Here is a 72,089-nt window from a genome sequence, read left to right on the forward strand (position 1 = left end):
AGTGTCTACCAAGTTTGTTCAAATAAAAGCCCTGGGGTCAAAATTGGCCCCGCCCCAGGGGGTTTTTGATTTTCCCTATATGCATATAGTAAAAAGTTAAAATATCTTCTTTTAAAGAACCCAAAGAGCTAGAGCTAAGATATTTAGCATGAAACATCTTCTAGTGAGTGTCTACCAAGTTTGTTTAAATAAAAGCCCTGGGGTCAAAATTGGCCCCGCCCAAGGGGGTCTTTGATTTTCCCTATATGCATATAGTAAAAACTTAAAAAATCTTCTTTTAAAGAACCCAAAGAGCTAGAACTAAGATATTTAGCATGAAACATCTTCTAATGAGTGTCTACAAAGTTTGTTCAAATAAAAGCCCTGGGGTGAAAATTGGCCCCGCCCCAGGGGGTCATTGATTTTTCCTATATGTATATAGTAATAACTTAGAAAATCTTCTTTGAAAAAACCCAAATAGCTAGAGTTTAGATATTAAGCATGAAATATCTTCTAGTGAGTGTCTACCAAGTTTGTTCAAATAAAAGCCCTTGGGCCAAAATTGGCCCCGCCCCGGGGGTCTTTGATTTTCCCTATATGCATATAGTAAAAACTTAAAAATCTTCTTTGAAAAAGCCCAAATAGCTAGAGTTAAGATATTTAGCATGAAACATGTTCTAATTGGTGTCTACCAAGTTTGTTCAAATAAAAGCCCTGGGGTCAAAATTGGCCCCGCCCCGGGGGTCTTTGATTTTCCTTATATGTATATAGCAAAAACTTAAAAAATCTTTTTTGAAAAAACCCAAATAGCTGGAGTTTAGATATTAAGCATGAAACATCTTCTAGTGAGTGTCTACAAAGTTTGTTCAAATAAAAGCCCTGGAGTCAAAATTGGCCCGCCCCGGGTGTTATTGATTTTCCTAATATTTGTATAGCAAAAACTTAAAAATCTTTTTTGAAAAAACCCAAATACCTAGAGTTTAGATATTAAGCATGAAACATCTTCTAGTAATTGTCTACAAAGTTTGTTCAAATAAAAGCCCTGGGGTCAAAATTGGCCCCGCCCAAGGGGTGTCATTGGTTTTAACTATATGTGTATAGTAAAAACTTAAAAAATCTTCTTTTAAAAAATCCAATTAGCTAGAGCTTAGATGTTTAGGATGAAACGTCTTCTTATGGGTGTCTACCAAGTTTTTTCCAATAAAAGCCCTTGGGTTAAAATTGGCCCTGCCAAGGGGGGGGGAGGGGTGGAAGGAGGGGGGTAGATTGATATTTTTCATTATATGTGTGTAGTAAAAACTTAACATCGTGAAACATCTTCTAATGGGTGTCTTCCAAGTTTGTTCAAATAAAAGCCCTGTGGTTTAAACTGGCCCCGCTCCGGGTGCCTAAATTATACAGGTGAGCGACCTCAGGGCCATCATGGCCCTCTTGTTTTTTACTTATTTTAGTTCGATTGTAATAAAAGCTACATACTTATGTTTAGCGAGTAATGGGATTTAAACCTTTGGATATTGTAAAGGCTAGCTTTGTTAAACAGTACAAAATACAACTCTTCTCTTTCATGTTTGTTTTGAAGTAAGAAAATCAGCTTTGATTAGAAGAAACAGATGAATTATTCAATGTACTTTGTTTTATGCTTAATAAACAAATTAACTAAGCATTTGTAAGAAACCAAAACAGTTTTGTATGTTAATGCATTTGAAAAACACCCTGAAATGACCAATTACCTTTTATAGGTTTTTAAATTTGCGAGGTGTAAAAAGAAGAAAAATGTCTAAAAATATGATATGCCTTATATTTCTATAGATCCACATTTTTATCTGATAGAATATTTGAATATTGTCTCATAAAATTAAGCTTTAATCCGCTAACACATTTAAGCAATATAGGGGTTATTCATTTAACTGATTATATAGATTATATAAAACCAACCTCGCAATAAAAAAGGTACGTATCATTTCTAAATTCACCGTACTTATGTTTTGTTTCTTTTTCCCTAATAGAATGCAGAGATGTTTCAACTTGTAATAGTATGTTTGTATATGGGTTTTGGTCAATCAAACGGAGATACACCTGTTTTGTCACGAATACCGGACATTATCAACTATCTTTGTCCCGGAGGTGACATTTGCTTAAGCAATCGCTCATCCGGAACTGCAGACGACATTTCGTTTAAACCAGGAACAGAATCTTGCTGTGCTGGTAACTCTATAATATATATTTTTTTACACATAAACTAATCTAATTTATGCTTTAAAGTAAAAGAAAAAAATGTTGTAGTAGAATAATGCGCCTTATGAAAATATTATATAGATCTATATTTATTCTGTTAATCAGAAAAAGTGATGAAAGATTAAATAATAATAATAAAAACCAGAGGCGAAAGATAAGTAGAATTAATCGAATACGGAAACTGAAAGTGGTACAAAACTTAGATGACAGTTAAATGTACAATTCATTTACACTTAAATGTTTATTTAGAACTAAAGTGTATTTTTAGTGTGTATATGGTAGAAAATTGATGTGCAACATATGAGACATGGTAATAGTCAAGTTTACAGGAGCCATATCTTCTGTCAAAATTAGATTAATATTTCTTTTTCTGGAAATATTCCGTTGTTTACACCATATATTCTTGTTCTTTATCCCAGTGACAATTTTGCCCCAATCAGAACACATCGATTAATTATTCTATTTAATGGGGACTGAAAGTTGTCCTACCACGTGGTTTTAGATGTAAACAGAAATAGAGGTATAATGACAACGATTGTATATATTTGATATCTAAAAATCTAAAGAAGTCTATTTCGGGAGAATTATTATTAAAAATAAGTCTGACAATAAAAATCAATTTTAAAACGCTCACTATTGTACAAATCATTACCAAATCCGGATCAATTTCAACATGTTTTCTTCCATGATCAGAAGTTTACAAAATTGTACCGTTTACTTTTATATCTATAAATTTACTTAATTTAGATGGACTTAAACTTTATATTGAAATATAAATTAGTCAACAACTCTTCGCATTAAAGTACTTTTTGTTGACCGAAATACCGTATCTGTTCTGTATATTATTACTATTGTGTACGAGGTCCTTATCCGGAGTTTGACGGAAAGGGTCGAAAGGATATGATCTCCATAATTACTGCCCTTCTATTACAGAATGCTCATGCTCAGCTGAATGCCCAGAAACTGGTAACTGTTGCTTTCCGGATGCATTGCTATCTAAAAATCACATAAATGGAAAACTGGAGAAGTTTCAACATGATCGTTCTTGTCTTTATCCTACATTGCCTTATCCAGCAAGAGATGAACATTTTTATCAGTCGTTCTTTATGGTTTCCTCTGTTCAGAATATTTCATCAGGCGGTCAGGAAGGCCTTCCTGATTCATCCTGTGGTGATATAAATGTTGCTCCGTGGGGCAGTTTTTATCCCGTTTATTCTGCAAAGTCGGGACAAATTTATAAAAACATAGAATGCGCAAAACAAGATGGTGAAGATACTGACGTTATAATTTGGGATGCGGTTATCAAATGTACAGATGCCGACGTCATGCAAAGTATCACCATGATTTCCACTGGAACAGAACAAGACTCATTTTATGAAAGCTGTCAAATACATTTTATCTTCCCTGGTACTTATGATGTTTTACAACCGTTGAAGTGTTACACCAATCTCATTGACACTTGTCCCGAATCTCAGGATTTTCAAGTGCCTGTAGGAATAAATGTTTCAAAAGACGATATAAGGACACTCTGTACAAAAAGTGGCATGGTGTCGCCATATCGACCTCGGAAAATGTATGCAAATGTCTTTTGTCACATTTGTAATGGAGAGTATTTTTTTCGTGATATATTTTGCCCAAAATATGGTGAAGATTTTATCTTTGGAGGTAAAAGTGGTATTGGAGAAGGATTTATAGCACTGATTGATGGTAACTTTATAGCTGTGACTAGTGATAGACACCATTCCAAGGTAAAGGAATTACCAACAGCATGCGCAATAAAAAATGTAAGTTGTTTTGTGTCAGGTTTTTAGCGATATAAAATATTTCATAGAATAAATACATTTTTTTAAGAACATATCACTTTGACAGGTTATAAAAATGAATAGTAATATAAAAATAACTTATTAGGAAATCATCTTTAATGTTATTAAAATTTATGAAATTGATAGTTTTAACACTTATTTTTAAGTTTTTAAGAGTTGTCATTATTTCGGTTTGCTGTCCAACCAATGTGCATTTTATGTGTTATATTTAAAATTGTCTTTTTTTATCCTAGGAAAACAGCTGCCGTCAAGTCCTTTGTCCGAATGGACAGCTAAGAGACAGAACAAATAAGTGTGTATATCCGACTAATTTTTGGTACAATCAAATATATGCGGTATATATTAATCTTACATTGGAAAAACCTATAAACGTATCCGAGGTCTTTTATATTCCATACGGGAACAAGTTTTCATCAGTTTTGCCTTCTCTAAAATCAACATGGTTGAGAAGATGGTTTATTTATTCTATAAACTATAGAGTCATGGATCAGCCACAAATGTCAAATAACGTTATTATCATTATGCATAGAAAACTTTCAAAAGTTAAACCGGACAACTTAATTACAAACATAAAGAAAATGATTGGAAACACATGGTCAATGCGTTTAGGAAATACCACGGAAGTTCTAAAATCAGCAAACCTGTCTATGAGTTTGTCAATTTGGAGTCAAATCCATCGGAGTAAAGATTATACATCATATAATATCACGGAGAAACTGGAAAATCCACAGTATAAATTAGTGTATAATTCTAAAATTCCTTTGCAGAAAGAACATATTATTACTGGGCTATACATTTGCGTACAAGTTGTGCTAGAACCATCAGAATTCCTTCTGCTTGAAGATAACAGAGTCCTCTACATTTACATTTCAAAGCGCTTCATTTTTGATGGTCGATTTGTCCTTATGCGAACCTTTGGCGAAACCCGTGCCAGAATTTGCATTGAAGACTCGGGATTGAACGAAAGAGGCAGGAACGTAGCTACAATTCTACAAAACGTTTATCCCTTTTTTGTTGTTGCAAGCCTGTTGTCGATATTTTTACAATAGCAGTATCTTGATTTAAAAGCTACTTTTCATAGCAAATGTTTTGCATGTCTATATGTGTGACGCATCCTGAAGAGTTTGTTGATTTTTTTCTTTTGGGTGGGGATGGGGACTGAGCTAGCTTGGCTGAGGAGTACATGGGTTATGCCATTATCCTGTTCCTTTACATGCTCAATGTATGGCACCAATACACGACTTCAGTTTTTAGGGTCACACACGGCAGTCTTTAGTATTGTTTGTAGTGGAGCCGATATGTGACTTCTAGACAACTAGTCCATCATCTTTCCACTGAAACACAGATTGCTCCTAGTTTAAACAAATGTATTATTTTTTCTCATTATTATACAGTTAATTACTCGTATGATTTAACTAGACTTAGATGTATTCTTATCATACACGGATCCACAGGGTGTCAAGAAGGTCATGACGCCCGGAATTTGGTAAGTAACCTGCATATTTTACGAAAATCACGCTATAAAATAAGATAAATAAATAAATAAATAAATAATAATACTTATATTAATAATAATAATAATAATAACAATTATAATAATAATTATTATTATTATTATCATCATTAGAATAAGAGCACCGCTAGGCGGAGCATTATATACTCGAAAAGTGTTAGTCTTGAATGAATAAACAAAAGAAATTGTGACTTCTGTAAAACAACCAACTTTCATAGCACCCATTTATGATGGAAATACAATGTATACATATATTAAAGAAACTGATACATAAACACATTAAAATAAGGTATTACGCCCTTCAAAAAGCAATCCACCTTTATAGCTGGAAAACCTTCATTATTATTTATTCAATATAGGCAATCATCCTATGAAGTTTGAACACTGTCAGCCAAATGGAACTTGTGTGCCCCAGAAAGAACAATTTTCAGTGTTAAGGTCATTGTGAACCTGACCTTTGACCATATGACTCTAAGTTCAATAGGGGTCATGTATTGGACATGGCTGTTCATTCTGTAAAATTTTATAGCTGTAGGTTGATAATACTTAAGTTATTGAGTGAAAACCGTTTTCAGTTTTAAGGTAATAGTGACCTTGACCTTTGACATTATGACCCAAAAATTAATAGAGCTCTTTTGCTCAATATTGACAATCATCTTATAAAATTTAAACACTGTGGGCCAAATGGAACTTAAGTTATGCTCAAGAAACAAAAAATTCAGTGTAAAGACCATTGTGACCCTGACCTTTGACCTTATGACACTTAAATCAATAGGGGCGGAAATTGTTTTCAGTTTTAAGGTAATAGTGACCTTGACCTGTGATCCAAAAATCAATAGGGGTCTTTTACTCAATATTGCCAATCTTCCTCACTTTTGGCCAAATGGAACTTAAGTTATGCTCAAGAAACCAAAATTTCATTGTAAAGGTCATTGTGACCCTGACCTTTGACCTTGTGACCCTAAAATCCATATGGGCGGAAACTGTTTTCAGTTTTAAGGTAATAATGACCTTGACCTTTGACCTTGTGACCCAAAAATCAATATGGGTCTTCTAGTCAATATGGACAATCATCCTATTAAGTTTGAATATTGTGGGCCAAATGGAACTAAAGTTATGCTCCGGAAACAAAATTGATAACGGACGGACGGACGAACTGAAGCCAGGGGTATAGCATAATATATCCGTAATTCTTTCTTTTATAATAATAATAATAAATCCAAAGAGCTAAAATTTAGATATTTAGCATGAAACATCTTCTAATGGGTGTCTACCAAGTTTGTTCAAATGAAATCTCTTGGGTTAAAATTGGCCCTGGCCAGGGGGTCATTGAGATTCCTTATATGTATTTAGTAAAAACTTAGAAAATCTCCTTTATAAACATAAAAGGTAAGAGCTGAGATATTTAGCATGAAACATTTTCTATCGAGTGTCTTCAAAGTTTGTTCAAATAAAAGCCATGAGGTCAAAATCAATCCCGCCCCGGGGGTCATTGATTTTCCTTATAGTCGTATAGTAAAAACTTAAAAAATCTTATTTTAAAAAACCCAAGAGCTAGAGTTTAGATATTTAGCATAAAACATTTCGAGTGAGTGTCTACCAAGTTTGTTCAAATAAAAGCACTGGGGTCAAATTGGCCCTGCCCCGGGGGTTATTTACATTCTTCACATGTATACATGTATATTAAAAACTAATTTTTTTACACATGCACTATTTCAGATACAAATTTTAACTTTGTGATATCAGTTTTAGATTTAGATTTTATATCTTCTTTTGTTTATAGTTTACAATATTACTTGTATTTGTCATTAAGGGTGAGCAATTTCAGCGCTATCATAGCCCTCTTGTTAAGTATTTTATGATAACATTAAAGATGCGTTCAGGAAAACTGTGGTTTGTAATTTATAAAAAGGGTTGAATACTGTGATTTGACAACAGGGATGTTTTTGCTCATCTGTAGCATAGGCATGGTAGCTAGTGTGCAAAAGTGAAGATATATGCAGAAGCATATATTTTTAATATATCTAAAATGCAAAGGTAACCAATTGTCAGTAGACATATATAAAGTCATTAAAATGACTACAGACTAAAACTAGTCCACGGTTTCTTTTACTGTTATAGTAATGTGTATACCAACCATTAGGCATTTATGGAAACAGTCAAGTTCTGGTTCACTAGTCATGTTCTTGCATCATATACATATTTTATCATATGGAGAAATTCAGCTGGACCAGATGTGCCGATAATTCAAAGATCAGAATGTTATCTAAGAATGTTCTATAATGACTGTGTAAATTTGTAAGTTTGTAATGTATTGAATTTGACGTTACAATAATGGGCAATATTTTATTGTAAATTTTAAACTCCCTTGTCAACTGGTTCTTAGTGATCTGATAAAGCCAGAAACCTTTGGCTTCCCATGTCATATCTTCTGAAATCAGGTCAGATATTTACTATTATTCTGACTAAATTTTGCTCACATTATACTGGCTCCTTCGCCAATAAGGGCACTTTCAGAAGCCAAAGCTGGTCAAAATTTTGTTTTTCTGAAACTAGTATGTATTGACATTAATCCATAAAAAGTCCCGAACTTTTGCTGTTGCCATTGCTGAGAAAATAATACCTTAATTACATGGTACCTTGGATTTCATGAAAAAAATATACAGAATCAGGAAGTCAGTTTAGGGGAGACTGGGGCACTCTGGGACAAAAAATCATATTTTCAATCTCCTACTTAACACATCTTAAGGATTGATGCTCTCTTTTGTGGATGAAAAGGACAATATGTACTTGATGTAGCAGATAACTAACTGAACCTAAAATAATTAAGTTGACTTGGAGATATACATAAGAATACGGTCATTAAAATGTCCCAGAGTTCCCCGAGCTAGGGGCACTCTGGGACACCATATATGGTACAGTGGGACATGCTTGGGTACGTAGGACAACATGTATAATTTCATTGAAACTAAAACATTACTGGGAATGCAAATCTGCGGTTGTTTCAAAAATCTAGATGTTCCAGTGCATGTTAAATGTGGAATTCTGCTTAAGCCGGTGGGGTGGGGGAGGGGGCGGTTAATTGCACTTTCCATTACTGCTAATGAACAGGCTCAATAAAACTGAGCCTGCAACATTTTCAATTTTGCTGTTTTGGGCTTTCTGTAGGAATTCTATTGAAATTTCTTTATTTTTATTTTAATTTTGATAGTTGAGTATAGTCACACTTTTTTTGTCCAAGCATGAATCATTTCCATATTAATGAATGACAAAGTTAATAAAATATAATCTTAATTCATTCATTTGACGTTCATTGTCATTTAAAGGTCAAGAACATATCTAAATTATTCCATATGCTTCTTTGATTTGATTTGATTTGTGTTGTTTTGTCCTTATATGAATCAAATTCTTCCATAATGAAAAAAATATGACAATCAAAATTCAATAATTTGGCCATGATGGTCAAGGTCATTCAAAGGTCAAGGTCAGTTCATCCTTTCAGAAGTTCTTTTCCAAAATTTTGTTTAGCCAAAACATGAAGATAATTCATTTATTAATTACCAAGTTACAATCAATTATGGCAAAAATCAGTGAAAGTGCAATAATCTAACTGTCAAGGTCAAGGTCATAAAAGATCAAAGGTCAATTTGAGTTTGATACACATGAAAGTCTAATCCAAAAGAGTGTTGTCCCAGAGTACCCCAACCACCCCCACCATTTTTATGTGACAATAATTTAAAAAGACAACCAAACCAAAGTTTATTTCAAATCAGAAAATAAAGGCAATGTTTAGCACATAATCATTTACTAATATGATACAAATAAGTATTCAATATAGAAGAATTTGAAAGCTATATTGGACTTTTCTAGAATTTCACTTTGAAAGGTAAAAAGTGCATTGTACTCGCCAGACTGATTTTTACTCAATTTGCTGCTATGAAACTTTTGAAGGGAAAAAAGCTTGACAAGATCAATCATCTGCATAAATCAGGTTTAAATCAAAGAACAAAAGCTATCAAAAAATCTCATTGTCCCGCAGTGCCCCATGTCCCAGAGTACCCCAGTCTCCCCAACGCCTGTTTCGAGTGACTGACATACTCATGGTATTGTTGCAGAATAGTTTTTCTTTGGTTGGTTGATTTTAAGGCGCTACAAACACAAATTTAGTCACATGGCACCGAACTATGAAAGATGATTTGGCTCATCTCGGGTGTTACAAACTTAAAGCAACACCATGTGTCAAAGCCACGACACCTGCTTGAGCTTAGAGATGTGCTTAGACTGAAGTAATTCAATCTAATTTAGTCCTCTTATACAATCACGAAGAGATAAACACTGGCTGCATTTCTTGAAGTAATTGATAAACTAATTGAAACTATAATTATATTTTGTTTGTGGTTAACGTCGCACTTACAATATAAAAGTAATATGGCGACTTTTAAGCTTACCTACTGGATGATAACCACAGGTACTTCGTCGTGCATTATTTCAGGCTCAAACGGGCGCCTGAGTAGAAAAAGTTAGCTGAAAAGCCGACTCACATGAAAGAATGGCTGAAATTTCAAAGCTATATTGGTGAGAGGTTTGTGGTGAAAAGCCAACGACCTTATCGCCCCACAACAATATAATAAATCAGTTATTGTTATAATTAAAGATGTTCGACAGGGTATACCCTTTATAAGCGGTTGTTTGCATATACATGTATAGCCAAAGCTGCTAGGCCGTTTATTGAACCCCGCCTTTCCTTGTTGATCTTGTTTACCATATTTTGTTCATAAATTGTGTTTATATTTTACATACACTATCCTTGCAATACTTACAAACTTGCCAAGTTTATGCATAAAACATATTAATTAATACTCTCGCTCAACATCTCAAATAAACTTACACTAATGGTATCACAAGTATATTCACTGTCAATCAAAAAGGAAATAACTTTATTTTCCCCATTTACAAAATTTAAAAAATGCAAATAAAGCTATAACGTACATTTGATTTCATATAAACAGTACCAGTTTTAAATTATTCATTCCATTGGTTGAGTATAGACACTCTAACTTATTTACAAAAAAAGTGTAAGTTAATTTGAATTCACCAGAGCACAACTGAGTCACCGCGCCATTCCTGTGAAGGATGCAAACCAGTTCACCAGTACTAAATGCCCTTACTTTCCTCCTTATATGCCAGAGCAGTGGCACAATGCAAATGACCATAGTTTTCATGATCAATCCTGTACATTGCTTGAATCGCCCGGTTCACAAGTCTAACGCCAATATGGCTGAAGTTTCGAAAAATCCTATCTTCTTATGTGTATAACATGTAGATCTAATTCCCAGTAACTCTTTTTCGACTTTTAACCTATTTGGATTTTACAATAAGGTTATTTTAGCAAAGCTTACAGACAATTATTTATGTCATCCGTGAATTGATTTTGCCTTAGAAAAAATTGAAGTAGATATTTAGAAAAATTATATTGTAGACTATCAATTTCGGTATCAAAATGTTAAATCCAGTTATGCCATTTATCTTTAAAGTGTCACAGGGCATCGTAATTTTTGTCAAATGTAATGTCTTGAAATCATGTTAATCGCATTACACGTGACGATTGAAAAAAGAAGTGGTCCATTTTCGTGAACGCGTAAGCGGATTAAAAGGTTACATGACCGTGACCTTCTTTCGATCATCGTCAGATCTACAAATAAACATAAGAAGATCTCAACTTTAGAGCCACACGGTTAGCTAAGTAGGTAGAGCGTTGGAATGTGAATCGGGATACCTGGGTTGGATTCCAGGACTGAGTAGGTCACCTTCATTGTGATTGATCATGGAATCCTGTGTACGGTTATTCGCACTGTACCTTTGCTCACAATAAGTACAGTTCATTGCATAAATGTAGGCAATAGTAATGACCTTTTCAAATGCATCTCTCTGTTCCCTTTTTTCCAGGTCAACCAGGACTTCTGAATGTAAGTGGTTCTCGCATTTCTGTCTGATATGCCCCTGGAATGCCTTTTCCTGTCCGTCCTTGAATTAACGTTACATCAATGATGGTAACAGAACACGAGGCAGACGAATTTTAACATTATCTGCCCAGTGCCCACTGATCACCACTATCTATATTTTTCATGGTAGTGCTTTTATAATTTTAATCTAGAAAACTAAATAGTATTAAAAGATTTTTTCTATTTACGATACTTTTTCTAGCAAAGGTTCCACAAAATAACCATCCAGGCTTGAAGTTTGGGAGCTACAGACCTTTCTTTCAGTAGCTGTATCTGCTATAAATGTTTTGTCCAAAAGATTCTTAGGACGTAAAACATGAACATGAATTTTCGGATTTATTTCAAATTCAAGTGATTGTTTTTCCAAGCAGCACATATCCTTGGTATCCCTTTCCCTAACTCGAATACGGACAGAAGATTTTGTTGTCATTGATTGCCTCTTTGCAAAGTTTAGACAGGAACCTGATGTTCATCTGGAACAAAAGATCAATGGTTTTGATAGAGATCAAATATATTACAGATATTACATTTTGCAAATATTGATCAAAATATATTAAAAGATTCAAAACAATAAGATTCTCATAATAGTAAAAATATTAAGTTATATTATTACATTGCTATTTTATCAAAGTTTTAATGTTTGTTGAGTTAAACTAAATAAAATAAAAACTAAAAACGGCCAAAAAAAGTTTCAAAATAAGACAAAGTTTGATGACAATGTGTTTGTTAATTATATTATCTCGCAATTTACAACAAGTTTCAAAACATAAACTGTATGATCTTGCCATTATTATAATTGGTAATGACGCATAGAAATTCCTAAACAGTAATTCTGATTTTTTATTTGTGCCTACACAATGGTAAAACTTTACTTAAAGCGAAAAATAAATCAAAATAGAGTAGCAAAAATAATAATGTTAAATTTATGTTCCGTATTTGCTTCCGTAGAACAAAAATCGTCAATTATCAATTCATTCTTTTTGTTTCGTTTAAATTATAAAGAAATGACAAATCGCAAATGAAAGGATAATACAAAATTTACGTCTAGGTGTGTTTTCATGTCTTTTCAAAGCTTTTGTATAATAAGTATTATTTTTTTACAATGACGCAAGCATGAATTATTCGCCGATTTCTTTTTTATTTAAATGTTATTATCAAAAGATTTGCGATATAAACATCTGAAAAAATATTGGATTAATTTAAACTTATCTAGATTTAGAGTTAAAACCTTGTATTTTACCTCAAAAGAAATTAGAAATTCCAAAACGCAGGTTGTTGGAAGCCGTCATAGATTCAATACGGGCGCCGCCATACTTACTTTCATTGACGTCACAAACAATGCGCGTGAAATCTAGTGGTATGGTAGCGTAGTCGGATCAAGTTTTAAAACGGAAAAAAATCTCTACATAAAACTGTTCTTATCTTTTTAATTGCAAACGCAAAATTTAGGGACTTTTTATGATAAGCACTTAAGATAAAGTTCTTTTGTGAGGTGTTGATAAAAATTCTATTGCAATTAGTTCTAGGTTAATCTTTACATTTACTGGCCTAACTGGCCCCTTCGCCAATAAGGGCACTTTCAGAAGCCAAAGCTGGTTAGATATATACTATTGTTCTAGTTACATTTCGCTTACATCATAATGACCCCTTCACCGATTGGCCACCTTTAGAAGCCAATTGAGATAAAAATAGAAAATACATGTTTCTTTTAAGGCACATTAAACCTTCGACATGAGTACATTTTTCTTTAAATTGTAGAAAGGTCAAACATGTGGTTTTCATGTATAATATTGTAATAAAAATGAGATTTGGAAGAAATAAAAAATGAGATTTGGAAGTAATAAAAAATAAGATTTGGAAGTAATAAAAATGAGATTTGGAAGTAATAAACTAGAAATGTGTCATCATGCCACGGATGCCCCCGCATGCAGCCAAAATTTCAGATGGTGCATTAATTATTTTTTTCATTTTAAGTTCAAAGCCCTTAAAACTTTTCAATGTTAACACAAACCATTTTCATACAATGTCCAAGGCACTGAAATTATTCAGTCTTAACCTTTTTAAAAATAGCATATTGCATATTTGTAGCCAAAATAATGGCTAAAAGTATGAGTGCTGAAACTGAAAGTTCAAAATTTTTCCAACATTCAGGAAAGATAAGTTTGTCTAAAATCATTGAACCACGACCAAATTCAAACTTAACTGCTTATTCCTAAGATGTATCTATATTATTTTCAAAATGAAAGGGACATAACTCTGCCAAAAAATTATCAAACCATGACCAAATTCCAACTTGACCTGCCCATTCCTTTGACATATCCATATGTCAAATTTAAGTTGAATATGTAACACTGTTGGGTAGATAATGAACAGAAACTGTAAATTTCATATTATTTTTAAAGTGAAAGGGGCATTACTCTGCCAAAAATCATTGAACCATGACCAAATTCGAATTTGGCCTGGGCATTCCAAAAACATATCCATATGTCAAATTTGAGTTGAATGTGTTGTACCATTGGGGAGATAATAAACAGAAACTGAAAATTTCATATTACTTTCAAAGTGAAAGGGGCATAACTCTGCCAAAAATCATTGAACCATGACCAAATTTGAACTTGACCTGCGCATTCCTTTGACGCATCCATATGTCAAGTTTGAGTTGAATGTGTTGTACCTTTGGGGAGATAATGAACGGAAACTGAAAATTTCATATTATTTTCAAAGTAAAAGGGGCATAACTCTACCAAAAATCATCGAACCATGACCAAATTCCAACTTGACCTGTATTTTTTTCATGACATATCCATGTGTCAAGTTTGAGTTTAATGTGTTGTACCGTTGGGGAGATAATGAACGGAAACTGAAATTTCATATTATTTTCAAAGTAAAAGGGGCATAACTCTGCCAAAAATCATCGAACCATGACCAAATACGAACTTGACCTGTATTTTCTCATGATATATCCATATGTCAAATTTGAGTTGAATGTGTGCAACCGTTCTTAAGATAATGAACGGAAACTGATGATGACGAAACGACAGAATGACGGAAGGATGGAAGGACGGAAGGACGGAATGACGGAACAGGGTAACACTATATGCCCCGGTCATTACATGGCGGGGGCATAAAAATGAGATTCGGATGATGCAAGATGCTTGAAGAAAATGACATAAATGCTAAATAAATTATACAAAGTTAACAAAATGTTAACATTGTGGTTATTTTGACGTCCATACAAAATACTAATAAGCTAATTGCTAAAAAGGCTTAAAGAAGCCAAATATGGTTAATGCTTTAATGCCAATGTATAACTGTTTGGAAACAGGATGAGAACACAGACAATATAAAGCTTTAAAAAATTATGATATTTTAGGTTTGATGGACATTTAAACATCCATTTTGGTAAGAATAGATACAATAGTCATTTACTTGTATTTTATAAGTCTGAATATTTTTATCAGCATTCTTGATACAGTATGATTATCACTGCTGCTAAATTTATGTGTAGATCTGGTATAAAACATTTCTATGAAATTTGAAAACTTTATTGTAACAGAGGTTTTGTTTCTGATATGCACACGTGTATAGTATTTTTTCTTCAAATTATTCTCAATGTAATACATTATACAGGTATGTTAATTTGGCATATTATAAAAATTAGATACACATTATTATTATAAAACTATATTGGTGTAATTTATTCTTATTCTTTTTATGGTGGACAGGGATACCTTAAAGACATACATGACTACAGTTTTAGATATTCATCCTTAGTTTTGTATATTTCATGCTGATATTGATTAAATATTGAATATAACGTAACCCTGGAAAAGTTAATGAGAAAATTGAACACATGGTATAGAATGTGAGTATTATAATATAGATATTAAGAATGCATGCATGATAGAAACTGTTTGCGCTCAGTTATTTATATTTGAAAATAATGTAAGAAATTGTGACATATGTAATTTTATGATGTATGTAATATTATGGCGTATTGAGCAAATAAATACAATGCTATTGATAAAAAGCTTTTTATTATTTAGTTCATAATGTATCATGTTACAAAATACAAAATCCAAACTCTAATTTTAACGCACACTCGTTTAAAACAATGTCATATCTAATAAAATCCATTTACAATTAGTTGCAACAACTCAATATGTGAAAGTACATGTAAACATGTAATATACCACTGGAAAGATTATTGATTTTTCTAACCAACAGTATATTTTCGCACGATTTGCACGTGCAATAAAATTTGAGCAGGTCATTAAAAACATGTGGTTTTGTATACTGGTTGTAAACATGGCTGAGTTGCATTGTGATTTGAGAGAGAAGCAAAGAGCTTATTGTAAAATTCGTGGGTTATTGGGTAAATACGCGTCAGTATTAAATTTGGAACTATAATTATTTTATGGAGAAAATGCCCTTCCATATTGTACAATTGCCAGGTTGGTGTCAATGTTGAAGGAAGGTAGAACTAATGTTAAGGATGATACCCGCCAAAGGTACATCTAAAAAAGACAGCTCTATCAAAGCCATAGTTAATGAAGATGCAAGATATATCGTGGAGGAGATAAGTGATATATAATAGGCCTGTCCCAGAGTATAATTTAGCTTTAGACAACTTGAGATCATTTAGTTTATAAAGACTTGTATAAATCGTCCTTGAATGCACATGTCATAGAAATATCCGGCATGTAGCATTGACTAATATAAATTTACATAAGTTACATAAGTAGTATCCCTGTGGAAAAAATATAGCGCATCGTTTTGTAAGAATATTGTTTCTTAATATACTAGTAGATAAGCATATTTTCGCTTCATCAATGGGTTGAAAAAGGTGTTATGTTTGTTTGTTGTTTATAGTAAAGAACTTGATACAGACGTATTCTCACATACTGCTAATTGGTATAATATATCACCATAAATATACAGTAAATCAGGCCTATTCTGTATGCTCTGTTTATTTCACAATGGTGATACATATTTATCACATAAATTGTGAAACTGTGATATGATGTGAATACCATGCATTCATACTTCCCACGGCATTATACACAGCTTTATTCAATAGCAACAATGGATAGTTTGTATCTCGTTTTTAAGCAGATAGAGGTGGGTGATCGGCATATACGACACTATTTGTTTATACTAATTAATCTAATTAGTTTTAGTTCGATTGTGTTGGAAGCTATAAGCTTATTGAAACACACTCGAAACAGTTCCTGGAATTACCCAGTACTTAGCAATGAATGTAAAGATTTTGGTTCAAGGAAACAACTGCTTGCTCCTGACGGGGTTCGAACCCATGCGGCCAGTAATCCTTAGATTATTAGTCCGACGTGTCAACATTCGGCAACGCCGCCACACAATTGGGTGACTCGACACTATTATGGTCATGTGGTAACATTCCAACTTTAGTTGTGAAGGAAGACATCATAAGTCAAAACCTTAGCACCATCAGTGCTTCGCTATCAAATCAGGTGTGCTATTTTAGGGGTTACTGTAATGTAGTTTAGAAAAAGAGGAGAAAACCTTGCTGCTTATATCAGAGATTTGCATTAAAATATAGACTGGTTACATCAATCTGTTAATTTGTCATATCCTTATTATCTCCCTTTTCTGTTTATGTTTGCGCAATCAAGGTAGAACATAAAGTCGAACGAGAGAGAGTTGATATCACGAGAAACATCATAGCTTGTAACCAACAAGCATCACATATATGAGCCGCGCCATGACAAAACCAACATAATGGATTGCGACCAGCATGTATCCAGACCAGCCTGCGCATCCGTGCAGTCTGATCAGGATCCATGCTGTTAGCTTACAAACTCTATAACAAGTAGAGAAACTGATAGCGAACAGCATGGATCCTGATCAGACTGTGCGGATGCGCAGGCTGGTCTGGATTCATGCTGGTCGAAAACCCATTGTGTTGGTTTTGTCATGGCGCGGCTCATCAGTGTTTAACTAACATATGTTTTACCGAAACCAACATAATCTTTTAAAAGGAACGTATTTCGGTTTTCCATAAAAAGTTTTGTCCCCCATTTCATGCATTTGCATAAAGTTTAATGTCTTATAAACTGTTTGGTTGTATTGCTTTGGGAGTTTGACACGACTTTTACACATTCATCAGTGAGACAATCCACCCGGATCCACTCTGGTAATTTTCCTGTTATTTTATACCTTCTGTAAAATATTTAATATGAAAGAAAAACTCTGAACGAGACAGAAAAAATGATTCGCCGTAAAGAATTTACAAAATATATTCATGTACAGTATCTCTCGCACTGAAATCAGAAAATGACCATATTTTCACCTGGCAATTATTGAAAAATGCATAAGATATGTTATTTACATGTTAAGTTTGGTGTTATATACCCTAATTGATAGGATGGTATATGACCTAAGTTTTTATTTACTAGTACTATCATTATAATTCGAGATATGTCGACATTTTGTGTTACTAAGTGATATAATTCATAGTTAACGTTTTTTATTGCTAAAAATACTGTGTGAATGAATCATATATGTTTAATAAAGTTTTGACATTGATCATATGCTTATTTTTTATACTAATGTTTGCGTTTGGACATACAACCCGGATGTATTCTTGAAAGCTCATATTAGTTGTACCGAAAATGGTTAGAATTAGAACCAATGCATTATGTATAGGCTTTGTATCAAAAGATATACGTTCCAACCAATGAAATCATGAGGATTAATATACTCCTCCCCCATCACGCCCCATAGCGAATAAATCGGCTAAATACCGATATGTCTTATTCTATAAACAAATGTTTATAACAGTGAAAAAAGATATTGCAACATTATTCCGCTTACTTATCATTTGACGTGGAAATACTGATGTAAGTAAATAAACATTTTGATAATTTATTAGGATATTTCAGAAGATCAAAGTGTCAGATACATAACATAACATAAATTTTATTTAACATAAAATTGTAAACATACAATTTATAGTCAAATCATATTCTGTATAGTGTAAAGTGTTACAAGTTACAATTAGCCGAGAAGTATTGTTAACCAGTATAAACAAATGTTATGATATATGTAACAGAGTTTGCATAAGAAATACTTATACATGTAAGAAACAAATGTACTTAAACAAAGAAGAAAAAATATTTGTTAACGTTGCCGAGAAGTATTGTTGACAAATATAAACAAAGGTTACGACATAATTGCATAAAAAAAATAATTATGCATGTACACAGTAGATACCCTTGTAAGCACATTAAATAGTTTACCACATTGTTTATCACCAAGGGATTCCATAGATAGGTATGTAATCAAGTTCTGGAAAGATCTCTAAATTACAATTTGAATACCGGTTTTTTTATTTCATTAGAAATATTTATGATGAAAATTTCCCTTGAAATTTTATTGTTTTGTAACACATTGAAGGAAATAACAAATGACACGTACGAGCAAAAGGGAGTATGCACTAAAATGCTATAAAATATTTTAAGCAACCAATTTATTTAAAAAAAAATGATTTGCAACAAAATGAAACCGGCTTCCTATAAAAAGCGCACATTTAACGTGTTAGTACCAACTATTTCGAAATTCATAAAATGAGAGAATTTGCTATTCATTTGTATTTTCCCTATAAAATCGTTTAAATCCAGTTAAGTAAGAACACTTATTTTTCGTGTCTCGTATTTAGATTAACATATGTGATACTTAGAGATCTTATCAAAACAATTAAATTGTTATACATAATAAAGTTTTATAAACCGTTTTCTGAAAACTACTTAAGGCCTCAACAGACGGTAGGATTTAGCTGTACAGCACTAATTAGAGATAAGATGTACAATTTTCAAAGCTATACAACACTTGCATTCAGACGGTAATTCTACACTGTAAGAATCATCTGAGGTTTCCCCTAAAAAGGATCCCTTTACATTGATCCTTTACATACTTTACTCACTAAATACTTTTTTCGCCATCAGTAATGATTGAAAAACCTCCATTTAAAAATATATAAATATATATATTTTTTTTAATGTGAAGCCTGACTGAGACTCAAACCTAGGACCCTCGGAATACCGTACTGCGGCTCTGCTGACTAAGCTATCTGGTCGTCTACAAACTACCCCCCCTCCCCTATTTAGAGAACAATCCAATACCGTGACATAATCATTTTCGGAATAATTTAGAATTCAAACATAACACAACTTTGGGTCTCCTGAAGAGTTTTTCAACATCATTTTTACCCCCATCTTACTACTATGTTTACCTTTTAGCCCTAATTGTTCTGGAATTTCATTCATTACACCCATTATCAGGAGATAATTTGGTTATCTGTTACTTGTCATTGTGGGAGGTCTATAAAAATCGGTACGACAAGATTTTCAAAATAGAACATGTCCTATCCCTTACATCTTGACATAAGGTTTCCGAAATCAAGAAATAGTAGCCTTCACACATTAAGATTTGTCTGTACATCTTAGTTTTAATTGGTGTTGTACTTCAAAATCCTACCGTCTGTTGAGGCCTTTACATTTGCTCTTAAGTTTGTTGATAATAAGAACATACGCTTTAAGAGCAGAACATTATTTATCTCAGTCATAAGCAATTCAATAATATTATTATCCAGAAACAAGCCCTTCCGACATAAAAATAGTGACAACGAATCGCATATCCAGACGAAACAAGTAAATTTTTGGCTTAGTTGTAAAATTCAAATATATCCTTTTTTACTTATTTTAGTTCGATTGTAATGAAAGCTACATATGTTTAGCGAGTAATGGGATTTAAACCTTTGGATATTTTAAAGGCTAGCTTTGTTAAACAATGCAAAATACAACTCGTCTCTTCCATGTTTGTTTTGAAGTAAGAAAATCAGCTTTAATTAGAAGAAACACATGAAGAATTCAATGTACTATGTTTTATGCTTAATAAACAAATTAACTTAGTATTCGTTAGAAACCAAAACAATTTTTATGTTAATGCATATAGAAAAACACCCGGAGATGACAAATGACCTTCTATAGGTTTTTAAATTTGCGAGATGTAAAAAGAAGAAAAAAGTCTAAAAATATGATATGCTTCATTTTTCTAAAGATCCACATTTTTATCTGATAGAATATTTGAATATTGTCTCATGAAATTTAGTTTTAATCCACTGGCACATTTAAGCAATATAGGGGTTATTCATTTTACTGATTATATAGATTATATAAAATCAACCTCGCAATAAAAAAGGTAGGTATCATTTCTAAATTCATCGTACTTATATTTTGTTTCTTTTCCCCAAATAGAATGCAGTGATGTTTCAACTTGTATTAGTATGTTTTTATGTGGGTTTTGGTCAATCAAACGGAGATGCACCTGTTTTGTCACGAATACCGGACATTATTAACTATCTTTGTCCCGGAAGTGACATTTGCTTAAGCAATCGCTCATCCGGAACTGCAGACGACATTTCGTTTAAACCAGGATTAGAATCTTGCTGTGCTGGTAACTGTTTAAATATATATATATATATTTACACATAAACTAATCTAATTTATGCTTTAAAGTAAAAGAAAAAAATGTTGTAGTAGAATAATGCACGTTATGAAAATATGATATAGATCTATATTTATTCTGTTAATCAGAAAAAAGTGATGAAAGATTAAATAATAATAATAATAAACCAGAGGCGCAAGATAAGTAAAATTAATTGGATACGGCAACTGAAAGTGGAACAAAACTTAGATGACAGTTAAATGTACAATTCATTTACACTAAATGTGTATTTAGTACTAAATTGATGTGCAGCGTATGAGACATGGTAGTAGTTTTAGTCAAGTTTACAGGAGCCATGTCTTCTGTCAAAATTAGATTAATATTTCTTTTTTTCTGGAAAAATTACGTTGTTTGCACCATATATTCTTGTTCTTTATTCCAGTTACAATTTTGTCCCAATCAGAACACATCGATTAATTATTCTATTTAATAGTTCATTGAAAGTTGTCCTACCATGTAGTTTTAGATGTAAACAGAAATAGAGGGTGTGAGCTTTGTATAATGTAAACGATTGAATATATTTGATATCTAAAAAAATAAAGTCTTTTTCGGTAGAATTATTATTAAATATATGTCTGACAATAAAAATCAATTTTAAAACGCTCACTATTGTACAATCATTACCAAATCCGGATCAATTTCAACATGTTTTCTTCCATGATCAGAAGTTTACAAAAAATGTACCGTTTACTTTTATATCTATAAATTTACTTAATTTAGGTGTACTTAAACTTTATATTGAAATATAAATTAGTCAACAACTCTTCGCATTAAATTACTATTTGTTGACCGAAATACCGTATCTGTTCTGTATATTATTACTATTGTGTACGAGGTCCTTATCCGGAGTTTGACGGAAAGGCTCGAAAGGATGTGATCTCCATAATTACTGCCCTTCTATTACAGAATGCTCATGCTCAGCTGAATGCCCAGAAACTGGTAACTGTTGCTTTCCGGATGCTTTGCTATCTAAAAATCACATAAATGGAAAACTGGAGAAGTTTCAACATGATCGTTCTTGTTTTTATCCTACATTGCCTTATCCAGCAAGAGATGAAAATTTATATCAGTCGTTCTTTATGGTTTCCTCTGTTCAGAATATTTCATCAGGCGGTCAAGAAGGCCTATCTAATTCATCCTGTGGTGATATAAATGTTGCTCCCTGGGGCAGTTTTTATCCCGTTTATTCTGCAAAGTCAGGACTAATTTATAAAAACATAGAATGCGCAAAACAAGATGGTGAAGATACTGATGTTATAATTTGGGATGCGGTTATCAAATGCACAGATACCGACGTCAAGCAAAGTATCAGCATGATTTCCAGTGGAACAGAACAAGACTCATTTTATGAAAGCTGTCAAATAAATTTTATCTTCCCTGGTACTTATGATGATTTACAACCGTTGAAATGTTACACCAATCTCATTGACACTTGCCCCGAATCTCATGATTTTCAAGTGCCTGTAGGAATAAATGTTTCAAAAGACGATATAAGGACACTTTGTACAAAAAGTGGCATGGTGTCGCCATATCGACTACTGAAAATGTATGCAAATGTGTTTTGTCACATTTGTAATGGAGAGGATTTTATTCATAATATATTTTGCCCAAAATATGGTGAAGATTTTATCTTTGGAGGTAAAAGTGGTATTGGAGAAGGATTTATAGCACTGATTGATGGTAACTTTATAGCTGTGACTAGTGATAGACACCATTCCAAGGTAAAGGAATTACCAACAGCATGCGCAATAAAAGATGTAAGTTGTTTTGAATAAGGTTTTCAGCGATATAAACTATTTCATAGAATAAGTACATTTTTTAAGAACATATCACTTTGACAGGTTATAAAAATGAATAATAATATAACAATACGTTATTTGGAAATCATCTTTAATGTTATTAAATTTTATTTATCAAATTGATAGTTTTAACACTTATTTTAAAGTTTTTAAGAGTTGTCATTATTTCGGTTTGCTGTTCAACCAATGTGGATTTTATGTGTTATATTTAAAATTGTCTTTTTTATCCTAGGAAAACAGCTGCCGTCAAATCCTTTGTCCGAGTGGACAGCTAAGAGACAGAACAAATAAGTGTGTATATCCGACTAATATTTGGTACAATCAAATATATGCCGTATATATTAATCTTACATTGGACAAATCCATTAACATGTCTGAGGTCTTTGATATTCCATTAGGGAACAAATTTTCATCAGTTTTGCCTTCTCTAGAATCAACATGGTTGAGAAGATGGTTTATTCATTCTATAAACTGTAGAGTGATGGATGATGAGTCATACATGTCAAACAACGTTATTATCATTATGCATAGAAAACTGTCAAAAGTTAAACCGGACATCTTAATTACAAACATAAAGAAAATGATTGGAAACACATGGTCAATGCGTTTAGGGAATACCACGGAAGTTCTAAAATCAGCAAACTTTTCTATGAGTTTGTCATTTTGGAGTCAAATCAATCGGAGTAAAGATTATAAATCATATAATATCACGGAGAAACTGGAAAAACCACAGTATAAATTAGTGTATAATTCTAATATTTCTTTGCAGAAAGCACATATTATTACTGGGCTTTACATTTGCGTACAAGTTGAGCTAGAACCGTCAGAATTCCTTCTGCTTGAAGATAACAGAGTCCTGTACATTTATATTTCAAAGCGCTTCATTTTTGATGGTCGATTTGCCCTTATGCGAACCTTTGGCGAAACCCGTGCCAGAATTTGCATTGAAGACTCGGGATTGTACGAAAGAGGCAGGAATGTAGCTACAATTCTACAAAACGTTTATCCCTGTTTTCTTGTTGCAAGTCTGTTGTCAATATTTTTACAAGTAGCAGTATCTTGATTTAAAAGCTTCTTTTCACAGCAAGAGACTATTTTATATTATAAGATGCTAGTATTTTCTCTTTGTTTGTTAATAGTTCAAAACTTTTTGCATGTCTATATATGTGACGCATCCTGAAGAGTTTGTTGATTTTTTTCATTTGGGTGGGGGATGGGGGCCAAGCTAGTGTGACTGGGAGTACATGGGTTATGCCATTTATCCTGTTCCTTTACATGCTCAATGTAATGGCACCAATACAACGACTTCTGTTGTTAGGGTCACACACGACAGTCTTTAGTAATTGTTTGTGGTGGAGCCCAGATGTGACTACTAGGTAACTAGTCCGTCACGTTTCCACATTTCTCATTATTATACTTGAATTTAAAACAGTTAATTATGATTTACCTAGACTTTAATGTATTCTTATCATACACGGATCCACAGGGGTGTCAAAGAAGGTCATGACGCCCGGAATTTGGTAAGTAACCTGCATATTTTAACGAAAATCACGCTATAAAATAAGATAAATAAATAATAATACTACTGATAATAATAATCAGTAAAAAATGCTACGACGGATGGACGGAAAGACACAAGGGGTATAACCTAATATAAGCAAATTTTTTAGGGCATATAATTAATGTAATCAATATAAGTCATAAGTACAAATGTTGCTGCAATGCAGCAATTGAGAAGCTCCGCGCAAAAAATGCGCTTATTACAGATACCTTACCAAATTATTCCTAAGCACAGGTCATGTTATATTCAGATGTAGATTTTTTTCCGAATGTTTTGTAAACCATTTTTTGCATAATTATACTTATCTTATGCACTGTCCATAATTAAAAAGAGGGGAAAGATATTTAATATAAAAATGCATACTGATGCCTATATATACCTGGTAAGGAAAGTAATTCCATTGAACACAAACAAGACTTGCAAGACTTGTAAATGTTATGTGACATGACTGTTTGTGTCACTACTGTAGTCGGTAACATAAGATGATAAAATATCAAAGTCTGTTTTTTTTTTTATTATTATAATTGTAACAAATATACAAATAGTAACAAAAGGGACTAATATTATAATATAGTAATATTACATGCATTTGTTATGTCAAATTAAAAAAATGGTTTCTTTCAATACTGAAAGTAGAACACACTCTGGAATGAAAAAAATTGGATGAATTTCAAAAAGACCAAATTCAGGATTTTTTTGTTTGTTATATGGTAATACTACGGAATACCGTTAGGGCCATCGTGGTTATACGTTAAAAACAGAGGGTGACAATGCGAGAGTGCGACAGTGCGATGACGACAGTGCGATGACGTCAATGCGACAGTGCGATGACGACAATGCGACAGTGCGATGGCGACAATGCGATAACGCGATAGTACGATGATGACAGAGCGATAGTGTTATCGCACTGTCGCCATCGCACTGTCGCATTGTCGTCATCGCACTGTCGCATTGTTGTACTGTCGTTATCGCACTGTCGCCATCGCGTTATCGCACTGTCGACTATCGCCTTCTGGCTGCTGGCGAATAAAATGACGGTAGAGAATATGGGATAGTTTTACTTTTGTCAATAAATTTTTTTCTTCTTGTTTTTTCTTTTCCTTTTTATTATTTTTTTTGTTTGTTTCTTTTCTGTATACTAATAATATTTAAATAAAATTATTAATTAATAGTAAGAATCATTTTATATACATGTATAAATATCGAAAGAGTTATACATAGACGAAATGTAATAAATTGTGTGAAACTTTAATATACAATGTAATAGAAATATTTCAGATGAAAATGATCTTGTGTTGACATTTAAAAGATGCAAAAAAAATAAAATCATTGTTTATTACTTGTATAAAAAAGACAAACAAATTATATTCATAGATTGTCATCAGTGGTTTTATTGTTTTGAAAGATGTATAATTTATTATATTACTTACATTGTAAATAAAGATACATGTAATTAGAAATTTACGTCAACACATAATTTTTTCTATATATCTAACATAAGTGGTCAACAATTTTCACTTTAAGATTAACTTAACAGCAGATTTAACTGTTCAACATGTTGTACTATAGCCAACTGATACCGTCTATATATAACTCTTTCAGTATTTATATATAAAATGATTCTTATTATTAAATTTATGAGTTCATTTAAACATTATTAGTATACAGAAAAGAAACAAACAAAAAAATAATAAAAAGGAAAAGAAAAAAACAATATCCCATATATTCTATACCGTCAGCTTATTCGCCAGCAGTTTAGAACCGTCCACCAGAAGGCGATAGTCGACAAAGCAATAACGCGATGACGACAGTGCTACAGTGCGATGGCGACAATGCGACAGTGCGATGGCGACAGTGCGATAACACTATCGCTCTGTCGTCATCGTACTATCGCGTTATCGCATTGTCGCCATCGCACTGTCGCATTGTCGTCATCGCACTGTCGCATTGTCGTCATCGCACTCTCGCATTGTCGCCCTCTGTATTTTAACGTATAACCACGATGGCCCTAACGGTATTCCGTATTTCGTGCGAGTCAAAGATATAAAAGCTATTTGACATTGGTGATATATAAAAAACTATTGTTAATTGATTTATAGGGAGATCAATATACTTTTTTATTGAATTGCTATAAAACCATTAATAGTAAACATTACACTTCCTGCTCAATCTGCAGATCAAAGTTTCTGTTGTTATCAATGATGCTATCTACCTATAGCCTATGCTTAATGAGGATCCATCCGCTCGTAAGGCCACATAATGCAGCTTTCTGTGTCGAGTTCAGACCCCGGACATGTCTTAAAGAACAGAGTGATTTGCCATTGAAATGTAACCTTATATACTAAAGTTTAATTATTTCAAAATAACCAATATATCAACATGTTATTATAAACATTTAATTTCATAAACAAAAATTTAGAATAACTATAAAAAACAAAATTATTAAAGTCTAATGCCTGAAATCTTCATTATATTGACAAATTAGTATACAAATTAGTATACTTGATATGCTGTGTGTAAATGTAATTCAAAATGTGACAAATTACTACTAACAAAGGGAAATAACAAATTTATAACCTAAGTGCCAACAATCAGAACATTTATAGCTATTAATAGCCGAATTTATGTACAGCAGAATTGCTTTCCGGTTCTCATTAATTAATATGACATGCGGGGAAACCAATATAGAAATCGAAAGGAGTTCTTGAATGCGGATTTATTTTTAGCTGTAAATCGAAGGGATTATTTGATCAAATCCGGGTCCATGGAAAAAAAATAGTAAACACAAATAGGCGGAGCAATCATCCTATGAAGTTTGACAATTGTGAAACTGTGAACAATAAACAGGTCATTTGATAGTGACTTTTGACATGTGACCCTAATATAGATATAGATCTTCTATTCAATATAGGCAATCATCCTATTAAGTTTGAACACTGTTAGCCAAATGGAACTTGTGTTATACCCCAAAAAGAACAATTTTCAGTATTATGGTCATTGTGACCCTGACCTTCAGTTTTATGGTAATAGTGACCTTGACCTTTGACCTTGTGACCCAAAAATCAATAGGGGTCTTCTAGTCAATATGGACAATCATCCTATTAAGTTTGAATATTGTGGGCCAAATGGAACGTAAGTTATGCTCCGGAAACATAATTGCTAACGGACGGACGGACGGACGAACTGACGCCAGGGGTATAACATAATATGTCCGTAATTCTTTCTTTTATAATAATAATAATAATAATAAAGCCAAAGAGCTAAAGCTTAGATATTTAGCATGAAACATCTTCTAATGGGTGTCTACAAAGTTTTTTCAAATGAAATTTCACGGGTTAAAATTGGCCCTGGCCAGGGGTCATTGAGATTCCTTATATGTATTTAGTAAAAACTTAAAAAATCTCCTTTAAAAACATAAAAGGTTAGAGCTGAGATATTTAGCCTGAAACATTTTCTATCGAGTGTCTTAAAAGTCTGTTCAAATAAAAGCCCTGAGGTCAAAATCGATCCCGCCCCGGGGGACATTGATTTATAGGCGTATAGTAAAAACTTAAAAATCTTATTTTAAAAAACCCAAGAGCTAGAGTTTAGATATTTAGCATAAAACATTTCTAGAGAGTGTCTACCAAGTTTGTTCAAAATAAAAAAAACCCTGGGGTCAAATTGGCCCTGTCCCGGGGGTTATTTATCTTCTTCACATGTATATATGTATATTAAAAACTAATTGTTTTACACATGCACTTTTTCAGATACAAATTTGAACTTTGTGATATCAGTTTTAGATTTAGATTTTATATCTTCTTTTGTTTATAGTTTACAATATTACTTGTATTTGTCATTAAGGGTGAGCAATTTCAGGGCTATCATAGCCCTCTTGTTAAGTATTTTATGATAACATTCAAAATGCAGTCCAGGACAACTGTGGTTTGTAATTTATAAAAAGGGTTGGTTTAAAAACAGAATACTATGATTTGACAACAGGGATGTTTTTGCTCATCTGTGGCATAGGCATGGTAGCTAGTGTGCAAAAGTTGAAGCATATTTTTTTTTAATATATCTAAAATGCAAAGGTAACCAATTGTCAGTAAACATATATAAAGTCATTTAAATGACTACAGACAAAATCTAGTCCACGGTTTCTTTTACTGTTATAGTAATGTGTATACCAACCATTAGGCATTTATGGAAACAGTCAAGTTCAGGACAAAAATTATTTCACTAGTCATGTTCTTGCATCATATACATATTTTATCATATGAAGAAATTCAGCTGGATCAAATGTGCCGATAATTCAAAGATCAGAATGTTATCTAAGAATGTTCTATAATGACTGTGTAAATATGTAAGTTTGTAATGTATTATATGTGACGTTACAATAATAGGCAATATCTTATTGTAAATTTTAAACTCCCTTGTCAACTTATGACTTAAATTTGCTCACATTATACTGGCTCCTTCGCCAATAAGGGCACTTTCAGAAGCCAAAGCTGGTCAGATATTTACTATTGTTCCAGTTACATTTCGCTTACATCATACTGACCCTTCACCGATTGGCCACCTTTGGAAGCCAAAGACAGAAATAGAAAATATATGTTTCTTTTAAGGCACCTTCAACCTCCGACATGAGTACATTTTTCTTTTTGTAGAAAGGTCAAACATGTGGTTTTCATGTATAATATTGTAATAAAAATGAGATTTGGAAGTAATAAAAAATGAGATTTGAAACATGCGAGATATTTATAGAAAATAACATAAATGCTAAACAAATTATACAAAGTTAACAAATGTGAACATTGTGGTTATTTTGACTTCCATACAAAATACTAATAAGCTAATTGCCAAAAAGGCTTTAAGAAGCCAAAGATGGTTAATGCTTTATGGCCAATGAATAACTGTTTGGAAACAGGATGAGAACACAGACAATAAAAAGCTTTAAAAATTATGATATTTTAGGTTTGATGGACCTTTAAACATCCATTTTAGTTAGAAGAGATGCAATAGTCATTTACTTGTATTTTATTTTATAAGTCTGAATATTTTTAACAGCTTTCTTGATACAGTATGATTATCACTGCTGCTAAGTATATGTGTAGATCTGTTATAAAACATTTCAATGAAATTTGAAAACTTAATTGTAACAGATGTCTTGTTTCTGATATGCACATGTGTATAGTTTTTTTTTCTTCAAATTATTCTCAATGTAATACATTTTACATGTATATTAATTTGGCATATCATAAAAATTAGATACACATTATTATTATTATATAACACTGTTGGCGTAATTTATTCTTATTCCTTTTATGATGGACAAGGTTACCTTACAGACATACATGACTACAATTTACATGTGATCCTTAGTTTTGTATATTTCATGCATTGAATTTATGTAACCCTGGAAAAGTTAATGAGAAAATTGAACACATGGTATAGAATGTGAGTATTATGATATAGATATTAAGAATGCATGCATGATACAAACTGTTTGCGCTTAGTTATTTATAGAAATTGTGACATATGTAATTTTATGATGAATGTAATATTATGGCGTATTGAGCAAATAAATACAATGCTATTGATAAAGGCTTTTTATTATTTAGTTCATAATGTTTCATGTTACAAAGTTAAAATCCAAACTCTAATTTTAACGCACTTGGTCAAAACAATGACATATCTAATAAAATTCATTTACAACGGCATATTTTAATTAGTGGCAACAATTCAATTCCTGAAAGTACATGTATAATATACCACTGGAAAGATTTAAATTTAAATACATGTGGTTTTGTATACTGGTTGTAAACAGGTCTCAGTTGCATTGTGATATGAGAGATGAGCAAAGAGCTTATTGCAGAATTCGTGGGTTATTTGGGTAAATGCGCTTAGAAAAAAACAGTTCTAGATTTAATTTATTAAGAAAATCCTCTTCCATATCGTAAAATAGCCAGGTGAATGTCAATGTTTAAGGAAGGTAGAACTAATGTTAAGGATGATCCCCGCCAAAAGTACATCTGAAAAAAAAACCCAGCTCTGTCAAAGCCATAGTTGATGAAGATACAAGATATAACGTGGAGGAGATAAGTGATATATAATAGGCCTGTCCCAGAGTATAATTTAGCTTTAGACAACTTGAGATCATTTACTTTACATAGACTTGTATAAATCGTCCTTGAATGCACATGTCTTAGAAATATCCGGCATATATCATTGCCTAATATAAATTTACAATAGTTACACAACTTGTAAAATATAGTGTAACCCGGGGTCTTTTTTGTAATATCATTGTTTTTAATACAGATATAAGGCAATTTTCGCTTCATTAATGGGTTGAAAAAGGTGTTTTGTTTGTTTGTTGTTTATAGTAAAGAACTTGATACAGACGTATTCTCACATACTGATAATTAGTATAATATATATATATTTGTTTATTTGTGTCTCATCTATGTACATATAACATATTACAAACATAAAATATCATAATACATGTACACAGCCATTCTATATAAGAATTATAAGAGACAAGACAATCATTTACACATAAAAGACATCTACTTGCTACTAAAATCAAGTACAAAGTGGCTAAAAGGATAAAAAAGTTTTTGTTTTTTTCAGAGTACCTGTAAAAAATAATTTATATATATTGTAAAATGAAGCTTGTAAAATACTAATTACTTAAAACCATATGAAACAGTTAAAATTTTGTACTTATGATGTGTTTAGTCCTAATTACAAGATATTACTTCTTTAAAAATAATAATTTCCAGTTAGCTTATAAACATCTTTAAATTTTACTTGTATTAACAAATAAAACCATTAAAAACTTGTTAGAGTTGTGCTATTGTATAGTTAAACAATAGTGGTATGTTACAATTTAATTATTATTTTTACTATATAACAAGTTGTTTCTATATTTAAGAATCTCACAGCAGGTTTTTGCGAGCAATCTTATCATATGAGTGTCCTGGTGGGCAAATAAGTACATACACTTTTCATGTTTTGACATTGTAGTAAATAAGTCACAAGTATAGTTGGCATAATCTAACAATGGTTTCCTAAAGTTGTCATACATAGAACATTCCATTATTACATGCATTTCATTTTCAATACCATTTAGACAAAGTGGACAATATCCTTTCATGTTCGGGTAAAGTGTTCATATCGACCAGTTTCAAGACGGATAGGTGCAACTCCGCAACGGAATTTAGCCAAAGCTGTTCTGTTAGAAACAGGAATTAATAAACGACAATATTTCTCTGTGACATACTCTTTTTTGAAATGCTGTATGTACGAAGTTTATTTCTCCCAGAACCATTGCTACTGTTTTCCCTGGAAATATCCCGCTTTCCACTGAGCGATATGAACATCAACCAAAGCTTTAGTTTAAATCATCAACCATACTTTTGCGATTAAACGGGAAATGAACATATTGATAAACATCAAGTCCTAATGACAATAAAAAGTTTTCAACAATATAGCACCAGTTTTTACAATTTTTTCCCTTTTGTTTAAAAGCCCAGTTGAAAATTTTCTTATTCATTCTACTTTCTCTAAAGACAAAGAGTTCTGTGCCCAGTGGTTACCCACTGCTTTCCACTGCTCAACAATAATTGGATTCCAACCTGTTTCACCATATACAGCAGCATTTGGTGTGTATTTACCCGTGCCTAGGAAATACCTCATAGCTCTGTTATGCAATACTATTAATACAACTATATAAGATTTTGTACCCCCAAATAGAAGCTCCATATGGTTATAACAGGTACAACACATGTATAATACAATTTCGTATAAACATTAAAATGCAAACCCCCTGAATTTTTAAAATTTTGCTATAAGGAGACAAGAGCGCGATTTGGCACTTTGAGCTACATGTTTAGCAGTGATATTGTAATCCAAATATTCGTTCAACAATAGACCTAGATACATGTATTGGTTAACAGTTTCTAAACGCAGACTCACCACATGTAAAATTTGAAATTTGATATTGGAATAGAAGGGTTTCTAAAATGAATAACATTACTTTTTTCAACATTTATAGACATACCATTTACAGTACACCAATTAGACAATAAATCTAGCATGCATTGAAGGTTTTCTTCATTTTCAGCTATCAATACAATGTCATCGGCATAGAGAAGAATTGCAATAATATCTTCATTAATGGCAATGCAACAATAGATAATGCGAATCTCGTTATAAAGCGGACATTTTTGTTTCGGTGATCATACGACACTATTAGTTCATACTTATTTATTTTAGTTCGATTGTGTTGGAAGCTATAAGCTTACTGAAACAGACTCGAACCAGCCAGTACTAAGCAATAAATGTACAGTAGAGTTCCTTGCTCAAGGAAACAACGGTTTGCGCCTGACGGGGTTTGAAACCATGCGGCCAGCAATCCTTAGATTACTAGTCAGTCCGACGCGTTAACCACAATTAAGTCACTCTACACTATTAAAGTCACATGGCAACCTTCCAGCTTACATGATAAGGAAGACCTCATACGCCCAAACCTTAGCTTTCAAATCAGGTCTGAGATTTACAGGGCTACTGTCATGTAGTTGTCTAGTTAAAAAAGAGGAGAAACTCTTGCAGCTGATAGCAGAGATTTGCATTAAAATATAGACTGGTGACAGCAATTTGTTAATATGTCATATCCTTATTATCTCCCTTTTCTGTTTATGTTTGCGCAAGGTGGAACGTAAAGTCGAACGAGAAAGTTGATATCATGAGAAACATCATAACGAGTATGCAACCAGGATCACATATCGGAGTTTAACTAAAATTTATTGCACCGGAAATCAACGTATCTTTTTAAAAGAAACATGTTCTGTTTTCCATAAAATGTTTTGTCCTCCATTTGCATAAATGTGTTATAAACTGTTTAGACATACTACCCGGATGTATTCTGGAAATAAAACTCTTGAAAGCTCATGATATTTGTGGGAATTACAACCAAAACATTTTGATATAGGTTTTCTATCAAAAGATCTCCGTTCAAACTAATAAAATTATGAGGATGAAAACGCCCATCCCCTAACACGCCCTTACCTACGCGAATAGATCGGTTACTAACCAATATGTCATATTTTATACACAAATGTTTATAACAGAGAAAACAACCCGCAATTTCGCATTCGTAAAATGAATTGCAACAAGATCCGCTTACTTGTCATTGACGTGGAATACTGATGTAAGTAAATAACATTTTGATTTTTCGTAATTAGGAAACTTCCGAACAGACGGTACTGATCAAAGTGTCAGATGCCCTTGTAAGGACATTTAATAATTTAACCATTTTGGGTTTTTATCAACCAAAACAATCTGTGACAAGGGTTTTCCATGGATAGGTATGAAATCAATTCTAATCGTACTTTTTTTGGTTCATTAAAATATTTATAATAAACATTTTGCCTTAACATTTTAACATTTTATTGTAACGGTAGTACATTGACAAAAAAAAAAACAAAAAAAAAAAACAAAAAACAAAACAAAAAAAAAACACACAACAACAACAACAACTGACAGTCTATTCCAACACTTGCGAGCCAAAGTGGGGTACGCCCTATAAATTGGCCATAAATATGTTTACTGTATCAATTTATTAATTCACAGTCTGACATATAATCTTTTTTTTTGTAAAGCCTTGAGTGTAATTTAAAAGAATACTTAAAATAAGAAACAATAATACAGTTATTTTGTATTTAAGTATATATGCATCTTAAATATGATGTTTAATAGTTAAGTGTAGTTAGCAAGATTTAGTTAATCAGTTTCTTTGTTTGTTTTTTCAGTTTATTGTTATAGCTAATAATACGAATAAAGTTTTATTTTTTTTTAACATCTTATTTGATCTTTGATCTCATTATTTATTGTCATTTATTTGCCATTTGATATGAGATTTGAAACTAAAGTTATTCTACTCTATGATTTGCAACAAAATGAAACCGCTTTTCAATAAAAAAGCGCACATTAAACGTGTTTTAAGTTGGTACCAACTATTTCAAAATTCATAAAATGAGAAAATTTGCTATTCCTTTGAATTTTCCATATAAAATAATTTAAAATCCATTTTAGTAAGAAGAAGAATTTTTCGTGTCTTGTATTTAAATTTACATATGCGATACTTAGATAATGAAATTAATTGATCTTATAAAAACAATGGAATTGTTACACATAATAACATTTTATGAACCATTTTCTGAAAACCTACTTTCATTTGCTATAAAAATTATTGATAATAAAAATTGTGCGCTTTAAGAGCAGAACATTATTTTCTTTCAGTCACAAGTCGTAAAAAACGTGAGTAATTCAATAATATTATCATCAAGATACAAACCCTTCCGACCTACAAAAATGTGTTAGAAATATTTAGCAATGCCTATCTGATGAATGGGGGGGGAATCCACACCCACTTTGTTTACATAATGACGTAATCATGTGCACACTTGAACAATAGAATGGGTGACACATGTGTGTCATGAATAACAATAGAAAGCTTAGCACACAAATGTTTTAATCCCGCCAAAATAAAATGGATGCCTTATTAGATTGAAATAAAAAATGGCGCACTGTTTCTCCATAACAAAAGAAAACGAAACATAATTGTAGGGGTCACATAAATATGGTCTAAAGTACACAATAGAAAAATGTTACCATAAAGGATTAACTAATTCGGTCAAAATATACAAAGGAAAACTATAATCAAATTATTGGTTTAAACTATGAAAAGAAAATTAGGACAAAATATTATTAATAAGTCTAGACCAGCTGTGGTCAACTCATCTAATAAGCTACTTTAGTATCTAGTATTTCTTCTTCTTGATATTGTATTTTACTATCATCAGAAAATGTAAAGTTTAATCAATTGTTTACATAATGACTTAAGAGTGTGTACTTTATAACAATAGAACAGGTAACACTCCAAAAAAGTCAATCTTATACATGTAAATGCAAAATTACATTTATTGTTTTTCTTATAATATAATGAGGCCTGTTTTGTCATTTTTCCAAAAATTGACATGTCATATTTTTGCACATGTTGACAAGAAACAAACCTATGCCACTTGTTTTGTATATAATTCTCTTCATTAAAGTTACTACGCATCCCATCCAAGGCCAGCAATTCAACCTCTCATTGAAGGCAAATACTTTCTCTGTGGTTCATACAATGCTTGATCTAATTAATTTACTGTGTATTTCTAAAGCAGTAAATTTGATAAAACTTGATAGTCAGATGAGATACATACAAAACAAGTTACCTTTTATTTAGAATTCATACCCAATTATTGTTTTCTTATAATATAATGAGGCCTGTTTTATCAATGGTTTCAACACCTACATGTATCTTTAGAACTCATTTGAGTAAAACAAAACAATAATTGTCAATGAATAATCCTTAATTAGAAAATAAATCTTTCTTTACCAGCTAGTAAATCTTGCTTTTATCATATTTATGGTTTAAACTCTTAACCAGACAATGTGGTTACCTGATAAAACAAACAATCCTTTAAGTATGTATGACCAGTATGACCCCAAATGTAACATATATTTCAACCAGGTAATAAATCCACAAAGGGACGCCTTTCTGTGTCGATGTTTCGGATCAGTTATGAACATTCATTTATTCAATGGAGAAATTTTAAATGATTTGATTTACCACTTTTAAGCGAGGATAGGAATTACAACCTAAAATTATATACATTGTACTGAAACATTTTTTTTATTCACATTCTTATTTTTTATATTTTGATCTACCAAAGATTAAACATTTTCTGCTGTTAATTGCCAGAACGAAGAAACCAATTAAATCTTACATTTCATCACTGAAGTGATAATGTCATCACCTTGGAATTTGTATAGCAATGAACCGTCAGATTTTTTAACATCTGTGAAATTGATGTCAGCGCCAAAATAAACATTGGTCCTTTTTATGACTTGATAACAGAAAGAAACAATAATTAAAAGTTTTTATTTCATGTCAATAAGTAAGCCCTTTGTATACAGGTGTGTCCCTAAATTACTCACTTCTTGTCCACCATTAAAAACGAGTTCTTCCTTATAGTTGCCACAGTATAACTATTTGCCTGACATGCTTGAAGTGGTAATATGGATTTTACTTAATATTCAAAAATATCATCAGAGCAAAAACAGCTATTTGGTGATAGATTTTTATATCACGTTTTCACATACCCTTGACTAGATTTCTCTCTCCAGATAACTTTTTTTTGCATTTCAAACTATATACACCAGGCGCAACATGGATTAGTTGGACGATTTAAGAAAAGGATATACATAAATTTATAAACAAAATAAAACAAAGATCTAATAATACAGTTTAATTTATTTATTACAGAATGCATTTACAAAAAGAAATATTTAAAATAAAACGCATTTGGCATATGATAAAAAAATGTTCCAATCATAATGTACCACACTAACATTTGTCCTTTTGTCTTTCCAAAATATGAATAAATAATATAAACTTTCACATGTCTTTAATAATTTGTTCATTTATTAATAAAATGTCAGTATTTATCACTACTAGTTTCTTTTTCACTGTCATCATCATCATCATCATCATCATCATCATCATCATCATCAAATGATTCTTCAAGTTCTGGTAATGGGTACTTGTCCATAACACGCTCTAACATAAATTTTCTTTTTTTAACAGCATACTGTATAGCTTCATCAGTTTCGAAACTATCTTCCTCTCTCAATCTTTTAACAGTTCCCATGATCTTTTTATGTGTAGGATTGCGCTGAAGTGCATACATTTTTCCAATAAAATCCAAATAAACTTCTCTGAATGCTTTATGATACACGGAGCGTAATTTTTCAAAAGCTTTATTTCTTATTTCTTCAAGAGAGCTACCAGGGTCTTCATTACGCATTTTACTGGCTGTTTTCATTTAAAACGTCATCTCCTTGTTCATATGTGAGCTCTGTAAAATACTTCCAGATGTCAATATGTTTGTTCTTGTTAACATCATCATATTGTTTGCCATTGTCATTCCCTATAGTAGAAGATTCATCGTCATTATCTTGTTCACTGTCATCGTCTTCTTCGTAATAATGAGATTTTTGATCTATTAGGTCTCAACCGATCGAAAATGTTTCTATATAGATAAGGTTTACGATTTGGTTCCTCATCTGATGTATTTCCATCGCTGATATTATTTTCAGACATACTGTTCTTATGTTTGAGATGCGAATGCCTATTTAAATTGTACTTTTTATTGAATTTTTTATAACACAAAAGACATGTGAATACCATTATTTTAAGCGATCAAATGGCAAAATTAATGCCAATTCTCCTTTTTATACTCCCAACTAATTTATTTCGTTTCTCATTTTTCTCGTTTTGCTTGCTAAGTGGCTCAATTGGGTGTTCATTAACTAATTTTGCTTGCTCAGTCGCTCATTTTATTTGCTCATTTGCTTATTTTGCTTGCTCATTTGCTCATTTGGTTGCTCTTTTGCTCATTTTGGTTGCTCATTTGCTCATTTCACTTGCTCATTTGCTCATTTGCTTGCTCATTTGCTCATTTCACTTGCTCATTTGCTCATTTATTTGCTCATTTGCTCATTTTACTTGCTCATTTGCTCATTTGGTTGCTCATTTGCTCATTTTACTTGCTCATTTGCTCATTTGGTTGCTCATTTGCTCATTTTGGTTGCTCATTTGCTCATTTTGGTTGCTCAGTTGCTCATTTCACTTGCTCATTTGCTCATTTGCTTGCTCATTTGCTCATTTTGGTTGCTCATTTGCTCATTTCACTTGCTCATTTGTTCATTTGGTTGCTCATTTGCTCATTTTGTTGCTCATTTGCTCTTTTGGTTGCTCATTTTGGTTGCTCATTTGCTCATTTGTTTGCTCATTTGCTCATTTTGGTTGCTCATTTGCTCATTTGGTTGCACATTTGCTCATTTTGTTTGATAATTTGCTAATTTGGTTGCTCATTTGCTCATTTCACTTGCTCATTTGCTCATTTGGTTGCTCATCTGCTCATTTCATTTGCTCATTTGCTCTTTTTGGTTGCTCATTTGCTCATTTAATTGCTCATTTGCTCATTTTGGTTGCTCATTTGCTCATTTTACTTGCTCATTTGCTCTTTTGGTTGCTCATTTGCTCATTTAACTTGCTCATTTAACTTGCTCACTTACTCATTTGGTTCCTCATTGCTCATTTTACTTGCACATTTGGTTTCTCATTTGCTCGTTTTGGGTGCTCATTTGCTCATTTGATTGCTCATTTACTCATTTTTCCTTGCTCAGTCGCTCATTTTAGTTGCTCATATGCTCATTTTGGTTGCTCATTTGCTCTTTTTGGAGTGTTACCTGTTCTATTGTTATAAAATACACACTCTTAAGTCATTATGTAAACAATTGATTAAACTTTACATTTTTCTGATGATAGTAAAATACAATATCAAGAAGAAGAAATACTAGATACTAAAGTAGCTTATTAGATGAGTTGACCACAGCTGGTCTAGACTTATTAATAATATTTTGTCCTAATTTTCTTTTCATAGTTTAAACCAATAATTTGATTATAGTTTTCCTTTGTATATTTTGACCGAATTAGTTAATCCTTTATGGTAACATTTTTCTATTGTGTACTTTAGACCATATTTATGTGACCCCTACAATTATGTTTCGTTTTCTTTTGTTATGGAGAAACAGTGCGCCATTTTTTATTTCAATCTAATAAGGCATCCATTTTATTTTGGCGGGATTAAAACATTTGTGTGCTAAGCTTTCTATTGTTATTCATGACACACGTGTGTCACCCATTCTATTGTTCAAGTGTGCACATGATTACGTCATTATGTAAACAAAGTGGGTGTGGATCCCCCCCATTCATCACCTATCACACGAAGTTATACTGGAAAATCCAAATGCAAAAAATGTTTTACAAAAATAACGAAAATCTATTGTCATTGCATGATACTATTTATGGAGGCGGGTGGGGGGGGGGGGGCAAACATATACATGTATAAAAAGTTATGGTTTAAATTGCATTCACAGAAAAATATTATTCCAAAAATATTCACCTGTATCATAAAAATAATGACAACGCGTCACCCAGACGAAAACAAGTAAATTTTGGCTTACTAGTAAAGTCAAATAGTTAATGTCGTAGGTTATGATTTTACACGTATACATTTTGTACCGGGACATGTTTAGGGTGTGAGGGAGAAGAGAGGTCTGGAAACTAATGTATTGAGCTGAAGAAATGGGATTTAAACCTTTGGATATTGTAAAGGCTAGCTTTGTTAAACAATACAAAATACAACTCGTCTTTTCCATGTTTAAAGTCAGCCTTTATTATAAAAAACACATGAACAATTCAATGTACTATGTTTTATGCTTTATAAACAAATAAACTTAACATTTGTAAGAAAACAAAACAGTCTTGTATGTAAATGCATATGAAAAACACCCGGAAAAGACAAATAACCTTCTATAGGGTTTTAACTTTGCGAGATGTAAAAAGAAGAAAAATGTCTAAAAATATGATATGCCTTATATTTCTATAGATCCACATTTTTATCTGATAGAATATTTGAATATTGTCTCATAAAAATAAGCTTTAATCCACTAACATATTTAAGCAATATAGGTGTTATTCATTTTACTGATTATATAGATTATATAAAATCAACCTCGCAATAAAAAAGATAGGTATCAATTCTAAATTCATCGTACTTATATTTTGTTTCTTTTCCCTAATAGAATGCAGAGATGTTTCAACTTGTTTTAGTATGTTTGTATGTGGGTTATGGTCAATCAAACGGAGATACACCTGTTTTGTCACGAATACCGGACATTATCAACTATCTTTGTCCCGGAAGTGACATTTGCTTAAGCAATCGCTCATCCGGAACTGCAGACGACATTTCGTTTAAACCAGGAACAGAGTCTTGCTGTGCTGGTAACTGTATAAATAATTATATATTTTTACACATAAACTAATCTAATTTATGCTTTAAAGTAAAATAAAAAAATGTTGTAGTAGAATAATGCACGCTATGAAAATATTATATAGATCTAAATTTATGCTGTTAATCAGAAAAAGTGATGAAAGATTAAATAATATTAATAATAATAAACCAGAGGCGCAAGATAAGTAAAATTAATTGGATACGACAACTGCATGAAAGTGGTACAAAACTTAGACGACAGTTAAATGTACAGTTCATTTACTCTTACATGTATATTTAGTACTTTTGTAAATGATACAAAATTGATGTGCAACGTATGAGACATGGTAGTAGTTTTAGTCAAGTTTACAGGAGCCATATCTTCTGTCAAAATTAGATTAATATTTCATTTTTTCTGGAAATATTCCGTTGTTTGCACTATATATTCTTGTTCTTTATTCCGGTAACAATTTTGTCCCAATCAGAACACATCGATTAATTATTCTATTAAATAGGGATTGAAAGCTGTCCTACCATGTGGTTTAAGATTTAAATAGAAATAGAGGGTGTGAACTTTGTATAATGTGAACGATTGTATATATTTGATATCTAAAAAAATAAAGTCTATTTCGAGAGTATCATTATTAAAAATATGTCTGACAATAAAATCAATTTTAAAACGCTCACTGTTGTACAATCATTATCAAATCCGGATCAATTTCAACATGCATTCTTCCATGATCAGAAAATTGCAAATAATGTACCGTTTACTTTTATATTGATAAATTTACTTAATTTACGTGGACTTTAACTTAAAAGTCAACAACTCTTCGCATTAAATTACTATTCGTTGACCGAAATACCGTATCTGTTCTGTATATTATTACTATTGTGTACGAGGTCCTTATCCGGAGTTTGACGGAAAGGGTCGAAAGGATATGATCTCCATAATTACTGCCCTTCTATTACAGAATGCTCATGCTCAGCTGAATGCCCAGAAACTGGTAACTGTTGCTTTCCGGATGCATTGCTATCTAAAAATCACATAAATGGAAAACTGGAGAAGTTTCAACATGATCGTTCTTGTCTTTATCCTACATTGCCTTATCCAGCAAGAGATGAACATTTTTATCAGTCGTTCTTTATGGTTTCCTCTGTTCAGAATATTTCATCAGGCGGTCAGGAAGGCGTATCTGATTCATCCTGTGGTGATATAAATGTGGCTCCCTGGGGCAGTTTTTATCCCGTTTATTCTGCAAAGTCGGGACTAATTTATAAAAACATAGAATGCGCAAAACAAGATGGTGAAGATACTGACGTCATAATTTGGGATGCGGTTATCAAATGCACAGATACCGACGCCACGCCAAGTATCACCATGATTTCCAGTGGATCAGAACAAGACTCATTTTATGAAAGCTGTCAAATACATTTTATCTTCCCTGGTACTTATAATGTTTTACAACCGTTGAAATGTTACACCAATCTCATTGACACTTGCCCCGAATCTCAGGATTTTCAAGTGCCTGTAGGAATAAATGTCTCAAAAGACGATATAAGGACACTCTGTACAAAAAGTGGCATGGTGTCGCCATATCGGCACCTTGAAATGTATGCAAATGTCTTTTTTCACATTTGTAATGGAGAGGAATTTTATCGCCATATATTTTGCTTTAAATATGGTGAAGATTTTATCTTTGGAGGTAAAAGTGGTATTGGAGAAGGATTCGTAGCACTGATTGATGTTAACTTTATAGCTGTGACTAGCTAAGAGACAGAACAAATAAGTGTGTATATCCGACTAATATTTGGTACAATCAAATATATGCGGTATATATAAATCTTACATTGGAAAAACCTATTAACGTATCTGAGGTCTTTGATATTCCATACGGGTACATATTGTCATCAGTTTTGCCTTCTCTAGAATCAACATGGTTGAGAAGATGGTTTATTTATTCTATATACTATAGAGTGATGTATCAGCCACAAATGTCAAACAATGTTATTATCATTATGCATAGAAAACTGTCAAAAGTTAAACCGGACAACTTAATTACAAACATAAAGAAAATGATTGGAAACACATGGTCAATGCGTTTAGGAAATACCACGGAAGTTCTTAAATCAGCAAACTTTTCTATGAGTTTGTCATTTTGGAGTCAAATCCATCGGAGTAAAGATTATACATCATATAATATCACGGAGAAACTGGAAAAATCACAGTATAAATTAGTGTATGTTTCTAGAATTCCTAGGCAGAAAACACATATTATTACTGGGCTTTACATTTGCGTACAAATTGAGCTAAAACCATCAGAATTTCTTCTGCTTGAAGATAACCGAGTCCTCTACATTTACATTTCAAAGCGCTTCGTTTTTGATGGTCTATTTGTCCTTACGCGAACTATCGACGAAACCCGTGCCAGAATTTGCATTGAAGACTCGGGATTGAACGAAAGAGAAAGGAATGTAGCTACAATTCTACAAAACGTTTATCCCTGTTTTGTTGTCGCAAGTCTGTTCTCAATACTTTTACAAGTAGCAGTATCTTGATTTAAAAGCTACTTTTCATAGCGAGAGACTATCTATATTTATATTTAGATGCTAGTATTCTCTTTGTTTGTTAATAGTTTGATGTTTTTTGATGTCCATATATGTGACGCATCCTAAAGAGTTTGTTGATTTTTTATTTTTGGTGGGGTGGCGGGGGGCGTTGGTGGCGAGCTGGCGTGGCGAAGGAGAACGTGGGTAATGCCATTCGGTTCGTTCCAGAAGCGAACCTGTTTCTTTACATGCTCAATATACAGCACCGATACACAGGACTTCGGCTTTAAGGCTCACTTGACAGTCCTTAGTATTGTTTGTGGCATAGCTGGGATGTAACTCCTAGATTACTTGTCCAGCACGTTACCACTGGAACACGGATCGCTTTAAGTTTAAACAGATGTATTATTTTTTTCTCATAATTAACTGGAGTTTAAAAAATTTAATTATGACTTACCTAGACTTAGACCTGTGTATACTTATAATACACGGATCCTGAGGGTGACAAGGTCAAGGATTTGGTTAGTATGTAGTACCGCTCTGAGATTGGACAACATTTTTTTTAAGAAAATCACGCCAAAAATTAATAAAATAGAATAAATAAATATTAATAATAAAATCACAATGAAAATCAGAACATGCATAAACCCTGCCAACACTGGAAAACTAATAAATGTCAGCCCTCTTTGGAATACGTGCTACCCCTTGCCAATCTGGTAAAAAAATCCTGAAGTCGCGACTTCTTATACTTTTTAGTTAGGTTATGGTGGACTAACCAGTTCTCAAACCTCTAAGCATTCAAGAGGTCTTTTAATGTAAATAAAAATATATCTTTATAAAAATTCTTTACATATGTACACTTTAATCTTTATGTAACATTTCTGTAAAATTTGACTGAAATTCAACCATTAAAAAAGCACTATTTCCATCTTGGAAAAGCACAACCGTCTGTTTTAAAACTAACATGGCCTCTTAAAATAAAGAACCTAATTCAAACCCGGTATTTCAAGTATCTCTAAAATTCTACTGTTTTTAGTTAAGCCATGAAGTGATTGTTATTTGACTATCACAGGCGACACGTGACAATGAAGTACCCTACGTGATGCAGTAGGTAACTGCTTTTAATGGGTTTTTTGTCTATAAATATTTCATTTTCTGAAAAAAAGTTAAATGGTAAATGTATGGGACTTTACAAAGGGATAGCAATTTTGTTGAAAATTTTTGCTTAAATAATAAATAAAAATTAATAATAAAATCACAATGAAAATCAGAACATACAAAAACCCTGCCAACACTGGAAAACTAATAAATGTCAGCCCCCTTTGGAATACGTGCTACCCCTTGCCAATCTGGTAAAAAAATCCTGAAGTCGCGACTTCTTATACTTTTTAGTTAGGTTAAAAATGAATTTAAATACTACATGTACTAGATAAAATATGTCCTTAAATTTATAATAAATGACAAGATCAAGGAAAGTCTAAAAAGATTACCTGGCGCACCGAAAGAGCAGCCTCTCCGTAAACTTTTTGCAGATCTTCACGAATATCCTAAGAAGACTTTCCGAGTTTTGTGTAAAACATTACAACGATGCGCTGTTCGTTGACGCTGTGTGACGCCATTTTCGAACGAACGCCCGTAACGTTACGTCATTTACGGTTTATGACGTCATTAGTGATGACGTCAAAGTTGTATAAATAGTACGATTTAATTAAGAAATAACATCGGCCTGAGAGGTGTATATCGGCTATCTAACACCGGTTTGGAGTTTTGATGCGGAGGAATTGACCACGAAGGCCGTAGGCCTGAGTGGTTAATTATTTCGCATCAAAACGACAAAACCGGTGTTAAATAGCCGATATACACCTCTCAGGCCGATGTTATTTCGATTCCATCACGACAAAATAAGGAAGATCACTAATGTTATTTTTTCAAGCGGAAATAATTTGTGGTGCCGATTTTCGTATAACGCTGTTCGATTTTCGCACCCTACTGTTGCAAAGATATAGAAATTATTAAACAAAAGAAATAATAAGAAACAATGTTTTTTTATCAAGTTTTCAACAATAAAAACTTACGTCGTATTGTGTTTACGTCAGCGCCCCATTTATCATTCTTGTATGTATGAAATAACGTCAGCTTGTTTATAAATGAGTTGTTTTCTTACGATGACATCATTACGCTGCTTACGGATTGGCGCCGTTTTGTCAAAATATTTATTAACTGATATGGATCAAATATGTGGCGTTAGTGTATGTTAGATATTATTTAGGTATTGTATGAAAAGAAAACATTATAAGAACAGAAAATATAAATAAAAATGCTTTTAATTGTTGCTTTGAAAGGCTTTGTAAAAGGGACTTCTTTGAGGTTTTTTTTCGACATGATGGGACTAAAAATATTTTTCCAGATAATTGTACCATTTGATGTAGGTTTATACCACTAATCTTTGTGCAAAATTTCAGATCATTCGCGCACGCCGTTTTTCCAGAATAATTATTCAAATTGTAAAAAACTGACCCAAACTGAAAAGCGTTTTAACGCTTTTTCACCCAAATTAGGCTAAGAAAAGCAAAAAAATACGATTTTGAATTTATTTCAAAGTATATTTCTTAACTATCTTTGCATATATTACTGTTTAAAGTGCCCCAGCTCATTTATGTAAGAAATTCAAATGTAATGTTTTTAGACTTTAAAACCGCAGTGGAGTCCCTTTAACTATATAATCGAGGGTGAAAACATAATTTAAGCCGCATACACAAGTAGTCCCTAACGAGTGTTTATTGGCAGTCTATAGTGAAAAAATCACGTGGCGTGATAGAATTTAAAATTATTTTCTAATTCGCTCTGCTTAACCGAAAATAAATTATTTATCACCTAATAAGAGTTGTGAAACCTTCAGTCTAAGGCAGAATAAACAACAACACTCTAGTAGGATAAAGGCCTTCGCATTGTTTCAATATCGTTGTATACAAATCAATACAAATAATAACTGGTATTTCTGTGAGTTAGATGGATCCATATATCATAATCTCTGGACATGCAATCATGGAAGCTCAAAACCTGCGGAATAAACTATTATATCGATTATTTACAGGTTGATTCAAACAAAACAGACACTTTTTCGCTAACAACTAATCAACGGATGCGAAAACTATGGCTTAATAAAAACATTGCTTTGGGGTGGGCGGGTGGGATACGATGTGTTCACTGCAATGCGAAGTCCTCGAGTGGCGATTTACCCGCCTTTCAATTATGTATCCATACCAATACCGGCGGGCACGAAATATTCGTGCTAACTATGTTATACCTCTCTTAACCGTCCAATTATAACTCTTAACCTGCAATAAATACATTAATCTGTTTACACAGCATTTAAAGTTTCACTTTAAACGAACCAGTAGTTTTGACGCTATTGAATTACTAAGGGTGGATGAGGAACTTATACATTATATAAAAAAAAACACAAAAATTATATTGAATTTTGTAATTTATGGCGGCCATATTGGTGCCATCTTGAATTTTTGTACTTGAGCCCGGGCTGTGTAACTTAAGAAATGGGGTTTTAGCAACTACAAACAAGATTCTGTACACTGGCAATGTTTCTGTTTGTGATAAAGTCAATTGCAATAAAACTCCGCTATCTCTTGGACTATATTGTTTGAAGCAATATTTTGCTTTGCCAGAAAAAAATAGTTCTCCCAAATTAACATTAAAAACATTCTAATTGACTTCAAAGAGGTAAAAGATAGTTCATATAGATTTATATAGAAAATGAGTATGCTTTAGGAAACTGTGACAAAATACAAACATAAGCAGTTTTTGGACAAATAAAAATTATAGCTTTTCTGAGAAATAATGGGCCTTTAAGTGATTGAAATACTTCCTTTCTTTTGCTTGCCATATTTGATATACTTCAAGAGAAAAAGTTTGTATTAAGTGTAAGTTAATTACTACAAATTCATATCATCGTACTGAGTTGCTAGTTTATGCAGGTACATCAAAACGGCCTGTATCACACACCCGTGCCAATTTTGCGACTCCGTAAATATGGTATTGCACGGTCGTGCATATATTTTGACGTAACGTCATTAGCGTTACACATAGTGTGAAGACGCGTTAAATGTTAGCGTCATACTATAGACGCGTCAATGAAAAATGACTCTTTTTCCACTTAAAATGGTCTTTTTTTTTTGCTTTTTTTGGGGTACGTGAAAAAATAGAATCTTAAATTCGTATAAAAATCTGGAAACAAAGTGATCCCTCGGAAGCATTAATCACAACAAAATTACAAGAGAACTGCAGACTCGGTTTGATTGAGTCTGTACATGAGGGATAATGAATACGTGCAACATCCCTCACGCCCCCTAGCACCGGCTTGAGCGGTACTCAATTCTCAACACTTAATACTGCTGGCATCAATGATCCCGAAGGACCAGAAAAATATAACAACACTGAAGTGAAGTACGGGGCAACTTTTTACAGCTGCCACACAGCACTTGACACCTGCTGTTGTGAAGTATAAAAATCTGGAAACAAAGTGATCCCTCGGAAGCATTAATCACAACAAAAGTTCATTACAGAATTTATTGAACTCGCCAGAGTCTAGCATAATATGATTTTATTCAACTCGTGCAATAAATTCAGTATTGAACTTACATTCATTCAATATCCTCTATTTCCAGAGATCATTGGACATTGTATTTCACTTTTAACGCACCTTAAAAAACACATATAAAACCAACTTGTAAACCCATCTTTATTCGCGAGTCTGTAATTAAAGTAATTATCATGTCCGTGCTTTGCCTTGTGTACTGTCCTATTTTGTTTGGGGTCCTGCTAGGCTCCTTGCTGGTGGTCATGTGTAGCTGGGTCTTGTAGGGGTTGCGTTTAATGAACGTAGCCCTTCCTTATTGATCTTGTTTTCCACATAACATAGTCTGTGGCGTATGTGGTGGACTGACGCACACTTGACCATTGCAGTCCAGCGGCCATGAAACAATTTCCTTTTTAGCAAGGCTCTGTACCAAAGCGTAAGGCATTTTGTGGTATATGTAATGTTTTTTATTTTTCATTTTACGTAATATTGTAAGATTAATAAAAAGAGTTTGAAATCATCGCCATATATGATGTAAATGTAGCCCTGGATAGTCACGAAATGCCACGATTGAATGCGAATATACGACAGATTTCGTATTGTCGCCCTTCTTTGTCGTATTTTTGCTTTTTTTGCCTCGAAATTCCGAAAAAGAGAAAACACGAAGAGACGACAAAGTCCAACATTGTCATCCCTTCATGATTCGCATTTTGAGGCAAAGAAGCGAAAATATGACATGGTATAGTGGCTATGGTGGCTGACTTGGTACACTTTGCGCGTTGTGCTGTCGACTGCGACAAACAACCTATATCTTTATCACCTTTTCGTCTTGTCGCTAGCGAAGCACGCCAAACGGCGCGTCGTCGTACGGTGCGTTGCCGCCCGCCCTGTCGTTTTACTTATAAATATTCATATAGCCAATCCTTCGACTTTAGCCGAGCGACAATGTGACATCGCGATTTAATATAATTTCTATATTGTCTTTATATCGAATATGGAAGACACCGGCACAATAGACTATGTGAACTGGGTGATAAGCTAATTATTGAGGATGAATTTCATTTTGTGTTGGAATGTAACGTCTTAAATGATGATCGTATAAAATATATTCCACGATATTATAGACAGAGACCTAGTATGATGAAATTTGTTGAACTTATGAAAACAAAGAATTAACGTTTACTTCATAACATTGCATTATATTTCTTAAAGTCATTTAACAAAAGGCAAGAGTTTAAATACAACACTCTCGTAAATATTTATTGTTTTTATGCTGTACCATGCATATGACTAAAAAGCCTTCTGTTTTGTTCTGTTATTTTTAGGTAAGGTTTGATAATAAATAAATAATTACGTAAACATTTAAAATATCGCCGATACGTGATGTCCTAATGTGTTCTTATTATCAAAGATGAAGTATTCGAACGGTCATGTTTGTAACACCTTAGTAAGGCGCTTCAAAATATCCCAATTACATTGGGGGGCATACGTTGTATGCTTTGCACTTGTCAGTCCGTAATTGCAAGACGTAACTATTGCTTTATATACTTCTGAATAATTACAATAATTGCAAGTAAGAGATTCAGTACATTTATTGTAATTGATCTAAGATTTTGATAATTTTATCAACTTTATGCTTAACAATATAACAGTAATTAAATTTTGACCCCAATAAAGAAATTATTAACAAAAATTAAACATTTTATTACCTCCCTTTAATTGTTTGAGCGCTTTAATTATTGCTATGCCTCAGAAAGGGCAAACTTGAGTTAAATAATGCTTGAATAACGATAGCGATATCATATTAGATGCTTATTACCTGAAGAAAGTAGCGCTAAGTGTGAAATTATTTGTCATTAACAGTCAAGTTCTGGAACAAAATTATTTCACTATTTAGTCTATAGTCATGTTCTTACATCATATACATATTTTATGATATGAGTTAATTAAACAGGGTCTTATATACGGTAAAAGCATAGGAACTCTGGAACAGGACCGCATATTGCGGCGCATAAATCCGAATCCGTACCGGCTTTATATTGTTTGTCCGACCTTTGAATATCTTTTCATATTATGCGAGCGGGTAGTCTTTAATTATCTAATCTCAATTTAATATAATCTGCTTATTTAAAAATCAGTCAAGTTTACGGTATATTGAAAAAAGAAAAGGAGTGACATCCGCCATTTACCGCAACGTTCGTTGTAAGTTACCCCCCTTGATATGCTTGATTTTTGTTTTAATTTTTCTAGTAATGAATACGAGATGAGTGCCTAAACTATTTATCTATGGATCATGTTTTAATATTCCTTTTTTCAGTTAGGCAAAATCAGTTGGACCATATTACTAAAGTGTCTGTTTTCTCCATTTTAACAAATCAATACACGAATACGCCCGTTATAATGCCGCCTTTACATGTCAACACGTGTAAACAATAAACCGTTAACGTTATATCCGGACGATACCTGATAGTTGACAAAAATAACGGGAACAAAACTCTAAAAATTAGTAATCAATTGTAGCCAAAGGGGAAAAACTCATGCCGAAAACGTTGCGGCGAATGGCGGATGTCACTCCTTGTCTTTTTTATAAAACCGTAAAATTTGACCAGTTTTAAAAGAGACAGATTGGGTTCAATTGATAATATATTTTTTGAGTCCATACACTCGGATAATAGTAAAAGATATTTAGATGTAGCAGAAACGTTTTTAAAAACCGTCACCCGATCGAAAATATACGCCGCAATCTGCGGTCCCGTTCTCGAGTTCCTATGGGTAAAAGATCAGAGAAATGTTCTATATTGTGTAAGTTAAAGTTTTTAATGGTAGTATGTAGTTTATTAAATTGGATGTTACAATTATAGGCAATTTTTTTCTGTTCTATTTCTCCTGTCAAATGATTCATAGTGATCTGAAAAAGCCAGAAATCTTTGACTTCCATTGTCTTTTCTTACAGATCTTGTCAGATGTTTACAATATTTTCTGCTATGTCATACTGGTCCCTTCGCCAATTGGCCCCTTTTAGAAGCAATTTGAGCTAAATATAGAAACAAACTCTTTTAGTGGATGGGGCAAATATGTGATGTTCATGTATAATGTTGTAATAAAAATGAGATTTGAAACATTCGATATGCTTATCAGCTCAAGAAAATAACATTAAATTTGAAATACATTGTGATTAGGTTAACAAAATGTAAACACCATGGTTATTTTGACTTCCATACAAAATACTAAATAGCTAATTGCCAAAGAGGCTTTAAGAAGCCAAAGATGGTAAATGCTTTATGGCCAATGAATAACTGTTTGAAAAAAAGACAAGAAAAAGCTTTAAAAACTATGATATTTTATGTTTGATGAGCCTTTAAACATCCATTTTAGTTAGAAGAGATGCAATAGTCATTTACTTGTATTTTATTTTACAAGTCTGATTATTTCTAACAGCTTTCTTGATACAGTATGATTATCACTGCTGATAAGTATATGTGTAGATCTGGTATAAAACATTTCAATGAAATTGTAACAGATGTTTTGTTTCTGATATGCACATGTGTATAGTTTTTTTCTTCAAATTATTCTGAATGTAATACATTATACATGTATATTAATTTGGCATATTATAAAAATTAGATACACATTATTATTATAAAACTATATTGGCGTAATTTATTCTTATTCTAAGTCTGATTATTTCTAACAGCTTTCTTGATACAGTATGATTATCACTGCTGATATCTGGTATAAATCATTTCAATGAAATCTGAAAACTTAATTGTAACAAATGTTTTGTTTCTGATATGCACACATGTATAGTATTTTTTTCAAATTATTCTCAATGTAATACATTATACCGGTATTTTTATTTGGAATATAGAATAAGATACACATTATTATTATAAAACTATATATTGGCGTAATTTATTCCTATTCTTTTTATGGTGGACAGGGATACCTTAAAGACATACATGACTACAATTTACATGTGATCCTTAGTTTTGTGTATTTCATGCATTGAATTTATGTAACCCTGGAAAAGTTAATGGGAAAATTGAACATATGTTAATAGAAAGTGAGTATTATAATATAGATATAAAGAATGCATGCATGATAGAAACTGTTTGCGCTTAGTTATTTATATTTTAAAATAATGTAAGAAATTGTGACATATGTAATTTTATGATGTATGTAATATTATGGCGTATAGAGCAAATAAATACAATGCTATTGATAAAAGGCTTTTTATCCCCCGCCGAAAAGGCGGCGGGGGATATAAAAATAGTCTCCGTCCGTCCGTCCGTCCGACCTTCCGTCCGTCCTTCCGTCCGACATTTTTGTCAGGAGCATATCTCTTAAAGTATTTGAGTAATCAACTTGAACCTTCATAGGTGGATAGACCTCATTGAGGAGGAGTGCAGTGCACAAGAATGATAACTCTACCATGCATAATTTTTCAGTTATTGCCCTTTGTTATTTTTCAAAATTGATTTTTGTCCAAAGCATAACTCCAAAAAGCTTATGAGATATCAAAATGAAACTTCATAGGTGCATAGATCTCACTCAGGAGGTGTGCAGTGCACAAGAATGGTAACTCTACCTTTCATAATTTTTGAGTTATTGCCCTTTGTTATTTTTCATACTTAATTTTTCACCTGACTGGAGCATAACTCAAAAAGTGTTTGACAAATCAACATGAAATGTCATAGGTGGATAGATCTTATTGAGGAGGAATGTTGTGCACAAGAATGATAACTCTTCCCTATACAATTTTTGAGTTATTGCCCTTTGTTCTTTTTCATGCTATTTTGTCCGGAGCTTATCTCAAAAGGCCTTTGAGGTATCAACTTGAAACTTCATAGGTGGATGGATCTCATTAAGGAGGAGTGCAGTGCACAAGAATGATAACTCTACCCTGCATAATTTTTGAGTTATTGCCCTTTGTTATTTTTCAAAATTAATTTTTGTCCAGAGCATAATTCAAAAGGCCTTTGAGATATCAAAATGAAACTTCATAGGTGGATAGATCTCACTAAGGAGGTGTGCAGTGCACAAGAATGATAACTCTACCTTTTATAATTTTAGAGTTATTGCCCTTTGTTATTTTTCATACCTAATTTTTCACCCGAGTGGAGCATAACTCAAAAGTGTTTGAGATGTCAACATGAAACTTCATAGGTGGATAGATTTTATTGAGGAGGAATGCTGTGCACAACAATGATAACTCTTCCCTGTACAATTTTTGAGTTATTGCCCTTTGTTCTTTTTCATACTACTTTGTCCGGAGCTTATCTCAAAAAGTATTTGAGGTATCAACTTGAAACTTCATAGGTGGATGGATCTCATTGAGGAAGAGTGCAGTGCACAAGAATGATAACTCTACCCTGTATAATTGTTTAGTTATTGCCCTTTTTTATTTTTCAAAATTAATTTTTGTCCAGAGCATAACTCAAAAGGCCTTTGAGATATCATTATGAAACTTCATAGGTGCATAGATCTAACTCAGGAGGTGTGCAGTGCACAAGAATGATAACTCTACCTTTTATAATTTTTGAGTTATTGCCCTTTGTTATTTTTCATACTTAAATTTTCAATTCAATTTTTTTCTCAAAAAGTATTTGAGGTATCAACTTGAAACTTCATAGGTGGATAGATTTTACTGAGGAGGGATGCAGCACACAAGAATGATAACCTCGCCTGCATTATTTTTCAGTTATTGCCCTTTGTTATTTTCAGCTATCAGTATGAAATTCACATAGGTTTCAAATTTGTAATCACTATAGCCGTCAGTTTTCATTACCAAAAGACCTCTTAAAATGGAATTATTCTGCTGTACTACATATACATTCTTCCAATGCGCAAACACATTCGGCAGGGGATGGCCATGTTGACATGGTTCTTGTTATTATTTAGTTCACAATGTATCATATTACAAAGTTCAAAATCCAAACTCTAATTTTAACGAAAACTCGGTCAAAACACTGACATATCTTATAAAATCCATTTACAATTAGTTGCAACAACTCAATATGTGAAAGTACATGTATACATGTAATATACCACTGGAAAGATTATTGATTTTTCTAACCAACAGTATATTTCCACACGATTTGCACGTGCAATAAAATTTGAGCAGGTCATTAAAAAACATGTGGTTTTGTATACTGGTTGTAAACATGGCTGAGTTGCATTGTGATTTGAGAGAAGAGCAAAGAGCTTATTGTAAAATTCGTGGGTTATTGGGTAAATACGCATCGGAAATAAATACGGAACTAGATTTAGTTTATGGAGAAAATGCCCTTCCATATTGTACAATTGCCAGGTGGATGTCAATGTTGAAGGAAGGTAGAACTGATACCCGCCAAAGGTACATCTGAAAAAGACAGCTCTGTCAAAGCCATAATTAATGAAGATACAAGATATAACGTGGAGGAGATAAGTGATATATAATAGGCCTGTCCCAGAGTCTAATTTAGCTTTAGACAACTTGAGATCATTTACTTTACATAGACTTGTATAAATCGTCTTTGAATGCACATGTCATATAAACATCCGGCATATAGCACTGCCTTATATAAATTTACAATAGTTACATAACTTGTATCCCTGTGGTAAAATATAGTGCAACCCGGGGTCTTTTTTTGTAATATCATTGTTTTTAATACAGATATAAGGCAATTTTCGCTTCATTAATGGGTTGAAAAAGGTGTTTTGTTTGTTTGTTGTTTATAGCAAAGAACTTGATACAGACGTTTTCTCACATACTGATAATTAGTATAATATATATCACCACAAATGTACAGTAAATCAGGCCTATTCTGTTTGCTCTGTTAATTTCACAATGGTGATACATATTTATAACATAAATTGTGAAACTGTGGTATAATGTCAATACCATGCATTCATACTTCCCACGGCATTTTACACAGCTTTATTACAGATACAGACAATAGCAACAATAGATAATGCGAACCTCGTTATTAAGCAGACATTTTTGTTTCGGTGATCATACGACACTATTAGTTCATACTAATTTATTTTAGTTCGATTGTGTTGGAAGCTATAAGCTTACTGAAACAGACTCGAACCAGCCAGTACTAAGGAATAAATGTACAGTAGAGTTTCTTGCTCAATGAAACAACGGTTTGCGCCTGACGGGGTTTGAAACCATGCGGCCAGCAATCCTTAGATTACTAGTCAGTCCGACGCGTTAACCACCATTAAGTCACTCTACACTATTAAAGTCACATGGCAACCTTCCAGCTTACATGTTAAGGAAGACCTCATACGCCCTAACCTTAGCTTTCAAATCAGGTCTGAGATTTACAGGGCTACTGTCATGTAGTTGTCTAGTTAAAAAAGAGGAGAAACTCTTGCAGCTTATAGAAGAGATTTGCATTAAAATATAGACTGGTGACAGCAATTTGTTAATATGTCATATCCTTATTATCTCCCTTTTCTGTTTATGTTTGCGCAAGGTGGAACGTAAAGTCGAACGAGAAATTTGATATCACGAGAAACAACATAACGAGTATGCAACCAGGATCACATATCGGAGTTTAACTAAAATTTATTGCACCGGAAATCAACGTACCTTTTTAAAAGAAACATGTTCTGTTTTCCATTCAATATTTTGTCCTCTATTTGCATAAATGTGTTATAAACTGTTTAGACATACTACCCGGATGTATTCTGGAAATAAAACTCTTGAAAGCTCATGTAAATTGTGGGAATTACAACCAATACATTTTGTGTTGGGAATAAGAACCAATACATTTTGATATAGGTTTTCTATCAAAAGATCTCCGTTCCAACCAATAAAATTATGAGGATGAAAACACCCCTCCCCCATCACGCCCTTACCTACGCCAATAGATCGGTTACTAACCAATATGTCATATTTTATACACAAATGTTTATAACAGAGAAAACAACCCGCATTTCGCATTCGTAAATGATATTGCAACAAGATTCCGCTTACTTATCATTTGACGTGGAAATCCTGATGTAAGTAAATAACATTTTGATTTTTCGTTATTAGGAAACTTCAGAACAGACGGTACTGATCAAAGTGTCAGATGCCCTTGTAAGGACATTTAATAATTTACCATTTTGTTTATCACCAAACAATCTGTGACAAGGGTTTTCATAGATAGGTATGTAATCAAGTCTAATCGTATTTTTTGGTTCATTAAAATATTTATAATAAACATTTTGCCTTAACATTTTAACATTTTATTGTAACGGTAGTACATTGACAAAAAAACCAAATAAAAAAAAAACAACAAAAAAAAAACACAACAACAACAACAACTGACAGCTTATTCCAACACTTGCGAGCCAAAGTGGGGTACGCCCTAAGTAAATTGGCCATAAAATATGTTTACTGTATCAATTTATTAATTCACAGTCTGACATATAATCTTTTTTTTTTTGTAAAGCTTTGAGTGTAATTTAAAAGAATACTTAAAATAAGAAACAATAATACAGTTATTTTGTATTTAAGTATAATATATGCATCTTAAATATGATGTTTAATAGTTAAGTGTAGTTAGCAAGATTTGGTTAATCAGTTACTTTTTTTTGTTTTTTTAGTTCATTGTTATAGCTAATAATACGAATAAAGTTTTATTTTCTTTAACATCTTATTTGATCTTTGATCTCATTAATTATTGTGATTTATTTGTCATTTGATATGAGATTGGAAACTAAAGTTATTCTACTCTATGATTTGCAACAAAATGAAACCGCTTTTCAATAAAAAAGCGCACATTAAACGTGTTTTAAGTTGGTACCAACTATTTCAAAATTCATAAAATGAGAAAATTTGCTATTCGTTTGAATTTTCCATATAAAATCATTTAAAATCCATTTTAGTAAGAACACTCAATAATTTTTCGTGTCTCGTATTTAAATTTACATATGCGATACTTAGATAATGAAATTAATTGATCTTATAAAATCAATGGAATTGTTATACATAATAACATTTTATGAACCATTTTCTGAAAACCTACTTTCATTTGCTATAAAAATTATTGATAATAAAAATTGTACGCTTTAAGAGCAGAACATTATTTTCTGTCAGCCACAAGTCGTAAAAAACGTGAGTAATACAATAATATTATCATCAAGATACAAACCCTTCCGACCTACAAAAATGTGTTAGAAATATTTAGCAATGCCTATCACACGAAGTTATACTGGAAAATCCTGATTAAATGCAAAAAATGTTTAACAAAAATAACGAAAATCTATTGTCATTGCATGATAGAATATTTAAATATTGTCTCATAAAATTAAGCTTTAAACCACTGGCACATTTAAGCAATATAGGGGTAATTCATTTAACTGATTATATAGATTATATAAAAGCAACCTCGCAATAAAAAAGGTAGGTATTATTTCTAAATTCACCGTACTTATATTTTGTTTCTTTTTCCCTAATAGAATGCAGAGATGTTTCAACTTGCATTAGTATGTTTGTATGTGGGTTTTGGTCAATCAAACGGAGATACATCTGTTTTGTCACGAATACCGGACATTGTCAACTATCTTTGTCCCGGAGGTGACATTTGCTTAAGCAGTCGCTCATCCGGAACTGCAGACGACATTTCGTTTAAAACAGGAACAGAATCTTGCTGTGCTGGTAACTGTATAAATATATATTTTTACACATAAACTAATCTAATTTATGCTTAAAAGTAAAAGAAAAAAATGTTGTAGTAGAATAATGCACAGTGCTGCACGCTATGAAAATATTATATAGATCTATATTTATTCTGTTAATCAGAAAAAGTGATGAAAGATTAAATAATAATAATAAACCAGAGGCGCAAGATAAGTAAAATTAATTGGATGCGGCAACTGAAAGTGGTACAAAACTTAGACGACAGTTAAATGTACAGTTTATTTACTCTTACATGTATATTCAGTACTTTTGTAAATGATACAAAATTGATGTGCAACGTATGAGACATGGTAGTAGTTTTAGTCAAGTTTACAGGAGCCATATCTTCTGTCAAAATTAGATTAATATTTCTTTTTCTCGAAATATTCCGTTGTTTGCACCATATGTTCTTGCTCTTTATTCCAGTTACAATTTTTTCCCAATCAGAACACATCGATTAATTATTCTATATAAGAGGGATTGAAAGTTGTCATACATGTGGTTTTAGATGTTAACAGAAATAGAGGGTGTGAACTGTCTATAATGTGAACGATTGTATATATTTGATATCTAAAAATATAAAGTCTATTTCCAGAGTATCATTATTAAAAATATGTCTGAAATAAAATCAATTTTAAAACGCCCACTGTTGTACAATCATTATCAAATCCGGACCAATTTCAACATGCATTCTTCCATGATCAGAAAAATGCAAATAATGTACCGTTTACTTTTATATTTATAAATTTACTTAATTTACGTGGACTTTAACATTAAACTACTATTCGTTGACCGAAATACCGTATCTGTTCTGTATGTTATTACTATTGTGTACGAGATCCTTATCCGGAGTTTGACGGAAAGGGTCAAGAGGATGTATTCTCCATAATTACTGACCTTCTATTACAGAATGCTCATGCTCAGCTGAATGCCCAGAAACTGGTAACTGTTGCTTTCCGGATGCATTGCTATCTAAAAATCACATAAATGAAAAACTGGAGAAGTTTCAACATGATCGTTCTTGTCTTTATCCTACACTGCCTTATCCAGCAAGAGATGAAATTTTATATCAGTCGTTCTTTATGGTTTCCTCTGTTCAGGATATTTCATCAGGCGGTCAGGAAGGCCTATCTGATTCATCCTGTGGTGATATAAAAGTTGCTCCCTGGGGCAGTTTTTATCCCGTTTACTCTGCAAAGTCAGGACTAATTTATAAAAACATAGAATGCGCAAACCAAAATGGTGAAGATACTGACGTTATAATTTGGGATGCGGTTATCAAATGCACAGATGCCGACGTCACGCAAAGTATCACCATGATTTCCAGTGGAACAGAACAAGACTCATTTTATGAAAGCTGTCAAATACATTTTATCTTCCCTGGTACTTATGATGTTTTACAACCGTTGAAATGTTACACCAATCTCATTGACACTTGCCCCGAATCTCAGGATTTTCAAGTGCCTGTAGGAATAAATGTTTCAAAAGACGATATAAGGACACTCTGTACAAAAAGTGGCATGGTGTCGCCATATCGAAATCAGAAAATGTATGCAAATGCCTTTTGTCACATTTGTAATGGAGAGGAATTTTTTCGTCATATATTTTGCCCAAAATATGGTGAAGATTTTATCTTTGGAGGTAAAAGTGGTACTGGAGAAGGACTAATAGCACTGATTGATGGTAACTTTATAGCTGTGACTAGTGATAGACACCATTCCAAGGTAAAGGAATTACCAACAGCATGCGCAATAAAAGATGTAAGTTGTTTTGAGTAAGGTTTTCAGTGATATAAAATATTTCATAGAATAAATACATTTTTTAAGAACATATCACTTTGACATGTTAAAAAATGAATAGTTATATAAAAATAACTTATTAGGAAATCATCTTTAATGTTATTAAAATTTATCAAATTGAAGGTTTTAACACTTATTTCAAAGTTTTTAAGAGTTGTCATTATTTCGGTTTGCTGCTCAACCAATGTGGATTTTATGTGTTATATTTAAAATTGTCTTTTTTATCCTAGGAAAACAGCTGCCGTCAAGTCCTTTGTCCGAGTGGACAGCTAAGAGACAGAACAAATAAGTGTGTATATCCGACTAATATTTGGTACAATCAAATATATGCGGTATATATTAATCTTACATTGAAAAATCCTATTAACGTATCTGAGGTCTTTGATATTCCATACGGGTACATATTGTCATCAGTTTTGCCTTCTCTAGAATCAACATGGTTGAGAAGATGGTTTATTTATTCTATATTCTATAGAGTGATGGATCAGCCACAAATGTCAAACAACGTTATAATCATTATGCATAGAAAACTGTCAAAAGTTAAACCGGACAATCTAATTACAAACATAAAGAAAATAATTGGAAACACATGGTCAATGCGTTTAGGAAATACCACGGAAGTTCTTAAATCAGCAAACTTTTCTATGAGTTTGTCATTTTGGAGTCAAATCCATCGGAGTAAAGATTATACATCATATAATATCACGGAGAAACTGGAAAAACCACAGTATAAATTAGTGTATGTTTCTAGAATTCCTATGCAGAAAACACATATCATTACCGGGCTATACATTTGCGTACAAATTGAGCTAAACCCATCAGAATTTCTTCTGCTTGAAGATAACCGAGTCCTCTACATTTATATTTCAAAGCGCTTCGTTTTTGATGGTCGATTTGTCCTTTCGCGAACTTTCGGGGAAACTCATGCCAGAATTTGCATTGAAGACTCGGGATTGTACGAAAGAGGCAGGAATGTGGCTACAAATCTACAAAACGTTTATCCCTGTTTTATTGTCGCAAGTCTGTTGTCGATTCTTTTACAAGCAGCAGTATCTTGATTTTAAAACTACTTTTCATTGCGAGAGACTATCTATATTTATATTTAGATGCTAGTATTCTCTTTGTTTGTTAATAGTTTGATATTTTTGATGTCCATATATGTGACGCATCCTAAAGAGTTTGTTGATGTTTTATTTTTGGTGGGGTGGCGAGCTGGCGTGGCGAAGGAGAACGTGGGTAATGCCATTTGCTTCGTTCCAGAAGCGATCCTGTTTTTTGCATGCTCAATGTAGAGCACGGATCAATTTAAGTTTAAACAAATGTATTATTTTTTCTCATAATTTTACTGGATTTTAAAAAAAGTTAATTATGATTTACCTAGACTTAGGTGTATTCTTATAATACAGGGATCCTGAGGGTGACAAGGTCAAGGATTTGGTTAGTATGTAGTACCGCTCTGAGATTGGACAACTTGCATTTTTTTTACGAAAATCACGCCAAAAAATTAATAAAATAAAATAAATAAATAAAAATAATAATAATAAAATCACAATGAAAATCAGAACATGCATGACCCCTGCCAACACTGGAAAACTAATAAATGTCAACCCCCTTTGGAATACGTGCTTCCCCTTGCCAATCTGGTAAAAAATCCTGAAGCCGCGACTTCATATATTTTTTAGTTACTGTAGGTTAAAACTGAATGTAAATTCTACATGTACTAGATAAAATATGTCCTTAAATTAATAATAAATGACAAGATAAAGGAAAGTCTAAAAAGATTACCTGGCGCACCGAAAGAGCAGCCTCTCCGTAAACTTTTTGCAGATCTTCACGAATATCCTAAAAAGACTTTCCGAGTTTTTTGTAAAACATTATAAAGATGCGCTGTTCTGACGCCATTTTCGAACGAACGCCCGTACGGTTTATGACGTCATAAGTGATGACGTCAAAGTTGTATACCAGTACATAGTACGATTCAATTAATCTGTTTACACAGCATTTAAAGTTTCACTTTAAACGGACCAGTAGTTTTGACGCTATTGAATTAGTTTACGACTTTCGTAAATAATTATTAACTTAACATGTCTGGGAATATGAGGAACTAATACACTATATTAAAAAAAACACAAAAATTATATTGTATTTTGTAATTTATGGCGGTCATATTGTTGCCATCTTGAATTTTTGTACTTTTGCCCGAGCTGAGCCTGTGTAACTTAAGAAATGTTAAGAAGGTTTTAGCAACTACAAACAAGATGCTGTACAATGTTTCTTTTTGTGATAAAGTCAATTGCAATAAAACTCCGCTATCTCTTGGACTATATTGTTTGAAACAAAATTTTGCTTTACCAGAAAAAAAATAGTTCTCCCAAATTAACATTTAAAACATTCTAATTGACTTAAAAAGAGGTAAAAGGTAGTTTATATAGATTTATTTAACCTATAGATCTTCGATCAGCGCTTCTTATGTAAAATTCTTCTTAGTATAATTTCCAATAACCGTAAATTATACCATACCCAGACTATGGTATAATTTTCAGTTTTTCTGGGCGGAGCAATAGGTTAAAACAGTAGCGTCATGTTATTTTGATTGACAGCTCATTTTACGTCATTTCTGCTATGCAAATTAAGATGGAAGGAGTAAGTGTTTCTGGGCGGAGCTATAGGTTAAAACAGATACACCATTGGTGCGTTGGCGATTTCTGGGTTTGCGTAAATTATACCATAATCACGTGACCTTTCTTATGCAAGGCATATTCGTCTCGTGAGGTCAAGGCATAAGAAAGGTCATGTGATTATGGTATAATTTACGCAAACCCAGAAATCGTCAACGCAGCAATGGTATATCTATTACATAGAAAATGAGTATGCTTTAGGAAACTGTGACAAAATACAAAAATAAGCAGTTTTTGGACAAATAAAAATTATAGCTTTTCTGAGAAATAATGGGCCTTGAAGTGATTGATATACTTCCTTTCTTTTGCTTGCCATATTTGATATACATCAAGAGAAAAAGTTTGTATTAATTGTAAGTTAATTACTACAAATTCATATCATCGTACTGAGTTGCTAGTTTATGCAGGTTCATCATAACAGCCTGTATCACACATCCGTGCCAATTTTGCGGCTCCGTAAATAAGGTATTGCACGGTTGTGCATATATTTTGACGTAACGTCATTAGCGTTACACATAGTGTAAAGACACGCTAAATGTTACAGTCATATACTATAGGCACGTCAATGAAAAATGACTCTTTTTCCACTTAAAATGGTCATTTTTGCTTTTTTGGGGTATGTGAAAAATAGAATCTTAAATTCGTATAAGTTCATTACTGAATTTATTGAGTTCGTTAAATGAAATAACTTATGCTCGCCAGAGGCTAGCATAATATGATTTTATTCAACTCGTGCAATAAATTCAGTATTTAACTTACATTCATTCAATATCCTCTATTTCCAGAGATCATTGGACATTGTATCTAACTCATAACGCACCTTAAAAAACACATATAAAACCAACTTATAAACCCATCTTTATTCGCGAGTCTGTAATTAAAGTAATTATCATGTCCGTGCTTTGCTTGTGTACTGTCCTATTTCCTTTCTAGCAAGGCTCTGTACCAAAGCGTGAGGCATTTTGTGGTATATGTAATGTTTTTTTTTCCATTTTTCATTATAATTGTAAGATTTATAAAAAGATTTTATGTGTCGTATTGTCGCCCTTCTTTTTCTTTTTCGTTTTTTTTTTTTTTTTGCCTCGAAATTCTGAAAAAGTCGAAAACACGAAGAGACGAAGTCCTGTTTGTCATCCTTCAAAGTCCAACATTGTCATCCTTTCGTGTTTTTGCATTTTGAGGTGAAGGAGCGAAAATACGACACGGTATAGTGGCTATGACGGCTGAATTGGTACACTTTGCGCGTTGCGCTGTCGATAGCGACAACACAACCTATATCGTTATCACCTTTTCGTCTTGTCGCTAGCGAAGCACACCAAACGGCGCGTTGTCGTACGGCGCGTTGCCGCCCGCCCTGTCGTTAACTTATAAAATATACATATAGCCAATCCTTCGGTTTTAGCCGAGCGACAATGTGATATCGCGATTTAATATAATATTATATTGTCTTAATATTGAATATGAAAGACAAAGGCATAATACATGTAGATTATGTAAACTGTGTGATAAGCTAATTATTGAGGATGAATTTCATTTTGTGCTGGAACGTAACATCTTAAATGAAGACCGTATGAAATGTATACCACGATATTTTAGACAGAAACCTAGTATGATGAGATTTGTTGAACTTATGAAAACAGAGACGCATTAATTTTAAAAAAAATAGTCCCGGAATGGTCGAAGATTTCTAATATTGTTTTATTCTTTATAAATATACATGCTTATAGTAAGCTCCATGATTATTTACATCTGTGTTAAACAACAGGTTTAGCGTCGAAATAATAAGAGTTACAAACCCTAATTTAGAATAATATGGTTTTCTTCAGGTCGTTAACATATAACTTCACCTTGGCCGCTTGCTTAGGAATCGAGAGGTCTGGAGTTCAAATCCCAGTTAAGGCAACTCATTAATTTTAAAATTGTTAAACTCAAATAAACATTGAATTGAATGTCAGTGTTGCAGTTAGTCTTATATAGCCAATTTACTTCATTTAAAACACTGGAAAGCATTTGTGGTACTATACAAAAACAAATTGGTTGATAATCTCACAACCTTCACCTTTCTGACATTCTGAGACCCAAACAAATACAGCGCCTTCTGTGCTTTGATTTTTAGGAACGGTTTTATCACCCCCATTTGATAATAAATAAATAATTACGTAAACATTTAAAATATCGCCGATACGTGATTTCTTCATGTGTTCTTTTCATCAAAGACAGTAATTTTTATTACCCCTAACTTTTTTCGTAATGTTAATTTCCCATAGGCCTCTTGGAGTTATTTTTATTGTTAATGCAAGTGTACCACGTGACTAAGAATTTTGTAACAGTATATAAATAACACATGGGTTATACGCCGTGGGTAACAGTTTTTTTACGAGGTCTGATATTTTTACTGTTACCCACAAACCCATCATGTGTTGTAAACACCTTTGTTAGGCGCTCCAAAATATCCCAATTACATTGGGGGGCATACGTTGTATGCTTTGCAAATGTCAGTCGGTAATGTTAATGATGTAACTATTGTATTATATACTTCTGAATAATTACCATAATTGCAAGTAAGAGATTCAGTACATTTATTGTAATTGATCTCAGATTTTAATCATTTTATCAACTTTATGCCTAACAATATAACGGTTTTTAAATTTTACCCCCAATAAAGAAATTACTAACAAAAATTAAACATTTTATTACCTCCCTTTAATTGTTTGAGCCCTTAAAAAGCAATCGAACTGTTGGGAGAAAAAGCGGTATGCCTCACTTTATCTCTTGAGAAAAGGCAAACATGAGTTAAATAATGCTTAAATAACGATAGCGAGATCATATTAGTGTCCAGCTTTATTTGTCATCCAATGAAAACGCTTTATTTCTTAAAAATTATGTGTGTTAATTTTCATAGAAGAAAAAAAGTCGATACTATATTGAAGTCCGTTCATAGTCGCCTTCTATTTTTCATAGTGTTTCATGACGTTATCAAGGGCCAAATAAAGCTTGACACTATTAAAGTATATTAGTGTTCATCCGTAGCTGTTCTACAGAAATAAGAAACATTCTCCTGTCGCTATAAAGCTGGATTGTTATCTGAAGAAAGTAGCGCTAAGTGTGAAATTATTTGTCATAAAAATAGCAAAATGTAAATAAAGAAGTTTACATTTTGCGTTTTACTTATAAATCATACATGTAGTTACTTGGTGAAGCCTAGGCCCTATGGTCGAAAATAAAAATGAATCGAGAGAAAAATGGCGGCGATTTTATTTAGAAAATAGACCACGTGTTATTCTTACTGTTAATGCAAGTGTACCACGTGACTAAGAATTTTGTACTGTTACATAGACCCATAACAGTATTTTTTAACAGTATAAAATCTGGTCACGTGGTCTATTTTCTAAACAAAATGAAATAAAATGGGCGCCATTTTTTTCTCGATTCATTCTTATTTTCGACGATAGGGCATCGCCGAATTAACTATTACTCTCATAAAATTTAGTTATTTGCACCCTGAAGTTCTTTTCGCGTATAAAATATCTTTTTGTTGAATAGTCAAAAGGAAACATCCGTTTTCAACGGAAGTAATTGTAATGTGAATTATTTTGTATGCAGAAGAAGTGAAACGTTACAGATAAAGTTGGTGGACAAACATGTAGGATATCATCGTTATTTTCTAAATGCACTTTGTCAAAAAACATGCAAAGAATATTCTGGATGCAGAGGAATAAGATTTCACAGATCATAAACTTATAAATGGGTTAGTATTTGTTTCTGAATGAAACATAGCTTATTTTATGTTTATGACTGGTAGATATCATCACTTGCCTAAAGAATAAAAGAAAAACAGCTTCTCAAGTAGGCCTACAGTACACTTAAAACTTGCAAGGTAAGGACAGTTTAGTTATTGCTTCTCTTTGGTTATTATTGTTACAGTTAGATTTAGTTGACAAATTCAGTTCATCACAGTATTTGTTCGGGGTTAAAAAATATCATCCGTCGTATAAATACTGATTCCCTCGGCTACGCCTCGGGTAACAGTATTTTTGCTCGGGATGATATTTTTACTGTTACCCACAAACCCACGTGTTATTTATATACTGTTATCTTTTGTAACAAAATTCTAAGTCACGTGGTACACTTGCATTAACAGTAAGAATAACTCCCAGAGGCCTATTGGAAATTAACATTACGAAAAAAATGAGGGGTAATAATATTTTTAACAGTGTAAAATCTGGAAAAGTGGTTTTCTAAATAAAATGAAATAAAATGGTCGCCATTTTTTCTCGATTCATTCTTATTTTCGACGTTAATTAATTTCGGACATCAATTTCTTCTCTGGAGTAACTATGACACTCATAAAATTTAGTTGTTCGCTGCCTGGTGTGCTTTTCGCGTATAAAATATCTTTTTGTTGAATATAGTCAAAAAGTAAACATCCGTTTTCAACGGAAGTAATTGCAATGTAAATAATTATGTGTCAAACTGGAACATGCAGACGATTTACGCATGCAACAAAGGATTATTGCCGGCTCTCCATGGCGAGCCGGTATTACGTTAGGATTTTACTGAGAAACAACCCATCCAAAAATTTAATCGAAGCTTGGCTTCCAGCTTCCTACAAAATTTATCTGTCAGGGCTGGAATCCAAAATTATTTAGCAAATCTAATTTAATCTTACATAGCGTCAAAAAACCTTCAATTTTCACGCCATTTTTAAAAAGCAGCAAGTATTGCTTTGAGCGTAAAGATATAATGATGGATTAAAATGTTTGTTTTCATGAATTCTTTTCAATAAATCATATTTACACTGACTTTTGATTTAGCAATTTCACCTGTTTTCTCTGTAGTAAGTTTTCGTGTGGTTAATTAACATAAGTGTACATCTCGTTCTGTGCATTTTTTTCTTTTTCTATTTTTCCGGTCATTTTATCCTTTCCGGTATTTAGGGTGCGGGGAAAATCCCGGGATCTGGGTCGCTCGGGATCCGGGATAGTATTAGATATATATATTTGTGTTGATTATTGTCGTAATGAAAGGCGATTAAACGACAACTTTTTATTTTTTATTGTATGTAATGAATGGTAAATTAATTTAACTTAAGATTTAAATATATTTAGAGCTATTAATTAGCAAACTTAAATATTTGGCACGTGGTATTGCCTTGTTGACCACTTTAAAATTTTGTTTATGTATCTACGTCATATCCATTTGTTTAAAATGTTTCACATACCAAGATGAAGTGGACATAATTTTTATTAAAATGTTCAGGGAAAATATGTTCAAGTCTTATTGATATAAACTTAAATGCCTCCAGCTTTAATATTGAATATGTACCAATGCCTTGAGAACTTGTACAAATCAAATGTTAATCATGCCCATGAATCTAAATTCGCCCACACCCAAGAGAGTTCTTCAGTAATATATTCCTGTATTGGACTTGTGTCTGTCACTCATTCCAATACTAAATAACATTTTACAACTAAACTTCGTATCACATCTTTATGAATTCTACCTATCTAACATTTTTTTGGTCAAGGTCAACAGGCCATATAGTAAATGTGCATAGACATAGGGACTTCATTCTATCTGTTTACATGCATCTTCATATATACTCATAGTCCTCTTTGTTAAACTGAGAAAACTGGCTTCCATAACTTTATATGTCACTTTTATTTTGATATTCGCTGAAGTCTCTTCAGCTAACAGAACTGTCATTTTTACATTTAAACACACCCCTGGAAAAAATTACGAAGCGAGTCGCTACTAGCTTTTTTAAAAGCTAATCTTGTTAACAATTTAATTCAGTGAAACGTTACAAATATGGTGGACAGACATAGGATAGCATCGTTACTTTGTCAAAAACCATGCGAAGAATATTCTGGAAACAGAAGGATCAGATTTCACAGATCAAAACCGTATAAATGGGTTAGTGTTTTGTTTTCTAAATAAAACCTAGCTTATTGTTATGTTGTTTTCTAAATAAAACCTAGCTTATTGTATGGTTATGACTGGTAGATATCATCACTTGCTTAAAGAATGAAAGAAAAAGAAAACTTCTCAAGTAGGCCTAAAGTACACTTAAAACTTAAAAGGTAAGGACAGTTTAGTTATTGTTACTCTTGGTTTATTTTTGTTACAGTCAGATTTAAGTGACATTATGCACATCCAAGGGTATATAGTGAGTGAACAGGCAAGTATCAAAATAAGTTTTCATTTTGCCATAATTCTTTTTATTTAATAATTTACTTCCCATAAACAATAAATAACCAACAGATCGAAATAAAATTTCTGTAAATATCTATTACAATTTACCTCTAACGCTCAGTTTATAAAAAGAGTGGGCAGTCTTTTTATATTTTAGGCAGATTTATAATTTTATCCTGAACGTTTTCTAATATCAACTCTTGATCAAACACTGTTTTAACAGTCAATCTTTTTAAATATAAAGTCAAATCAGCTCAACTTGACTGTAAAATATGAGCATAATGTCACTTTCAGTTGACAATTTCAGATCATCACAGTATTTTTTGTTCGGGGTAATAAAATAAATAACACATGGGTTTGTGAGTAACAGTAAAATATCATCCCTCGTGAAAATACTGTTACCCTCGGCTACGCCTCGGGTAACAGTATTTTCCTCGGGATGATATTTTTACTGTTACCCACAAACCCATGTGTTATACGCCGAGGGTAACAGTATTTTTACGAGGGTGATATTTTTACTGTTACCCACAAACCCATGTGTTATTTATATACTGTTACCGTTCCTTGACAGATGTAAATACCACACGGCGGTGCTTGTTTTTTAAACTTTAAATAACATGGCACCGACTTATATGACAGAACTGATGACTTTATCCGACAACAAAATATATAACTTAAGATCTAGGTCACGAAAAGATATTGTATTATGGACAAGACCTTAAACAAATTATATTAAAGACACATATTCTTATTATGGCATGAACATTTGGAACAATATACCTTTAAATATTCGTAATGTTAATAACCTTAAATGTTTTAAAGAAAAATACAAAGCATATCTTGATGTTCATATGAATGAGTGAGTGAGTGAGTGAGTGAATGAATGAATGAATGAATAACTTTATGAACGAACGAACGAATGATGCAATATACGTATATGTTTAAACAAATTGTTGAGTGTCTGTCGAAAGTATATGAGTTGTATTATTCTAAAAATTACATATTATACATTCATTTTTCTACTTATGCATGTCCTGTTGTTGTTGTTGTTGTTGTTTTCTATTTCAGAAGGCCACATTGGAAATAAGATATATATGATTGTTATTGTATGTTCTTAATGTGTAACCTTATTTAATTAAAGTTATTATTAATATTATTAATACTGTTGTAAACACCTTTATAAGGCGTTCCAAAATATCCCAATTACATTGGGGGCATACGTTGTATGCGTTGCAAATGTCTGTCCGTAAATTATATGACGTAACTATTGTATTATATACTTCTGAATAATTACAATAATTGCAAGTAAGAGATTCAGTACATTTATTATAATTGATCTCAGATTTTAATTATTTTATTAACTTTATGCTTAAAGATATAACGGTTTTTAAATTTAACCCCCAATAAAGAAATAACTAACAAAAATTAAACATTTTATTACCTCCCTTTAATTGTTTGAGCGCTTTAAAAGCAATCGCTTATTTGCTAACTCCCTCAGCCTGAGATCTATGCCTCACTTAATCTCTTGAGAAAAGGCAAACATGAGTTAAACAATGCTTGAATAACGATAGCGAGATCATATTAGATACTTGTTACCTGAAGAAAGTAGCGCTAAGTGTGAAATTATTTGTCATAAAAATAGCAAAATGTAAACAAAGAAGTAGCTTTATACTCAACATCACTAATTCCGCGTCATCACTTATTTCACGGTAATGGCATATTTTCATGTGAGTGACCAGTGTTAGAATTGGTTGTTTTTGACATATTTTATTCATTCACCTAAATAACAAAGTTTTTGTGCAAAATATCTTAAATACGTAAAACAGGGGCCGTATTCACAACTTTTTACAACTGCAAAAAGGATAAAATTGTCCATTCAATTTGTGCATACGTCTGAAACAAATATCATTTTCTAAATGTTCCTATTTGTTAAAAAATAAATAAATTTTGAGTTACAAAGTAAAAATAGTTTTAATATTTAGAATTAAGCAAATTTACATGTATAAATTTTACTGAAACATGAAAAAACTGTGTTTAAACCATTTACCGCGATTAAAATGATGGCAAACTATTTTCAAAATGGCCGACACATGGTCTACGTAAACATATTGTTGTTTTCTTACATTGTCATGCAGCAGAAAATACCTATATGCTACAGTTTATGACAATTTTTGTACCATAAGTTTCATTTGTTGTTCAAAGCGTTAAGTACCGTGAACCAAGAGGAGTACAGTATACTTCCATACAAAATAATCATTATAAATAAAAAAAAGTAACAGAATTAAAAGATGGATAAGGTAATTAGCCATTGAGTAAAGTTCTTTTTTTGAAATTATAAAAGTACAAGAATAAAAAAATATTTTGAGAAATAAAATAAAATAGTTTCTGGGGCGCAATGATTAAGTCTAAAAGAGGTAGATCTATACAGCATGGTAGTCTATAGGAAGGTGTTTTGGAAAAACTGAGATCTATATTTAATTAAGAGGTTATGTAGAAAAAGCATGTGATTAAAAAAAAATGAAACTCCACGTCATTATATTAAACTCAAGGTATAAAGCTATACAGTACAGTATATATAGAAAATTAAAAAAAACGTTTTGAGCTATTGAGGGTATCACATCTCGTAATAAATGTCCATAAATATAATAGTTAATAAAAACATATTGGATACTTGAAAAAGGGAACAATAATTATACAAAGTTTAAAGTTTATTGTCTCATCATATTAAAACATTAAAGATCCCACAGTAACTGATTTTTTATGGTTCTATACCATAAATTAATATAAGGCTCAAATGAAGATTAATCAATATTGTAAGTTCCAAAAGCATTATTTGTAATGATAATTTAAAGTAAATAAAGGGAGGTAGTATACTATACAAATATTTGCAGTACATATTTTACTTTCTTGGAAGTTTGAAAGTTGTTTTAGAAGCATAATTATATTCATATATAAACTTTCACATAACTGCGGTAATGTTCATTACAACATACATGATCAAAAAGCGTCACAGTGTTGTGATCACTATCATGCGTTCTTTCCATGGTTGTATGTGTGAGGTAAATAAAGGGAGGTAATATTTTAATAAATTTATGTCAGTACTTTCCAGTAAATATGATAATTTACTATAATTAGACAAAAAGTCAAATATATTCATTATTTTAAAGAAACTGTATGTTTTTTTTATAGAAATAAATTAAATGTTTTAAAGACGTTTATTGTTATATTACTTAGAGTATTAAATGAAATATTACGCTAATGTGATTGCCTACGACATACCTCAATCTTAAACCAAACCAGGTTTTCAAACCCTTTAAAAAAGGGAAATTTTGTAGCCTATTTATATATAGGTAATAGGTAATAAACACACATTATCTACTTTATCGAAACGAGTCAACAAGTCCTACATATTATAAGTTAAATAGGGATCGCTTTTTGTATATACATTACTTGCAGAATGTATACATGTATAGTTATAAAGTAAGCTAAATTCTCCACAGGCGTTATAGGTTTATCCTCAAAGTGTTGTTACATTCCGACTACACATCATGCAAAGTTAATCAAATGCTTTGAAAGTCCCAAATATTTCATTTTCATGAAATAATACATTCATTTACACTGAGCAAAAGGTTATGCGTTCAAAGGTATTTATTTCAGTTTTTTTTCAGTTCATGAATAAGCAAACATATGTATCATTGTCATGTAGTGATTGTTTATATTTTTATATTTTCATTTTTATAAGTATTTGATATAAATTCAGAATATAATGTGAAAATCTTTAAGGGATGGCGGTTGATAAGATGACTTCTTATGCAATATATTGTTCCATATACATGTACATTGCACATCACTTCTTGGTCGATTATTCATTATATTTGCACTCAAATAGACAATGAAGCTTACTTTCTTTTGAAGGAAGAAATGAGAAATGAGCAGAAATCGGTATTTTTAAAGAACATAATAAATTAACATTTTCTTTATCTTTGCACATTGTAAGAAAATCAATATAATACTTTAGATACAAAAAAAAAATGATAAAACATATGGATGAAATAATTTAAGCGACATTATTAGAACATTTAGAGTCAAATTATCGAAATACGTACTCTCTTGTATCTATAAGAGGACATGTGAAGAAAATAATAAGTGAGTACCCTGAAACTCGTATCTTTATATGCCTTGTTGAAATTAATACAAATTGCAGACACGTGTAAAATAATTTACAGGAGGTGGA

The 72,089-nt window shown here is 32.4% G+C and overlaps 3 protein-coding genes across 3 annotated transcripts; all 3 read left to right on the top strand.

Moving 5' to 3' along the window:
• The first annotated feature begins 1,986 nt into the window (after nt 1-1,986).
• On the top strand, nt 1,987-5,115 carry LOC132753840 (uncharacterized). Its single transcript, XM_060744379.1, has 3 exons — nt 1,987-2,184; nt 3,148-3,998; nt 4,271-5,115. The coding sequence occupies exons 1-3, from the start codon at nt 1,995-1,997 to the stop codon at nt 5,084-5,086; spliced, it is 1,857 nt and encodes a 618-aa protein (XP_060600362.1). The 5' UTR covers nt 1,987-1,994; the 3' UTR covers nt 5,087-5,115.
• A 15,678-nt stretch (nt 5,116-20,793) lies between these two features.
• Nucleotides 20,794-23,957, top strand: LOC132753843 (uncharacterized). Its single transcript, XM_060744382.1, has 3 exons — nt 20,794-21,044; nt 22,002-22,852; nt 23,127-23,957. The coding sequence occupies exons 1-3, from the start codon at nt 20,855-20,857 to the stop codon at nt 23,955-23,957; spliced, it is 1,872 nt and encodes a 623-aa protein (XP_060600365.1). The 5' UTR covers nt 20,794-20,854.
• A 32,944-nt stretch (nt 23,958-56,901) lies between these two features.
• Nucleotides 56,902-60,141, top strand: LOC132753841 (uncharacterized). The gene is made up of 3 exons (XM_060744380.1): nt 56,902-57,162; nt 58,093-58,943; nt 59,213-60,141. Exons 1-3 carry the CDS (start codon nt 56,973-56,975, stop codon nt 60,038-60,040), a joined length of 1,869 nt encoding a protein of 622 aa, XP_060600363.1. The 5' UTR covers nt 56,902-56,972; the 3' UTR covers nt 60,041-60,141.
• Nucleotides 60,142-72,089: the final 11,948 nt, after the last annotated feature.

This window comes from Ruditapes philippinarum, unplaced genomic scaffold (genome assembly GCF_026571515.1).
Source record: "Ruditapes philippinarum isolate M1 unplaced genomic scaffold, ASM2657151v2 ctg3198_1_1_1_1, whole genome shotgun sequence".
NCBI lineage: Eukaryota > Metazoa > Mollusca > Bivalvia > Venerida > Veneridae > Ruditapes > Ruditapes philippinarum.

Bases quoted from the DNA above. Each gene is read 5' to 3' on its own strand.
- LOC132753843 (XM_060744382.1), top strand. From the start codon at position 20,855: ATGTTTCAACTTGTATTAGTATGTTTTTATGTGGGTTTTGGTCAATCA. The intron at 21,045-22,001 runs GTAACTGTTTAA...CTTCTATTACAG, and splicing joins ATTAGAATCTTGCTGTGCTG to AATGCTCATGCTCAGCTGAA. The intron at 22,853-23,126 runs GTAAGTTGTTTT...TTTTTATCCTAG, and splicing joins CAGCATGCGCAATAAAAGAT to GAAAACAGCTGCCGTCAAAT.
- LOC132753840 (XM_060744379.1), top strand. From the start codon at position 1,995: ATGTTTCAACTTGTAATAGTATGTTTGTATATGGGTTTTGGTCAATCA. The intron at 2,185-3,147 runs GTAACTCTATAA...CTTCTATTACAG, and splicing joins AACAGAATCTTGCTGTGCTG to AATGCTCATGCTCAGCTGAA. The intron at 3,999-4,270 runs GTAAGTTGTTTT...TTTTTATCCTAG, and splicing joins CAGCATGCGCAATAAAAAAT to GAAAACAGCTGCCGTCAAGT.
- LOC132753841 (XM_060744380.1), top strand. From the start codon at position 56,973: ATGTTTCAACTTGCATTAGTATGTTTGTATGTGGGTTTTGGTCAATCA. The intron at 57,163-58,092 runs GTAACTGTATAA...CTTCTATTACAG, and splicing joins AACAGAATCTTGCTGTGCTG to AATGCTCATGCTCAGCTGAA. The intron at 58,944-59,212 runs GTAAGTTGTTTT...TTTTTATCCTAG, and splicing joins CAGCATGCGCAATAAAAGAT to GAAAACAGCTGCCGTCAAGT.